Source organism: Pongo abelii, chromosome 17, assembly GCF_028885655.2.
Source record: "Pongo abelii isolate AG06213 chromosome 17, NHGRI_mPonAbe1-v2.0_pri, whole genome shotgun sequence".
Taxonomy (NCBI): Eukaryota; Metazoa; Chordata; class Mammalia; order Primates; family Hominidae; genus Pongo; species Pongo abelii.
The window spans coordinates 54,260,164-54,332,252 of record NC_072002.2 but is presented as its reverse complement, the minus strand read 5'-3'; the positions used below and the strand labels follow the sequence as shown (position 1 = coordinate 54,332,252).

Below are 72,089 nucleotides of genomic sequence, written 5' to 3'. Positions count from 1 at the left end.
AATACCATACTGTCTTGATTTGATGCTGCGGCTTTACATAAAGTCTGGGAAGCAAGCAATGTAAATTCTCCTACTTTTTTGTTTTTCAAGATTGCTTTGGAAATTCTAGGTTTCTTGCATTTCCATGTCAATTTTAGAATAACTTGCCAACTTCTAAGAGCTATTTAATTGGAATTGTGATTAAGATTGTGATAACTCCATTTAAATTTGGACAGAATTGACATTTGAGAAATATTGAGTCTTCTAATCCTTGAACACAGTGTATCTCTCCATTTATTCAGGCCTTCTTTAATTTATTTTAGCAATATACTATGTTTATCAGTATAGAGGCCTTGTATATCTTTTGTTAAATTTAAACATGTTTGATGTATTTTGACGTTCTTATAAATCAGATCATTTTGCAAGTTTATTTTTTATGTTTTTGTTGCCAAGATAAATATCTTCATCTTTATTTTTGCATATTAAGCTTATATCCTGTAACCATGGTACATTTATAGGTTAGTTGTAATGATTCTTTTGTACATTTCTTTGAATTGCCTATATCAATAACCATGTCATTAATAAAGAGTTTTAATTCTTCCTTTCAAAACTTTGTGTCTTTTTTATATTTTTCTTGTAATGCAATGCTTAATACTTTCAGTGCAATAAAGACTAGAGATGGTAAGAACCCTCTCCTCATCCTTGCCTTATTCCACATCTTAGGAGAAAAGCATTTACTATTCCACCATTAGTATGATATTGCTATAGATTTTTCTTAGATAATTTTCATCAGGTAGAGGAAGTTACATTTCACTCCTAGTTCACTTAGAGTTTTTATCATGACATGGTGTTAGATTTTATCAAATTTTGATAATTAAATGCAATCTTTAAATTGATTTACATATGCAAAGTTTGTTTCATCTTGAATCGACTTTCATCATTTTTTGAGAAATATTTCTGTTTATCAAAGTTGTTGGTTTTCTTAGTGGAAAGTTGTTCTTGATGATTCCTTATTATCCTTTGTGACCTGTGGTTTACATACATACGCTCTTGTTCTCATTACTGATACTGGCAATTTGTGTTCTTTCTCTTTTTTAATTTCATTATTGAATTTAATTAATATTTTTAAACAATCAACTACTGCTTTATTAAGTGTCCATATATTTGGGGCTTTTTTATTTCATGGACTTATATATTTATTATTTTCTTCCATTTGCTCAATTAAGGATTGCTTAGCTCTTTGTTTTCTAGCTTCTTTAAGTTGAAACCTTAGGGTATTGAATGTAGACATGTTTTTTTTGCTAATATAAACATTTAAAGCTAAGCCCTAGATAACCTGCAACCCACACATGTTGCTATTTTGTGTTTTTTTTATAATTCAGTTGGAAATATTGTCACCACTTTCTCTTTTTTTTATTTTTATTTATTTATGTATTTATTTATTTTTTGAGACAGAGTCTTGCTCTGCCCCCCAGGCTGGAGTGCAGTGGCTCAATCTCAGCTCACTGCAAGCTCTGCTGCCTGGGTTCATGCCTTTCTCCTGCCTCAGCCTCCCAAGTAGCTGGGACTACAGGCACCCGCCACCACGCCCGGCTAATTTTTTGTATTTTTAGTAGAGACGGGGTGTCACCGTGTTAGCCAGGATGGTCTCGATCTCCTGACCTCGTGATCCACCTGCCTCAGCCTCCCAAAGTGCAGGGATTACAGGCGTGAGCCATCGTGCCCAGTTCTTTTTTTTAAACTCATGGGTTATTTAGTGGTTTATTTTTAATTTTTTAATACATACTATTTTTGTAGATATAGTAAACAATTACTTTTTAATTTAACTTCATTCAGGTCAGAAAATATATCCTGTAGGAAATATATATATTAAATTTAGTGAAATCTTTGGGGTTTTTTTGTCTAGCATATGGCCTTTGTTGGGGTATATATCATCTGCCCTAAAATTAATCATTACATATTATGTCAGGAGTTTGGTAGTATTGTTCAGGTCATCTAGTTGTTTACTGATTTTTTGGTTTTGTTGTTTCATCAGTTCCTAAGAGAGAGTTGCTACAAAATTGATTATTTCTCTCCAGAATTCCATCCATTTTTGCTTCATGAATTTTGAAGCTCTATTATTAGGTTCATGTGTGTTTATGATTATAATTTCTTTTCTATGAATTGACACTTTTATTATTACAGTTGAATATAAATTGAAAACTATCTTTTGGGTGGTATTCAAACCTCAATTCCATGCTTTTATGTTTAACAAGAAGAGACATGGAGTCAGATTAACATATGTGTGGTTCAGAGGTAAGATCGAGATTCAGGAATGGTTCATTTATAGAACTTAGATCTCTCCCGTTCTGGCTATCTCCTTTCTCATATTCCCTACTTTCTCTTTCCAGTGGCTGTAGTTGCCACAAACTTTATCTTCTGGTTCTTCAGGCCAGTAAAATTGTGAGTGTGCTATCAGACTTTTAGCTTTCCTACACAGTGCAGACTGGGGCAGTCCCCAGGATAGAATTCTGGAAAAAGGAGACCCTCACCCAGTGTACTTTCAAGTGTATTTTTTTTCAGTCTTGACTTCCTTCTAGCATCTGCTTGTTTTTCATCTCCATCTAGTGTCTTCAAATAAGTATTTCTTTACCTCCAGAATTTATAACTATCACCTGTGGAAAGGCTGTTCTGTTAGGTGCTTATTTATGTATTCCTGAAAATGAAACCCTTAGTTTGGTTTTAAAATAATAATTCATTTTCAGAAATTATTTCCCCACCTTCCCCCCACAGCCTTCTTCTCTCCCCATCCTTCTCTTCCTTCTTCCATTTTTAGAATTTTAACTCCTTTTCCAAAGACTGAGATTTTATACCTTTCTGCCTTGTGCTTTGTACTCACAGATTTTAAGAAATGTAGTTCCTGGCTGGGTGCACTTTGAGAGGCCGAGATGGGTGGATCACCTGAGGTCAGGAGTTCAAGACCAGCCTGGCCAACATAATGAAAGCCCGTCTCTACTAAAAATACGAAAAATTAGCCGGGCATGGTGGCAGATGCCTGTAATCCCAGCTACTCAGGAGGCTGAGGCAGGAAAATCACTTGAACCTGGGAGGTGGAGGTTGCAGTGAGCTGAGATTGTGCCACTGCACTCCAGCCTGGGCAACAAGAGCAAAACTCCATCTCAAAACAACAACAACAAAAAGAAAAGAAAGAAATGTAGTTTCCACTCTTTTTCCTATTAAAGATAGTTGTCAAGCTTGCAGTTCTTATTAAAAGAGCTAGGGGGAAAGAGGATCACCATGATAATCTAGAGTTCCTTAGTTCATGAAGGAAGTAATTCATACTCATAGAAGAAAATAACACAAGGGACAATATTTAAATAGGTAAAATTAGAGTTCTGGGTAATAAGTTTATGTTTAAATTAAGACAAGAGGAAGACCTGTAGGAAGCCAACTCAGATGTCAGGAAGTGAATCAAGTTCACTGTGTTTCAATACAAGGCAGCAACTCCATTGGAAATCTTTGAGGTATGTAGAAAATAGGGGCAGGAGCCAATGTGGCAAAAACTACAGAAGCCAAAAATAACCCAGTGTTCCAGATCAAAGCAGATTCCAGGTTTTAGGAAGCAGGACTAATCCAGTTCACACATTATTTGTTATCATGTTTTCTAACATCCCCTCTGAAAACTTCAGGTCTGTTACACGGCAGGAAAGCCTGAGCCTGCTGTAATGTACATCACAAACTACACACTTGCAGGGACAGGGAGTCAAAGACTTGCATGGAAAAAGCAGAATTCTTCTGCTTAAAACTACTGTATAGAACTACCATATAAACCAACTTTTTAATTTCACGAAATATCGCCGTACTTCATATATTCATTGAAGGAGTAAATGAAAAATTGAAAGATCAAGCCAAGGCTAACCATAAACCATAAATGGAACAGGGCAAGTTTATTTTTCTGTTTGATGAGCCAATGAACTATTATAACTTATCTTAATATTCCACATCCAAATTCAGTACCCTTAGAATGGCAGACACTTGAATATCTCTACTAAATCATATTTTCAGAAGAATGGAAACTTGGATTTCATAGTCACTTCCACAGAAATCATTCTTGATGTCATTAGACATCTCTTTGGAAGCCAGAAAACTTAAATGGCAGAAAAGTCATTAAACAACAATAAAATAACCAAAGTCTATGTTGTTAAAATATTTTTTCAAGAAATATATTTACTGTAATTTATATTTAGATGAAGTTTACAGCAGAGATGGCAAGAATTTCAGGCAATTTGTAAGACGTGTCAGGCATTTTAGCCAATGAGATAATAAAATGCAATAGCACCTGTCTTTTTCCTTATGTTTCTTGATAACCATATAAAAATAAAAATTTAAACCCAAGATTTCCCATATTTAAAAAAAAGAAAAGTGATTCTTGCATCGTGATGGAAAAAGTCCAAAAGATTTCCAAAGAGAACATTTAAGCAGATAGGATTCAACTCTCTAAGGAAACAGTTAACAACTAGGTAGAATAATTGTCATTTCACCTATATATTTTTATTCTAAAATTATAACTTATGAAAATGCATGTGATATTGAACATGGATACCTACCTATCTTTGAGTTTATCTCCATAACTGATTGTCTATAATGTCTTCTAAGATTCAGTTACTTTTCATAAAATAAGAAAAAAACATTGTCTACGTATTGTTAAAAAACACAATATGTGTGAAAATTTATGTGAGATATGTATGAGAATTTTAAAGTAATTTATAAGTCTTTGTTATTATAATTAATTATAAAAACTATATCATAAGACCTAAGGGAACATTAATAAATATTTTCAGAATTTTAATAATTTTTTAAAAATCATTAGAATGATTAGAGTACTGAACATTCCAAAAATAAATAAAGAAAATAAGAAATAACCAGAGTATACTAACAAATTTATCTAAACTAGTGTTCTTCCATTCATATAATTACCAAGCTGTTGATCAGGTGACTGTCTCAGCCTTAGAAAATCTTGGTTTAAGAAAGATTTGTCGCAATTTCTCAAAATATTTTATGCATAAGATTTTAGAAATATTGACATATATAATTTTTTAATTTAAAAGTAGCTAATAATTATTTATAGCAGCATTGATTATATAATGGGGAAAATATTAGAATATGAAATACAGTAAGAGGTCACAGCATATGTACCAGAAGTATATATGCAAAGAATCAAATATGAGCCAGGAAATGAGTAAATTATTGACAATCCATTCCTATAAATGTGCTGCATCCACATCCTTACTGCCAGTTTACCCTTATAACTTCATGACCTGCAAGGCTTTTGGAGGTACAGGGGTTCTACATCTGGCATAAACATCCTATGATCCAATTTCTTGGTTCCACTTACAGAAATTCTGTTTTCATAGATCTGATTAGAGGGACAGAACCCCTTGATCTGAACAGTTTGGGAGGTGATTTTGATATGCAGTTATGTTTGAGAACTAGTAAAATAGTGTATTTCTTTATTTTGTATGTTCAGAGAAGTAAAATGAGTTGTCAATGGTTAAAATATAAATATAAACTAACCTAGGACTCAAACTGTCGTTTGTTTGCTGTCCAAGAAATTCTAGCAAATTATAAACTTGTTACTGATCCTCTGTTACTAGATAAAAAACATATGGATAGTCAAATTTTATCAGGTCTGATTTAAGGGTATCTAAAAAGGTCTTCAATCTTACCATCAATGATAGGCACTTTTTAAAATATATTTTCACCCAGAAACCTCTATAATATGAAGGTTTTGTGACAGAAAGAATTCACTATTCCAAATTAAAATAAATGGGCAGTGTGTGGGACACGTATTCCTAAATAAGTATTTGTTATACAGTAGCAGCTTAGTTATCAGCAGTGATGTGCTGGCAAATGTTTAACCTCTGGTTTGTCTCCTCCTACCCCAAAAACCCTCAATTGTGTGTGTGTATGTGTGTGTGTATGCATGTGTATATACACATACACTTACATATTTGTGTTGTAAGTTTTAAAGTTAAAAATATAATTTTAAAATAATAACAAAACACACAATGCACATTGAAAATTTCATATAGCTAATTGATATGTTTTGTTGATTTTTGCTGATCTCTTATAGCCAAGGCTAATCTATGATTGTAATTGACTACTGAGTATAGCTTGAGCATAAATGTTAGGTTGCTATACTTGTGTGTGTTTACAAGTAACAAGAGACTGAAGCAATGAAGGCATGCCCATACTTTATTCACTTAAAAGTGACATTATTTGCTGAATTGGATAATACTTTTCAAATACTAGAAAAATATTTGCTCAGTTTTTGTGGTACTCACACTATAACAGCCACAGAGGTAAACATTTTTATTTAATCTGCATTAATAACACATTGTCTATCAGTTTCTTAAGTCAAGACAATCAACAAAACAATAAATCAAGACTTTATTTGTAGTGTTTTCTAGTTTCCATGGATTTCAAGAGACTACATCAAACAACTGAATATGGGGTTGGGAATAGATGTGCAGTAGCCATCATGATGCCGTATTTCCACGCTGCAGACAGAATAAACAAAAGTATCCTCAAAAGCAAAGATAATAGTCAATATAGTAAAATATACAGGAGGACATGTGTTATCCATTTTTTTTGGTTTTTAATATAATGCATTTAATAAGTACATGGAAATTTATTTTTTAAAATAGCCTTGTTTAATAACTGGCTTTCAAAATTCCTGACAACTTTAAAAATGGTGCTCTTAAGCCAGTACACCCAGCACATCACTGGTTCAGTTAATAGTTTGCCTGAAAAGATAAAGAGGAGAACACTAATATGAAAGGTGAATGCATTAGGGGAGGAAAACTTCAATTAAAAGTTGCATACTTTAAGATAGTGAAGTAGAAGTAAATTTTTTTCAAGAAAATTTCTCTTTTAGTCCTTTTCATATTTGGTGTTAAACTGAGATTATCACCTAATTTTAGAAAATCATATTTTCTTTCTGGAAGAGTAATTTCACAGGAATTCATGGAGTCAGAAAAAAATGATTTGTAAGGAAGTCAGAGATAAACCTGACACAAATAATGCCTGGGAACAATGATAGGCTTGACAAATTGGGCTCCATCACCACAGCCCCTGAATTATTCTGTTGTTGAGATCATTTTCTGGCTTGAAAGTAGTATATTTTTTGAAGTTTAATTACAGATGAACTTTACCAATGCTCACCACACCCATGCTTTTTCTTCTGGGTAAAATTTGGACAAAAGTGAGCATAGCTTATGAGATAGCTTTTACTATGAATGTTATAAAATTTCAAAATATTTTCTGTGAGTTTATAGCCTGTAAATAGAACATTAAAAAGAAGTAAATATAAAGGAAAGATATATCTTTCTAAGGTTTCCAGTCAATACCTTGTCTATGTCAGAAAATTATTTTAACCAATAATATTCATTGAGCAACTATATACATGGTTCAAGAAAATTCTCAGTGAATTTTAAATTTTAAGTTGATTAACTTCTAAATATTTAATCAAGTTTAAAGGATAAGTTCCTCAAACATAGATGAACTTTGCATATAATAGCTGTGAAAAACTTAATGACACTTTCTGTTTTTGTTTTTGTTTTCTGCATGAGCCATGGTTATCAAAACATTAAACCCTTCTTAAATTCAAAGTTTCATAAAAAACAACATAGGAAGTTTTCTTCAGAGATGGCTTGAAGGTGCTGGAAAATGAACTTCAGAAAACTTTTAATCAGCTCTTATTCTGGGACTAGTCCTTTGACTTTAATTGAGTCACTTCAGTTCTTTTTGAGTTCAGTTTCCTCACCTATAAGATAAAAACTGAGTCCTGGGAGTGTTTCAAGGGTCAAAGGAAACCACCTGTGACAATTCTGGAAAAAATATGACATCGGATAACAGCTCTTGTCATTTCCATGGCATTGCAATATTTAGTAATATTTTCATGTTATGAGCTGGACTGTTGAAATGCTCTAATTATAGAACTATAATAAAAAGTATTTATGTATTTATTCAGTAATATAATTTATAGGGAGAGGGGGCAGAGAAATTCTAGGCAGAAAAGGGCGGGTCTCTGATGAAACCCAACCCTCAAGCTGAAAAGCGTGAAACCACAGCCCAAAGTAAGAACTTATATGCCTGTTTTCCTGCTCAAATGTTGCTTTTTTCTGAACTACCCATGACCCCGCCCCATCCCATCCTGTGCCTATGAAAACTCCAGACTCAGCCAGTAGACGGAACGACTATATCTTAACGCTGGAGAGAAGTGACTTGACTTCAGAGGGACATCTTGATGGCATATCTTTGGAGAGGAATCTTCTGGATATGGCCAGAATTCAGGGGAAGATTATCTACCCATCCCATCCCCTTTTCAGCTCCCTTTCCCACTGAGAGCCACATTTGTCAGCAATAAAATCCCCTGCATTTACAATCCTTCAATTTGTTTGTGCGACCTCATTTTTCCTGGGTGCTGGACAAGAGCTTGGGAGCCACAGGTGTGGATACAAAAAGCTGTCACACTCACCCTTCGCTCTTGCTGGCAAAAAGCAGCCACCTCACGTGAAAAGGCAGAGGGCCAACTGAGCTGCTAACAGTTAAGCCCTCTGCAAATGGTAGAGCTAAAAGAGCACTGTGACATTCCCTCTGGGGCTTCAGAGGTCACAGGCACCCCCACCTAGACAACGCCACGGGGCTCGCAAATTCACTTCTGCCGGCGCCCAAAAGTGCTTCCAACAGTCCCTGCACCCGCTCACCGGCATTCTCCCTCCCGCGAGGGGTGGAACACAGCGGGTCTGAATGATTGGAGTTGGGTCCTGCAGGCATACTGAAACGACCAGCCAGTTCCAATGCTCATGCACTCCAGTTCCCACCTTATTCGCTTGTGCTCTCCCTCCCACAAGGAGTTGAGAGTAGCCTGCTGAGTAAACAAGGTAGCCCTGTTGCGAGTCCCAAGGAGGGGTTAGGGACATATCCTGCTTCATAATTCACACCTGTGAAGCCCTGGCTACCCCAGCAACTAGAACACTGAAGTAACTTCCATCTTCCAGTGTTCCTCTTGACCATACCTGCCTGCTTCCACAACCCAAAACAAAGAGAAAATGGGAATTTTTATCTATTAGTATTCTATGCATATGTGAAATGTATATGTTATATAAACAAATAAATATATGTAAAATACGTATAAGTATGTTTTCTATGTCAGCCGTAATTATTAGGAGTTTGAGCTGCATGTTGTCAGAAATTCCAATAGTTTTTAGTAGATATTCCTGAGAGATGACAGTAAAGAAGAGGACATCAAATTTCCTGCACGGAAAAGCTAATCATCCACTTAGTGAAATCAACTTATTCACAAGAAACTACTAGAAGTATTTCAGGACAAAAAATTATCATACCTTAAATTAAATGATAGAAATTGTATGATATGAATTATATGGCTTGAAATATAGGAGTGCTATGAACCTTTACAAACAGAGAAAAAGCGTATGTGTGAGTGACTAAATACGTATATAGATGGAGGAAGTGCATTTCCATATTTATTAAGTATTTTAATTGTGTATAATACCGGTAACAACTTAGTGGGGGGAATTTAAATGTATGTCCTTCACTCTGAAATTTTAGCAGTGGATTGGAGAAAAATAAATAAAGCAGAATACAGACAGAAATTGATTAAGCAGAGATAGAAACTTGATACACTTAGTTTTTATACAGTGAGGCAGTGCTCACTGTGTATCTTATGAAGAGAGGTCATCTTTGGCTGAAACTGACTGAGAAGTCCTAGCAGAAAAGTAAGGATTCATTTGAAGTTTGTGGCTGATAAATGTTTCTCTGCTGAATAGGAAAACAATTCTAGGAAGGAAGAACAAGGGAGTTGGAAAACTGGAAACTGAAATAAGAGTAGGCTGTCTAAATAGGAGTCATGATTAACTGAAATGGTAGATCGATTGTAGATTTAAGAATTAATACTAAGTGAACAGCAGAGGGATAATGGATTTTGGAGTTAGGCTAAGGAGTTGGCACTGAATTCTCATGGGCAATGGGGGACCAAGGGAAATAGTAATTTCTCACAGAGAGATTCAGAGTTAACAATGGTATAGAGTCAATGTTTCTTTCTGAATGTCCAAGCATGCCAGTGATTCCTCTAAACTAACTTAGATATCCCATGCATTGGGTAGTTCTCTTCAACTATTCTTCTCCAGTAGTACCTGGCTGGCTAAAACCTTTACTATGATACCATCATATAATACTTGCCCAGTCTGAGAACTAAAGTGATGCCAGTGAGGCATTCACCTCAAGAGCAAAACTTAACGGACAGGAAAAAACTCAGTAAACAGTATGAATATTTTAATGCAATATTTCTAAAAATAAAAAGACAAAATTCCAAATGAGCAAATTACCAAAAAAATTATATACAGTATCCGTATTCACCGTGTGCATGTCCTGTCTCATTTGATCCTAACAATCACCAGGTAAAGACCACAAGACAATCACTGTTCCTCTCATTTAATTACCAAGGACAATGAAACTCAGAGAAGTTCACTCACTTGCTTGAAGTGGGGAACCAGAACGCAAACCTAGATATTCCTATTCAAAAGTAGTATATTTTCTGCTTCAGGAGACTAGCAGGTCCTTTTATGGATGTTCTCTGAATAGATTCAGGGAAGAGGCAATTCGGAAAGCTCAGAACATTCATAGTTCTCACTGATTTAAATCTAGGAGGTTTACTGTGTAGGATGCTGATTCTGTGATATATTTTTCTCTCTGAGTATTTCTGTTAAGATTTCAGTGGAATAAAGGAAAAAAAATTTGAGAAGAGATAAATAGGATCATCCTGAAAGAAAAAAATATATAGAAATTTTTATTTGAAAAGAGACTGAGAATAGACTGAAGAGTCTAGGTAGAAGAGAGTAAATTGCATGCTAATCGCATGCAAATAATGCATGGACCTACTGTTTCATATACCTGCATATGACCCTCAGGGATAAAAACCAGCTGAATCCACTGCATCTCAGCATAGTCCCTGAATTGAATTTACTAGTAAAACCAACTCAGATGAATTTTTATTTATTATTTAGCCAATGAGAATGTTTCTAAGGTCACTAATTAGCAGTTTTAATCTCTTTAAACCCCTATCTTATTTGGATTCTTGGCTCTGATCTACATCTTGTGTTCCCATCTGCATTTACTTTGATTTGCCACTTGGACATTCATACTGACCCCATCTGCACAATGGTGTCTGCCAGCCCAGAAGCTGGTCAGTTGCATTAGGGGTCTGGATGCTGGGCCGGGAGATGGCAATGAGGACAGTAGGCAGCAGTGACAGTTATCAGAGGCCAAGACGCAGAGCCAAAGCAGATATTCAGTTGATTGGGCCTAGGAGTTGGGACTAAAGCGCAAGGTGCACGGCAGGTGGACTGATGAGATTGCAGAGCAGCAGCAGTTTGGAGTTGGCAAGGTTTTGCTCACAGTTTGAGTGCAGCAGCCTTATTAGCAGGGTTGAAGCAGTGGTTTCATCTACTGAAGTTTCCTGACAAAAACATTGTCCCACTTTCAAAACTCAAATAAAATCTCAACAGGAAAGAAAACCTCCTGCGTGTGGAAAGGTATTGCTCTTTGACCAAGCACTTTGCTTCTGGTGGGAGAGAGAAGGGAAGAGAGGGTATCTACCTGCCCACCAGGTTAGCAATAAACCTCTGTTTATCTCAGTTACCCAACCCATAAAATGGAAATAGTAACTGCCTTATCTATAGCACAGATACATTACGAAAATTATGTGAAATAATGTGTATAACAGAGCTTTAAAAAGAACAAAGCCTCATATTTTAGAAGTTGTCTTTTATTAAAAATTAGCATTGGTTTTGAATATACTAATATGTATCCTTTTGATTTCTTCTGAGAAGGAATTTAGAATCATCTGAGCTATTGTTAATCTTGCATTATTTCTTTTTTGTCCCCAAATTCCAGCAAAGGTGAACTTTGTATATTACCTAATCATAATCTTTTGGATATTTTCCTATTTCCATGCTGAAACTCATACTATTTTTTTTTCTACCTGGAAAATGTTTGCTTTCTATTTGTCTAAGTCACAACTTTATCATTTCTTCAAATCCCACCTTAAATATCATTCTCCCCATGAAAAGTTTCTGTCTCCTTCTTATTACTTTAAACTTCTAGTATAATCTTTTGAGTTTTATTATGCTACAATTTGCCTTATCCTTACAACAAAGTCATTTGTGTCCTTGAATTATTCCTTCTCACAGATTTTAATCTTCTCTTGAGCAAGAAGACGTATAAGGCCTAGAGAAGGGCCCCACCCATATAATTCTTCAACAGATATTTGTCAATAAGAACCAGACTCACTCTGGAATCTTCCTCTACAAAATTCCTTTGGGTAAAGTATATTTGAACAAAGTGGAATGTCTTCACTGTTCTGAAACGGGAGGACTGAAATACAGCAGGAACTTCATTTTTTGCTTTTTTTTTTTGTAAGTAAAGATGCATATATTAGAGGAGTATTTCTTAAACAGCAATCTTAATAAATCTTTCTCCCACCATTGGAAACCTGGCAGAAAGTGTCTGGCAGAAGGCTTCCTATGTAACCTTAGGACCCATAGTGAAGCAAGCAGCCTATAAGATACAAAACAAATTTGTCTGACTCACCTGGAAGAGAAATTATTCAAATCTTAATACACAAATCACAGTAATACGTGTAATATTCCCTAGCATATTTCTGTACCCAACAGGTGTTCAGTATATGCTAAACTAAAGACAAAATAAGCAAGAGTAGCAAACATGTTTTGCAGACACCAGAGTGCTAAATAGAGCAACCAGGATGATTATTGATGAAAAACCACCTCAAATGGTCATTCCTCCCTGAATCAGATGCAGGACACAACCTCTGTGCACTCAGGGAGTTTGTGAGATGAGTACATATGCGCAGAAGGTCATCATGCCTCTCATTGACAAGTTGGCCAAATCAAAGTGGATCATGTCAGCCTGGTTTGGTTTGCCCAAGGGGAAAGCATGCTGTCAGAATCCTTTACCATCTCAAGTCCAGTGAGAAGTTAGGAGAATGCAGTTGCAACATTAATTCCGTTTTTCTTAGGTCAGTGGTTTGATGTGACTTGTCTTCAGACCTTGGGCAAAATGATCAATGCATATTTCAGACTGAAAGACCACGAGCTAGCTAACTCATCTGTTACAATGTATTCTTAATGAGACACTAGGAAACCTGGTTTCTGATGTTGTGTAGCGCTTTCAATGCATGAGCCCAAACGTCTTATGCAATCTTTAAGACTAGGATGACCATTTACCCTTCATTGCCTGTCATAGTTCCTGCGAATACCTGTTGTATCTACCTAATTACTAGTAGTATCATTTTTCATTTCCAAGAGTACATATGTTTGGACAATAAATTATATGGTCATTCTACTTATCAATAGAGGATGAGGCAGATGACCTTTAAGATATTTTTCTGTTTTGTATTTCTGGAATTTTAACTAATTGAAAAACACATATAAAATGGAATCTAGTTAAATATATACATATGTGTGTATATATATATAAAATTGTATAATTATATATAACATATATATAATTTGAGTGTCATATTGTACCTAGGTTTTTATGTTCTATACACAATAAATTCACATTACCAAAAATACCTTTGCAGAGTTAGACTCAAGCCATAGAGCTTATTGATATCCTCAATCCTCTACCAGGGCTCTTTGATAGAGAGATGAGAATAGACAGAGTAACTTCACAGACTGATGTAAAACCTTTTCTTATTTATTTTTATTTTTATCTGTTCTCATCTTCGCTAGTCTATAAAGGAAGGGAGCGCTTTACCTTCTGAAAGTCTTGTCTTTGGGAGTTTACTGGGCTTCAGTCTTCTTGATGGAATGTTTCTCCACACACAAAAATATAAAATTTATAACAGCAAGAAATGTAAATTTAGTTTGTGGGTAAGAGTGAGAACATTAAAATAAGAAGGGCTGCCATGGATAGAGGCAGGTTGACAAATGCTTCTGAATGAAGGAGAGATAAATGTGAAAACATGAGAAAAATGAGGAAGTGCGTTCAGACTTGCTAGGTCATATCCTTGGCTGTGAATATTTGTCAGATGTTGTGACAGCTGTGCCTCATAGTATGACTTATGGAAATAGGCTATTGTATTTGTTTAAAGAGGAATTCACATGCTTAGTCAATATCCTGGAGCCAGAAATATCAAGGAACATTTAAGACAAAATGAGAAAAATCTCAGGAAATGATAAGGCCAAGTTTTGAGTACAAAGTTTCCCCCAAAACACACATAAACTTTGGACATGCATATGAATGGGTGAAGGGTGACAGTTTTAAGTAAGTTGAGAAGAAAAGTAATAGCAAAAACAATGATGTATGATGTCTTTAAAACTGCTTTGACTTTAGCCTGTTTCTTTGTCTCTTAGATTGCTCTGTTTAATGATGTTAAATAATCTCAAGTACACTTTGAAGCTGGGTAACCCACAAAGCTCTTCAGAGTAGCTTTGAAGTTAGATTCTGTAAAGCCTCAAATGAAGTATAATTTAGGAATCCTGGATGTGGTATACATCTTCAGTCACTGATTTGAAAGTAGGCAGACGGAGACTGCATCTGAAAAGCATATAGTCCCAGTGCTTTTATGTCCCTTTATGGGAAGTTGAAAAGTTTGCCTGCTGAGATAATCCTATCTGATATGCCAAATCAATATTTTTTTTTTACATTTTCTTTACTATTGAAATTTTAGCTATTATTAATATATTGAATATTTTTGTTAATATTATTTCAAATGTTTGAGAGTTATTAATGTAAATTACATCATGCCTTCATTTTGGCCAGAATGAAACAAAACTTGGAAGTAGAAAAATAAATGAAGAAGTGATAAACAAAACGGTGAGGGTTTAAATCAATGTGACTATCTCTTCAAGATTTCAAGTTCCTAAAAGAAGGAATTAGGTAATGTGTATTTATCATTGTTTTGTGCCCAGCAAAGCACCGTATAAACTTTAAATCTTCCTATAGGCTTTCCAATTGAGAAGACACAGGAAGTCATAGAAGCCATTCATCTTATGGAGGAAACTCCTGCTGGCAAAACACTTTTCTGGATACTATTTGAGAGAATCCAAAGAAGTGAAAAAGAGTTCCCAGTCTTTTGTAACTCTGACTGAATGCACTAAGATATAGCGCTAGGCCTAAAAACAACGTGGCACTCCCACTAAAAATAAATATATATGAAGAAACACATATAATCATTAAATATATGAAGAGATGCTCAAAGTCTTTAGTGGTATTGAATTAAGTGAATAAAACCCAAAGTAAGTTTATATTTAATGCAATGTGATTGGCAAAAATTAACGAGTCTATAATACCAAATGTTGAAATACAAATAGGCTCTTTTAAACTCTGGTGTTGAGTGTAAACTGGTACAACAACTTTGGAAAGCAGTTTGATATGATCATGTAAGAGTGAATATTCATATAACCTATTATCACAATAATTTGACTCTTTGGTAAATACCTAGAAGAAAATCCTTACACATGTTCACCAAAGGTATACAACAAAATTTATAGCAACACCATTTGTAATAGCAACAATCTACGGAAGATTAAAACAACAAAAAAATTCATCAAAATGAGAATAGTCATATAGTGTGTGGTATATTCACAATAGAATAGTATACATGTGTGAAAATAAACTCAAGTCAAATGCTACAATTTAATGAACTTACTTAAGAATATTCAGTAAAAAAGTAATTTATTGGAACTAGAAGTTAAAACAACAGCTAATACTAACTTAATATAACTGAGGAATGTTTAGCTTTAGCTGTTTGTGTGTGTGTGTGATATATATAAACACACATATATATTTATATATGTTTACTAATTTATATTACAAATACGTTTCACATATGCATAGTATACAAATAGGTATAAATTCCCAGTTCCTAGTTTCTTTGGGTTGTGGAAGCAGGCAGGTGTGGTCAAGAGGAACACTGGAAGATAGAAGTTACTCTCAATGTTGTAGTTGCTGGGTTGGCTAAGGCTTCACAGGTATTCATTATATTATTCAATAAATACATAGTTATTTTTGTAAATTAGTGCTGTAATCAGAGTATTTCAACACTTCAGTTTCTTACACAGAAATATTGCTGAAAATAACAATGTCATGGAAATGGAAAAAGCTGTTACACCATGTCCTATATTTTTCTTAGAATTTTCACATATGTTCTTTCCTTTGAGCTTTAAAACACTCCCACGACCCAGTGTTTATCTGATAAGGAAACTGAGACTCAAAAGGACCGAAGTGATTCGAGCAAAGTCAAGGGTCTAGTCCCAGAATAAGAGCTGATTAAAAGTTTTCTGAACTTAAGTTGTCTATTTTCCAACATTTTAAGCCACATACTTTGAAAATGTCCTCTGATATATTTTTTACAAAATTTTGAAATGAGAGGGATTTAATATTTTAATAGTAAGATGATGCTAAGTTAATGGAAATCTCTCTCCTCCCTGTATACTATCTTGGCAACTAAGAGCATAGTAAAAGGCTATATTAGAATAAGATATAACATGTCTTTTCAGGCCTATACAAATGAGATTTCAGCTCTCTGAACATTGGCTAGTCATGCTATAAAGAGGCCAAAATGGGGAAGGAAATTCTTTTTAAAATATTTATTCATTCTTTGACTTATCAAGAAATAGAGAAGAATTGTCCTTCACCTTCGCAAAAGAGTTTGTGCCTTTATTTGATCTAATATGAAAGAGAAGTAGAAAGGTTTTCCTGATCCCAATAGAAAATGAAATGTTTCTATATTCCCCAGTGGTGTCACTGAAGAAGTCAATACTGAAATAAGCATAGCATAGACTTTTATTAATTATTTCAGTCTTTGTGAAGTAGACATCCTTCTCCCCCTATTCTTTACAGATGTCTAGATAAAGGTGATGTCATCATCTCAAAGAAGATCAGAAACACTGGGACAAAACTTCTGATGTCTTTCAATATTGTAAATGAGTAGAGAAACTCAAGCCTCATACTTAGAGACTCATCTTTTTCTGAATAGCCTATCTTGGAATTATTTCTCTCCATGGACTCCATTGATTAATTTAGCAAACATTAAATACTTTGCAAAGAGCACCTCAATAAATATACACATGGCTAGATGCTAAATGTGGCTGTAGACGTTTAGAGGCAAGTAGGCCTCAATAAAAGCTGGAGTGGCCAGGGAACATTTTCAGAGAAGGAGAAACAATCCAGGAGACAGAATATCACACTGAGTCAACAGGATCTTTGTAGATTTGGGTAGCATGAGAGACATTTTAATCAAAGGAAGACACACCATTCTTATAAATATTCCCTGGACAAAGGGTTATCACTCAGGCCCTGAATCCTGTGAATGCACATCAGCCACAAGAGAACCATAAGATAAATGGTTTGCTTCCCTAAACGTGGCAACAATCTATTAGGGGACAGGCCTATGAGCTTAAGGGCAGAGCCTCCCTGCATTAAAAATTAGTTTGAGTAGGATTCTATGTAATTGGCTGATGCGAAGTTTGATAATAGAAACTTTCTTCCTATTATAACTCTCCTATGACCTGCCCTGATATCTCGTATTTCATGGAAATAATATCATCTTTGTGTATCTTATAGAAGCTTCAACCTCCAGGAGGCATTGTTTATGTGCACATGCCCCTAGGATAAAGGACATCCAACACCTTCAGAAGAAAGTGGTATTAAGACACGCTCAAAGAAAGGATTGTGTGGTTGGAATAAAACCAGCAAGTAAAATTATCATTTAGTGGGGTATTGCAGCCTCAGAACATTGGGACAGGGCTTGTTAAAAGAAAGTTGGAAAGCCATCACAGTTGACCATTTTTTCCATTTTTATTCTCCCCAAAATCTCACTGAAACATGGCTTGAAAGGAGTGAATTTCGATATAGTTCAGCAGTTCAATCTCTCCCCACCAGGGTGAGCCAGGCCATTTCCCTATTTTGGTGCTTAACCTAATTTGGAATCCTCTTTTGCAAAATGCTTTTACCACCTGCCTGAGGTGAAAGGAACAAAGCTCATGCCAACTGACAGGAATGTTTTCTGCAAGGCTGAGTTAACAGGGCAACCTCACATTATCTTTTGCTGAATAAGGAGATTTTTTTCCAAAGGTGAAGGCTGAGAACGTTCTCTTTTTTTTATTCTTTTAAATGAAACTCAGGTTAAGTGGAGAGCAGCCAAAACAGTGGATTTAACACACTGAGGGTGACAGTGGTTTTCTCATGTCCTGAGGAATGAAGGGGCTCATGGGGAAGGAAAATGTGCTTCTCTGTAGACCACTGCTAGAAAAGCAACATAAATCCCACAGTGGAATATTCTCTATGGAGCACCCTTGTCTTAAGTAAGAATTTTCATTTGATGGCCGTCATGTTATTATTTCCCATTATTCATTAAGAAACAAGCCCTCAAAACTTGCCTGGCTCATTACAACAATCTTTAAACTCCCATCCCTAAAACACAACCTTCACTCTATCACCAAGGCCACTTTCTCCCAATATCCGCTATACCATGACTTTCTGGGGCCCAGAGACTTTTAGGGCCTTCCCAGCACCGTTAGAATGGTGCTTGAATTTAATTTGACATTGAAAGATTTACATGCAGGTCCCGGCTCACTTTTATAAATCAAAACCCCCCTGTTCTATTTTAAAATGCTCTTCTATGGCCAGATCTCTGTGGCCAATCGATTCTATGGACAGCTGCTTCTTACCCAGTTTTACTGATTTATTTTGTAGTTCTCTCAACTAGATACAACATATGCTCTTTCATAAAATCCTATCTACCCTTTATGTCTTCTTTCTCCTCCTTAAAATCTTTCTGATAACTTCGGTGCATACTGCATTGCCTCTCTCCACATCTTTCTCAGTATTTATGGCTAAAGAAGCCCCACATTGTCCACTGTGCCATAATACAGCTTGACATGTTGTGTGCATCAACTGTGTTCATCTCATTCATTTAATCAGCTAGAGTAAAAAAAATTATTATTTTTGCAAGTTCAGTGCTGGATCTTAGGCTGGTTTCTCTCTTCCCACCAAAAACCAGCACAAAGATCATGTTCATGACAGCACTTTAAAATAATTTTGCATTAATTTAAACCATCAAAGTAATAGTAAAATGAGAGCCATCCCCATTAAATGCACTACAAATTTTGAATTGACTGCAAGAAAAAACACTTAGGGTACAGTTCTTTTTTTAAAAAACTGATGTTATCTGCTTCAGGACAAGTCACAAAGGATGCTGTAGTAGGTTTAACAGTATTGTCCAAAATTTTATGTCTACAAGAAACCTCAGAATGTGACCTTATTTGGAAACTGGGTCTTTGCAGTTGTAACTAGTTAAGTTAGGATGAGTTCAAACTGGATTAGATTTGGCCCTAAATCCAATGGCTGATGACCTTAAACAAAGAGGACACACTGAAAGACATGCAGGGAAGAACCATGTGACAATGGAGTCAGAGCTTGGAGAGCTATGGCTACAAGCCAAGGAAGCCAAGAATTGCCAGGAGCCATCAGAAACTAGAAAGAAGTGAGGGAGGATGACGCCTCTTAGAGCTTTCAAAAGGAACATGGCCCTACTGAAATCTTGATTTTAGACTTCTAGCCTCTAGAACTGTGAGAGAATAAATTTCTGTACAGTTTGTAATTATTTGTTACAGCAGCCCAAGGAAATGAATACAGATGTTGAGTGACGCATTTAGTGTTCTGAATGTAAGTGAGGCGTTTCACTCAAAATAGAAAGTTTGATACTAGCTGAAAAACAGTTCTGACCAGGGAAAATCTTTTTCTACAGATGGCCTTAAAAATAGAATAGCTTCTTTTTTTTTTTTTTCCACGATGGTTTTGGTGTGATCCTCCTTGAAAGGAGGTGAATGAACCAAGTGACCTTTCAAGATCTTCCTCAATCCTTTGATACTGGGATTTTATGAACTCTGCTCACTTGATAATCTAGGCCAGCTTTACTTATGCGTGTATACTTCCAGGACAGTTTTCTATCTCAAAACTTCTACTGCAGGCAAGTAAATTCCCTCATGGCCCCTACCTCTCTCTTTCTATACATGCACACTAAGGTGCAGCCATATCTGTGTTTATACTGATATATTTGTTTTTACTCATCTCCTTAGAAAGATACCCCTACAGTATGTCTTATAGGCTGCTTTCATTCCCTATTTTTGGTAGCCTTGTTTGATATGGTCTTATTTTTATTTTTAACCAATGGGATTTAAAGTGTTTTATTAAACTAGTTAGTGACATTTCTATAAACTTCTGGATTAATCATAATTGTATAAGTTGCAATAATAAATAATCCATAACTGCAGAGGCTTTAAACAAAACAATTTCCCCCTTACCTACCCAAGTTGTACATCTTGGATCAGTGAGAGGCTTTGTCCTATACCCTACTCATTAGAGAAGGCACACTGATTGAGTTCTGGCAACTGGGATAGCTTAGAATCAGGAAGGGAACGTGGGAATGGGGCACTGGTCTATAAAGCCTTCTACTTCCACATGACAAATATTATTTACTATCACATTTCACTGGCCAGAGCAATAATGTATCCCTGCCTAACTTCTAAAGAGCAGAGAAGTGCAATCGTACCGTGTCTTTAGAAGGAAGAGTATGAATATTTGTTATTAGTATAAATAATGACCAGCATTCCAGGCTACAAATCAGAGTATTTGTTACTTTACTTCATACACACTTTAATGGGTTCTCAATGACTGAGTCCTCCTAGTCTTAAAGGAATTTATATTCTAGATGAGAAAATAATTCTCCTTGGGGGAGAAACCACAGATATGGAGTCCACCCTCTAAACATAGAATTTGAGTCAACCCTCTAAAGCAAAAGCAGTAATCTAAAGTCTTGGCCAGGCACAGTGGCTCACGCCTGTAATCCCAGCACTTTGGGAGGCCAAGGCGGGCGGATCACCAGAGGTAAGGAGTTCGAGACCAGCCTGACCAACATGGCGAAAGCCCGTCTCTAATAAAAAATACAAAAATTAGCCATACATGGTGTTGTGCATCTGTAATCCCAGCTACTCAGGAGGTTAAGGCAGGAGAATCATTTGAACTTGGGAGGCAGGGGTTGCAGTGAGCCAAGATCGTGCCACTGCACTTCAGCCTGGGCAACAGAGTGAGACTCTGTCTCAAAACAAAACAAAACAAAAGCAAAAAAAAAAAAAAAGCTTCAAAGCCAGAGGACATTTTTTTTTAAGTTTTTTTTTTTTTTTAAGCATAAACTAGACCAAAAGAAATCTCTCCTGAACTACTGCAAATCCATAGATCAATTTCTCGAGTGTTGGTTATTCTCCGTTGGCCCTCCCACACACTGCACACTTCTCTATACTTGTCTGTCCTGCCCTGTGTTCCTACAGCAAGCCTTTTCTTCCATATTTCCAGTTGCCAGTGGGCTCTACTGGGACTGTTGCCTCTCTGAAATCCTTTGGCCCTGAGGATAGTAGAGGCTTCTCACTGTTGCTAGTATCTGAATGCCTCACTCTTTTTTCCCCCTAAACCTATCCACACCTCTATAAAAATGTCTTCATTAGTTTCATCTGAACCTGGGGTGAATTCTGTTTTCTTCTGAGAATCTGACTGATAACACCCTACTTAATCCCAAGAATTGATGAAATGGTATGTTTTCCATAGGTGAAATGTAGGAGAAACAATAGATTCCTGTTGCATTTATCTATCATGACTCATGTAAACCTTTGCCTGAGGCGAGTCTGCAGGTCGATCACATTTGTATCATCTATTATTATGATGTTCTCCTTATTTCAATTTAATGAAAAGGCCTGTCTTTCACCCTTTAACATAGCACACAAACTCATGATTTAAAATAATAGTAAAATATCAAAAGCTCATACTTTCCTCAACACAATCCTGAAGTTTCTCCTGAGAGGAATAAAAGCTGTTTTTCTGGTGATAAAAACCCACCAAAAAGTTTATAAAGAAAACAAACTCCCCTCGGGCAGTAATCAGTGGTCAGACAGTATCTGACAAGCACAGCAGAATTTTAGCTATTGCTCTAGGGCTGTTCTTAGTTCTGGTCAATTCCTTTGCTAACTGGGATATGAAAGGAACCCAAGTGAAAATAGTCCAGAGGGGGGAAGAATAAGAAAGATAATGTAAAACAAACTCATTATATCTGGAATATTAAGATTTTTTTCTTAGAAGATTTTCTCCTTTTTGCCCTAGAGCACTTGAAATTTCTGAAGATCCATTTTATGTAAAGTCAAAATAATATTTTACATAACACTTATTTTAAGTTTAAAGGCTTGCTACAATGAAACTGGTACTATAGTGGACTTAAAGCAGCAAAATAAACTGAAGAGGCCTCATAAAAATATATAGGCAGTAGTCAACTGATGCAAGGAAATAAGCTTCATGGCATGAGACCTCAGATTTGCGTTAACACCTACATTTCCCCTGCCTCATTCTGGAGTTTTCATGCAGTAGTAGTGTTTCCTCCTAGACATTTTTTTTTTTTTTCTCAACAAGGAATAGCAGTCCTATTTCCTGACTAATTAGAATGGTTTATAATTAGGTTTTGGCCTGTAGGAAGGGATTAATCACTGTAAGAGGTGTGGGAAATTCAGCAGCTTCTGTTAGCAAGGGTATTCATGCCAACTTTGTATTTATTTATTTCCTTCTATTTTGAGTTTCATTTAATGGGAAGTTTTATTTTCTACAGATTTAATTTTGATGTCAGGGTTAAAGTTTCAAACTCACTCTCCTTTGTTCGCACAAATTTTAAAGTAAATGTTCAAATTCACTTTCTTCCATACACTAACCTCCAGGTTTGAAGTACTCATGGCATGCCTCAAGATTAAGAATCTGCCGATTTTCATATCTTCTTCAAAGACATGTAATTTAGTTACATCTGGTATTTCCCACCACCACCAATCAGTTTTACAAATGCACTGGGCTCCAGATACTCAGCTAGATGCTGTGTGACCTGAAAATACAAGGACAAAGTCTTTATAGGAGTTTAGAGGATAGCTGAAAACTATACCTTGTCAATAACAATACCAGCTAAAAATGGACATCAGGGTCATTGTGCCAGGAATGCAGGATTAGATGTCATATGAGCTCTCTATATAGTAAAAAATATATTTTTAGAAACGATTGTTCCAATTATGTCCCTGCCACCAATGAAAGCTATGATTTGGGGAAGCCTTTTTCCTGGTTAATATAATAAGTAACATTATCTCTGTGGTTTCCTCCTGGTTTAAAAACTTGTATTATTATTTTATACAGATTTTTTTTATACCAGATATCTTGGGTATGGGGAAGGCTCTGTAATTTTTACTTCGTAACATGACCACACTCTTAATAAAGATGTTGAAGTAGGTGAGAATGACTTTTAGTATAAAAAACCCACTCTAAATAGAGTCGCTACTCCTCTCCCACATTATAGAGTTGATAAAGTACCTGAAAATACTCTTTTTGTATAAGAACATTTTCTCATTTTGTATTTGGAAGATATGCAATTAAAAGTTCTATTAAATAAGTCATACATTATTGAAGTTGTGTGGGGTAGAAGTAAAAGTTGTAGTGTCTCAGTTTTTCATATTCCAATTCCTCTGGAATCAGTTTCTTCACTCAGGATGAGATAGGGCACACGCTGTCCTACCCACCTCACATTCTTAGCATGTAGCGGTATAGATCATTCTCATGACTCAGACTTTCATTCTGCTGCTGTGACTAGACTTAAGAGTCAGAATCAAAGTGAGATGGAGATATGAAATGGAAATAACGGGATGGATGGTCAGATTTCAAAACAATGAACCCAGATATTCTTCCCATTTTATCCCTCAAATTGATTGGTGGTCTTGTCTCCCTCCTACTGTGCCAGTTCAAATCTCAACATACCTTATTCATCCTTAAAAGTCCAGTATAAATTTTTCCTTCTCAAAGCCATTTGTGGAGGACCAAGTTCACAGGGACCTAATACTCTGGGCTCCTAAAGCAGGCATTGTCTCTTCCTGGTGTAAAGTGGCTAGAGCATATGCTCTTCAGCCAGATCTCTTGCCCTTACACCCTAGAAAGCCTATTCACTACTTATGTGACCTAGGACATTTTTCAGTAACTGCTTGTTTCTCAGATTCTCCATCTGTAAAATGAGGATCATAATATAGGACTTACCAAAGAGTTGTGGTAAGAATCTCCCATAAAGCAGAACTTGGCACAGAGTAAATATTAAACATCCAATGATGTTAGCTAACCTTATTTTATACCTCATAATATTCCAAGGTGTATGTCCTTTTACATAACTTGGCTATAAACCCCTTGAAATCAGTTTAAATATTCATACTTCTGGGTCTCGCTCCCAGTGCCCCAGCAGAGTATAGTGAATAGATCAGACACTAAGTCAGCGTTAGTCAGCTGATACTTAGCAGCGGTTTCTGATTTCTTTAAGACAGGGAATAAATTACAGGTGATTACATAGTGGAATAGGTTTTGGAAATGTAGCTCAGGGACAGGCTAACTGCCAGATATGCAGACTACATTAGGCCAGAAATGAGTACACCTACATCTGAGTCTCTCCCTTGAAAGTTATATTCTGTGCATTTGTGACAACTGTCTTCCCCAGCTCATTCTAGTTGTGCCCCATTTGGGAGAGAAGACAAAAATAACTCAAATTTAACTCTTGTCACAAATGTATATGTTAAAACAAGTACCTCTTGGTTTCTACATATTCTCTTCCTAATAAATATACCAGCATAAGCATAATCTCTTTTACTCACATTTTTGCCAGTGAACCCACAGAAACACTACAATATGTCAGCATTTCTTATGCTCTTACAACATTTGTTTTTTTCTGAGAACAGAAAACATGAGAGCAACTTTTTTGAAAGTCCACAGTCCAAATGAAAGTCCATGAAGTTCCTCTGATGGCCCCAAAATTTAGAAGTGGCTTCTGTTAAAGTGGCCAGAGAGGCCCAATGATGGTCAAAAGCTGAAAAGCACAGATAAGAGGAATGAAGCAATAGAAATGAGGATAACATAAACTTCACTATACAAGATAGTAAGAATAAAATGCTCTATTTTGTAGAAAAGGACTCCTTCTAGACACACACAGATACAGATATAAGCACACACCTTCGAAAATGACTAAAGTATAGAGAGAGTTGTTTCCAACAATAATAATTACAACTACTTTATAAGTTCTAATTAGGTATGAGATACTTACATGATTAATCTGCAATTCTTAAAGCAATCTTCTAGGAAGCTGCTGTTATCTTATCATAGAAAGTTGACAATAAAGCTCAAAGAGCCTGCTCAGGCCATGATTCTGGCACATGGCTGAGCTTGGTGCAGCTTAGGCAGCTCCTGTTCCATGCAGCACATAGATCTGCATCCCACTTGGCACCTTCACACTGAATCATCCTTTTACTTCCATTGTATGTGATTTACAGATCCACTCACATGATAGTTTAAAAAATAAATGGCTAAATTTAGTCAATGTTTTGATTATTCTAACTAAAACCTATTCAAATGCCCCAGGGACCATCAAACTATCCTAGACTACCTCACCAAAGCTCTATACTATATATATGCACACACACACACACACACACATATATATTTACATCCATATCTGTATCTCTATATCTATCTATATCATCTGTATTAGTCGATTTTCACACTGTTGATAAAGACATACCCGAGACTGGGAAGAAAAAAAAAAGGTTTCATTGGACTTACAGTTCCACATGGCTGTGGAGGCCTCAGAATCATGGAAGGAGGCAAAAGGCACTTCTTACATGGTGGCAGCAAGAGAAAAATTAGAAGGATGCAAAAGCAGAAATCCCTGATAAAACCATCAGATCTCATGAGACTTATTTACTACCACGAGAACAGTGTGGGGGAAACCGCCCCCATGTCTCAAATTATCTCCCACCAGGTCCCTCCCACAACACATGGGAATTATGGGAGTACAAGTCAAGATGAGATTTGGGTGGGGACACAGAGCCAAACCATATCATTCCACCCCTGGCTCCTCCAAATCTCATGTCCTCACATTTCAAAACAATTCACGCCTTCCCAATAGTTCCCCAAAGTCTTATCTCATTTTGGCATTAACCCAGAAGTCCACATTCTAAAGTCTCATCTGAGACAAGGCAAGCCCTTTCTGCCTATGAGCCCGAAAAATCAAAAGCAAGCTAGTTACTTCCTAGATACAACAGGGGTACAGTTATTGGATAAATACAGCCATTTAGAAGGGGAGAAATTGGCCAAAACAAAGGGGCTACAGGGCCCACACAAGTCCAAAATCCAGCAGAGCAGTCAAATTTTAAAGCTCCAAAATGTTCTCTTTTGACTTTAGGTCTCACATCCAGGTCACGCTGATGCAAGAGGTGGATTCCCATGGTCTTGTGCAGCTCCACCCCCGAGGCTTTGCAGGGTATAGCCGCGCTGCTGGCTGTTTTCACGGGCTGGCATTGAGTGTCTGCGTCTTTTCCAGGTGCACAATGCAAGCTGTCAGTGGATCCACCATTCTGGAGTCTGGAGGACAGTGGCCCTCTTCTCACAGCTCCACTAGACAGTGCCCCAGTGTGGACTCTGTGTGGGGGGCTCTGACCCCACATTTCCCTTCTGCACTGCCCTAGCAGAGGTTCTCCAAGAGGGTGTTGCCCCTGAAGCAAACTTTTGCCTGGGTATCCAGGCATTTCCATACATCTTCTGAAATCGGGCGGAGGTTCCCAAACCTCAATTCTTGACTTCTGTGCACTCACAGGTTCAACAACATAGAGAAGCTGCCAAGGCTTGGGGCTTCTACCCTCTGAAGCAACAGTCCGAGCTGTATTTTGGCCTCTTTTAGTCATGGCTGGAATGGCTGGGATGCAGGGCACCAAGTCCCTAGACTTCACACAGCACGGGGACCCTGGGTCAGCCGGCATAACCATTTTTTCTTAGGCCTCCAGGCCTGTGATGCGAGAGGCTGCCATGAAGACCTCTGACATGCCCTGGAGACATTTTCCCCATTGTCTTGGAAACGAACGTTTGGCTCTTTGTTACTTATGCAAATTTCTACAGCAGGCTTGAATTTCTCTCAGAAAATAGATTTTTATTTTCTATAACATTGTCAGGCTTCAAATTTTTCAAACTTTTATGCTCTGCTTCCTTTATAAAACTGAATGCCTTTAATAACACCCAAGTCACTTCTTGAATGCTTTGCTGTTTAGAAATTTCTTCCTCCAGATACCCTAAATCCTCTTTCTCAAGTTCAAAGTTCCACAAATCTCTAGGTGGGGGAAAAATGCAGTCAGTCTCTTTGCCAAAACATAACAAGAATCACCTTTGCTTCAGTTCCCAACAAATTCCTCATCTCTATCTGAGACCACCTCAGCCCGGACCTTATTGTCTGTATTGCTATGAGCATTTTGGCCAAAGCCATTCGACAAGTCTCTAGGAGGTTCCAAACTTTCCCAAATTTTCCCATCTTCTACTGAGCCCTCCAAACTGTTCCAACCTCTGCCTGTTACCCAGTTCCAAAGTCGCTTCCACATTTTGGGTATCTTTTCAGCAATGCTCCTCTCTACTACTAACAATTTACTCTATTAGTCTGTTTTCATGCTGCTGATAAAGACATTCCCAAGACTGGGAGGAAAAAGAGGTTTAATTGGGTTTACAGTTCCACATGGCTGGGGAGGCCTCAGAATCACAACAGGAGGTAAAAGGCACTTCTTACATGGTGGCGACAAGAGAAAAATAAGAAAGATGCAAAAGTGGAAATCCCTGATAAAACCATCAGATCTCATGAGACTTATTCACTACCATGAGAAGTGTATGGGGGAACCACCCCCATGATTCAAATTATCTCCCACCAGTTCCCTCCCACAACACGTGGGAGTTATGGGAGTACAATTCAAGATGAGATTTGGGTGGGGACACAGAGCCAAACCATATCATCATCTATATCTACTTAACTCTCTGAGGTTGTTTATTCCTTGCCTTTACTATTATAATCTGTCTCCACCAAAACTATAAACTATTTGCATCCATCTTTCACATGGTATTTGACAACAACTAACAGATGAGGTAACTATCTATCTATCTATCGATAGATATTTAATCTTTTTTCCAAAACCTAACGTGTATTAAATAGTAACACTATAAACACACACATACATATATACATATATACACGTATGTGTGTGTGTGTGTATATATATAGAGAGAGAGGGAGAGAGAGAGAGTTGAAATAATGACAGTATCCCCCTCTATATTTTAGGGATGCTTACTTTTCCATGAGCAATCTTGAAGTGTTTGTATAGTACTGTTAAACATAATATTCAGAAGAAGATAAAGTCAGAACCGTCATACAAATGTAAAGTCTAAACACATTAAACTTTATGGCTCTTATATGAGGGAACAAGGAGATGTTATCACCAATTCAGGAAAAGTAGTTATATATACATACATACATACACACAAACACACACACATACATATAAAGGAAAAGAATTACAAATGAGTACAAAACTGTTTTTTTTTTTAATATAGAAGCAGAGAAAATCAATGGACACTCTTTGAAAAAGATAGAGTTTGCCTATCTATGTGTTCCTTACAATTAATAAATAGGTGTGAAATGCAGGCATACCTCATTTTATTGTGCTTTACTTTATTGCACTTCACAGATATTGTGTTCTTTACAAATTGAAGGTTTTTGGCACCCCTGCATCCAACAAGTCTACCAGGATAATTTTTCCAACACCATGTGCTTACTGCCTACTTTGTGTCTCTGTGTCAGCACTTTTTAACAATAAATTAATTTAAATTAAGCTATATACATTATTGTTTTAGACATAATGCACACTTAATAGACTACAGTATAGTGTAAATATAATGTTTATAGGCACTGGGAAACAAAAAAATTATGTGACTCACTTTTTTGCATATTGATTTTATTGCAATGGTCTAGAAACAAACCCACAATGTCTTCAAGGAATGCATATAATTGAATATAATGAATAGCATTCGAATCAGACAGTTCATAAGGTTGTTCTATAGACAATGCATAGTTTTCCATTGAAGTGCTTTTTTTTCCACAGTCTGTTCTCTTTTGATCAAAAATAATCTCAAATATTTCTCTTAATCACAACATAAGTCTGATCTCATTAGTCTTAGCCCTATCATTAACATAGAAACAGCAACAGTGTTAATTTACTACATAGGTCTTTTCCTGTTTACTTTGCTGAAAATTTTCATTAGGAATCAGATTGGATTTTTCATAGCCTCTTTACAATAGGAAGCCAAGCTAAGAAACTCTCTACCAGATTTCACCTATAATACCTATAAATTGAGTGAATTCCTTTCTTTTTAAGGTCTCTGAAATATTCTGAGGTTCTTGGACCTGTCTGAAAATGATTTCTCTTACCCACTATTAAGGCTGAGAATCCTAAAAGCCGGTTATAAGGCCAGTTTTACCAAGAGTGCTTCCTAAGCATTGATTCCATAAAGTCAAAAGTGGTTACTCAACAGTGGCTGGTAATACGTGATTAAATAATCATCATTCTCAAACATGACACTCCAGATAAACTTGGCTATCAGCCAATGTTTTCAATTGTGTCTTGGAAAAAGATGGCAAATTCTTAATGAATCTAGGCAAATAACTAAACTGCCATGAAAACAAGAATGCTCAATCATAGAGTTTGAAGTCTATAAGAATCAGGCATGGAAACAAAGAATAAGATGCCATTGTTGCCTAATATTATAAGGCAAAGCAACACCAGAACTCTGATAAATAGAAACATATTTGGGAGAACTCAGGCATTGACCCATCTCCAGAAACAGTCTATGGAGCATAGAATTTTTCTTATTTAAATAACGGTATATCCCTGGAAATTTAATGTAGGGAAACAGCATCTCTTCAGATTTGAAAAACTCTTTCTATAAAATTCATCAATATTAACTTGTCAAATAAACTTACTTATTTCTGGTCCCTGTTTTTTACAAGGTAGCACATATCTTTGTGATTTTTAAAGGAGACTTTTGAAAAAAAATCTCAAAGATACCTTAGGTGCAAAAAATATCATATGAGTTTATCTTAATTTTATTTTATTTTACATTCAAAATTCATTTCTAGGAAGAAGGAAAAGAAGCAGTTGTCAGGAGATTTGACCTCTCAAGATAGAAATAATACTGGTCTACCTATTTAAAAGTGACAATAAAATATTTAAAAATAAACATAGAAAGTAACATGATTATAAAGAACCTTGGTTCTTTCGTAAGTGAAGAGTTTTTGTTTTCTTAAATAATCAAGGACATAATAAAATAAGCATACAGCCCAGAAAATTATCTTGCTAAAACACAAAATCTGTGCAGATTACACAGAATTACATATCATGGCTTAAGGCAATAAACAAAGAAAAAAAAGCAAGCCCATTAAAACTGAACAGACTTTGTTAAGATTTTAACATATTTCATAGTTTTTTCACTAAACATTTGCACACACTCTATGCATATCTCGTTTTACTGTGTTTTACTTTATTATGCTTCACAGATAATAGTTTTTTCCAAAATTGAAGGTTGTGGCAACCCCGTGTCAAGCAAGTCTACTGGCACCATTTTTCCAATAGCATGGGCTCACTTTGTGTCTCTGCGTCACATTGTAATTCTTGCAGTATTTCAAACATTTTCGTTATAATTATATCTGTTATGGTGATCTGTAATCAGTGATCTCTGATGTTACTATTTTAATTGTTCGGGGACATCATGAACCATACCTATGTAAGACAGCTAACTTAATCGACTCGACAAATGCTGTGTGTGCTCTGACTACTTCACCGAACTATTGTTTCCTTGCCTCTCTTCCTCTCTTCAGAACTCCCTATTTTCTGAGACACAACAGAATTGAAATTAGAGCAATTAATAACCCTACAATTGCCTCTAGGTGTTCAAGTGAAAAAGTCATGCATGTTTCATTTTAAATCAAAAGCTACACCTTGGGAGGCCAAGGTGAGAAGATTGCTTGAGGCCAGGCATTCAAGTCCAGCCTGGTTAATAGGGGAACGCCCTCATTTTTACACAACTAAAAAAAAAAAAAAAAAAAAATCAGCTGGGCATAGTTGGGCCCACCTGTATTCCCAGCTTCTTACAAGGCTGAGATGAGTGTATAGCTTGAGCACAAGAGTTCAAGGCTACAGTGAGCAATGGTTGCACCACTGCACTCCAGACTGGGTAACAGAGTGAGATTTTTGTCTCCAAAAAATTAAATATAAATAAATAAAAAGCTAGAAATGGTTAAACTTAATGAGGAAGGTCTCCTGAAAGCTGAGATAGGCCAGAAGTTCAGATTCTTGCACCAAACAGCCAAGCTGCGAATGCAAAGGACAAGTTCTTGCAGGAAATTGAAAGTGCTACTCCAGTGAACATGCAAATGATTTGAAGGCAAAACAGTCTCATTGCTGATGTGGAGAAAGTTTTAGTGGTCTGGATAGAAGATCAAACTTGCCACAACAGCTGGTCTAATTAAGCCAAAGTCTAATTCAGAGCAAGACAGGTCCTAACTCTATTCAGTTCTATGAAAACTGAGAGAGAAGAGGAAATTGCAGAAAAAAAAAGCATTTGAACCTAACAGAGATTGATTCATGAGGTTTAAAGAAAGAAGCCATCTCTATAGCATAGAAGTGCAAAGTGAACCAGCAGGTGCTGATTATAGAAGCTGCAGCAAATTATCTAGAAGATCTAGCTAAGAAAATTGAAGAAGGTGGCCACACTAAACAATAATTTTCAATGTTAACAAAACAGCCTTCTGTTGGAAGAAAATGCCATCTAGGACTCTCATAGCTTGGGTGGAGAAGGCAATGCCTGGTTTCAAAACATCAAAGACAGGCTGACTCTCTTGTTAGTAACTAATGCAGCTAATGACTTTAAGTTGAAGCCAAAGTTCATTTTTTCATTCCCCAAGTCCTAGGGCCCTTAAGAATGAAGCTTAATGTATTCTGCTTGTTTTCTACAAATGGAATAACAAAGCCTGGATAACAGCACACCTGTTTAAATAATGGTTTACTAGATATTTTAAGCCCACTGTTTATATCTACTGCTCAGAAAAAGAAAAGATTATTTTCAAAATATTGCTGCTCGTTGATTATGTACCTAGACACCTAAGAGCTCTGATGGAGATGTACAAGGAGATTAATGCTGTTTTCACACCTGCTAACACAACACCCATTCTGCCCACCATGGATCAAGAAGTCATTTCAACTTTCAAGTCTTATTATTTAAGAAATACATTTCATAATGCGATAGGTGCCATGGCTAGTTATTCCTCTGATGGATCTGGGCAAAGTAAATTGAACACCTTCTGGAAAGGATTCACAATTCCAGATGCCATTAACAACATTCATAAATCACGGGACGAGGTGAAAATATCAACATTAACAAGGGTTTGGAAGAAGCTGATTCCAGCCCTCATAGGTGACTTTGAGGAGTTCAAGATGTAAAAGGGGGAAATAACTGCTGATGTGATGGAAGTAGAAAACTAGAATTAGAAGGGATGCCTAAAGATGTGACTGAATTGCTGTAATCTCATGATAAAACTTGAACACATGAAGAGTTGCTTCTTATGGATGAGTAAAGAAAGTGGTTTCTTGAGATGGAATCTACTTCTGTGAAGATGGCTACGAACATTATTGAAAAGACAACAAAGGATTTAGAATATTACTTAAACAGAGTGGATAAAGCAGTTGGCAAAGTTTGAGAGGGATGACTTCAATTTCGAAAGAAGTGGGTAAAGTGCTATAAACAGCCTCACATGCGACAGAGAAATCTTTTGTGAGAGGAAGAATCAATTGACGTGGAAAACTTCATTGTTATCTTATTTAGAGAAATTGCCACAGCCACCTTAACCTTCAGCAACTACCACCCCTGATTAGTCAGCAGCCACCAACATCAAATCAAGACACTCCAGTAGCAAAATGATTATGACTCACTGAAGGCTCAGATGATTGGTAGCAATTTTTAGCGATGAAGTATTTTAATTAAGGTATGTACATTGTTTTTTAGGCCTAATGCTATTGCACACTTAATGGACTATAGTGTAAACATAAATTTTGTATGCACTAGGAAGCCAAAAAATAATTGCGTGACTTGCTTGATTGCAAAATTCACTTTATGGCAGTGGTTTTGGAACTGAACCTGCAATATCTCTGAGGTATGCTTGTAATTGAAAGCAAATACAATTTTCTTTCCATGGCCTTTCTACAGCTTTTTATATCTATTCAGGTTTTTCCTTCACTATCCTCTTTCGTTTTCTAAAACAACCAGTCACTTTAGACTGAAATTATTATCTTTCCCCTTACTGAACAGAAGCAGATTACATCACTTCACCTACCAGGTGATAGTTCGCAGCCACTGTTTTTCCTAGTGCATGTTCATTCACTTAAGTAACTGTAACTTTTTACTAAAGTAACTTCTATTTCACAGAGAAAAATAGGAAGTGGATAATAAATGCATGCATGTATTATATTTAACACTGATAGCTGTTTTCATTAAACCAAAAATATTAAGCTGGTCTCATTTGCCAAAGACTTATCTATGTTCTGTTCCTTTGATTTCTTAAAGTATTTTTAAGCTGGCTTATATAAAGATACCATTTTTTATAATACATTTAAAGTACTAAAGTTCAATTTTCTGGAAATTTTAGGAATATTCTATTGATATGTGTTTATCTGCCAACTAGAAAGAGTTCCTTTAGGAGGCTTTTTAGGCTAATCTATCAGTATCATCTGGAGATTGGAAAACACTACACATTCATACAGTCTGTGGTAAAGGTGGTAAAGCCTTCTCTGAGTGATAGACCAGGATATACATACAGTTAAAAATAGAGAGCTTCAGCTGTGCATGGTGGCTCATGCCTGTAATCCCAGCACTTTGGGAGGCCGAGGCGGGTGGATCATGAGGTCAAGAAATCGAGACCATCCTGGCCAACATGATGAAACCCCCTCTCTACTAAAAATACAAAAATTAGCTGGGCGTGGTGGTACATGCCTGTAGTCCCAGCTACTCGGGAGGCTGAAGCAGGAGAATTGCTTGAACCCAGGAGACGGAGGTTGCTGTGAGCCAAGATGGAACCACTGCACTCCAGCCCGGGGTCAGAGCAAGCCTCCATCTCAAAAAAAATAATAATAATAAAAATAAAAATAGACAGCTTCACTTCTAAAGTTGAGCCAAGGATTCCGAGCAAATAAACAACCACAGAACTTTACTGGCCTATCAAAAACCTGATCTCCTTCTCACTGGAAAAATTCTTCGTTGTCTAGAGCTAAAAATAGGTAATTGAAAAAGACTAACAAACTAGATTCTCTATCATCTGTTATTTAACAGAGGGTAAAAATTACCAAGTGGTCAGATCATGAAATACAACTCTTAATCAATAAAATTAATAAACCAGAGTATCTGTTGTCTCTTATGCACAGGGAATAGATCTCTGTAAACAATTAATCCTCATACAGATATTATCAAATAATCAGTCAATAAAACCAAATATCCCAACATCACTGCTAGCAATCGGGAATAATTTATTGGCTGAAAATAAACCAAAACCAAAGACAAAACACAAAATTAGTAGAAAGTAAAATTAAAATTGAATAAACAGAGAGTCATTAAAGCTCTTTCGCCTCTTTGAAGTCACCTCTGGGAGCAAAGAAAGGATGTACTTTTTCCCAAGATGCTCACCTCTGGTGAGGAAGGTTACCTGGCCCTGGTAGGAGAATCCACTAGGCATATTGGTGGAAGATCTCCAAAACTGTTAAAAGATAAATTTCAAAAAGATGAGATCATGACTCTCTTATAGATGGAAAAATGAACATGTGTTAAATATTTGATGTTTCTCGTATGACAGAGTCAGGCAGATGCTATAACTTGTTCAAAGAAAAAGTCGAAGAAAGCATAGATTTATACTAAATTACACATGGATGCAAAACTGGTTTTTTTTTGTGTAGGAAAGAAGTCAATGAAAACTCTGTTGGAAAAGATAGTTTGCCAATTTATCAGTTACCTACAATTTACAAGAGGTACAAAATAGCCCAAAGATAATTAGCAGGGCTACAACTAGAGAGTTTTTCAATGTGTGCTATGAGCACTAAAGCACAGCTCATATGTATCATTGTATAAAACTCACTTAGCTACTCAGTGTGGTATAAGACTGTCACTGTTAACCCCATTTTATAGATAACAAAGTAAATAAGGTAAGAGCTCAGGGTAACAATTTACATTCAGGTGTTCAACCACGATGATTGATGCTTTTTGTCCATCTTTACCAGGCATAAACCTGTACTATACCCTGTGGAGGATATAAAATAAGTAAAACTCTGGACTGATGAACTTTGCAAGTTTAAATAATGCAAATCATATGAACTTGCAAGAGAAAATATGTGAATCTAGTGACAATATTTAAGAGCTCAAAGAGAGGTGTGATCACTTAAAATCCAAATGCACCTTTTATCTAAGCATGAGAGTTCAGGATAAAAAGTCTTCAATTTATTTAATAAATTTACTTTCATAGCAGAAATAAAAACCAACACAATTTTTTCATATGCATACCATCTTACTCTGCTATCAACATTAGCTTGATTTTTGTTTTTGGCCCAGGCATTTATCCAGTCAAAGAAAAGGACATTTGACTGCAACTAGCCAGAAATGTGGGGGCAGTCATGGCTGCGTATTCAGTTATTTCAGAAGACAGCAGTAGCCTCCTGTGTCAGACTGAAACACCTTCAGCTGAACATCTTCAGTTTGACCTTAAGTCAACTCCTCCTATATCAGGTCATGCAGTAATAGGGGCTGTTTGACTAAGAGGTCATTGAAACTGGCATCAACCAGGAAACAATCCTTGAAGAAGAACAAACAGTAATCTGGAGAAAGACTTTGAAATGGAGATTGTGCTAGATGTTAAGGTAAACTTGAATTGTCAATGAGCTGGCCTCTCAGTGGCTGTCTTTCTCTAAAAACAAAACCTGCATTTCTGTGTTCTCTAAACAAGACTGTTTTCTGTGCTTCTTATAGATTTTTGTATTCAGATATTCTGGGGTTATCATTACAAAAAATGGAAACAAGGAAGTAAACTGAGACCAAATTGCAAATTACATTTTTAAAAGGCTTACAGTAAAAGAATGCAATAAATGGAAACTGTGATGAAAGTGAGCAGGTAGACCAGCAAAAATGAAGGCAAACATATCCAAGACCATCTGAGCCCTCCAACAGTGAGAATGGTACTTACTTTCCCTCTTCACGTTACTCATTTCCAATTCCTCTTCTTCCATCTTCCGTGGGCTTTCTCTTTATAGTTTCAATATGGCTGTCAATAGCTCCCAGGGATAGGTGCTTTCTTGTATCTAGTTCAGGAAACGTTGTGAAGTTTACTCTGTATGGAGCAGTTTGATCATGAGCATCCTCTGCATCACTTATTGTGACCATTGTGTTGGGAGATGTTGATACATTAATCCAGTAACAACCAACTCTGGAGTTGGTAGTTAAGTAAAAGTGCCATCTAAACTTAGAGCACAATGATAAGATAAAGATGACTTTCCATAACAAATATGGGGTCCTGTTTTCTTGGTGGAGAAACACTGGATTCTGGACCGATAAGAGCCCCATCCACCATCTTCTAAATTGATTTTGGAGAGCCATGCTGAGTGCAATCCTCACTTTCTTGGCATGAGGAGCCAGGAGCACCATTTCTGCTGCGACTGCACATGAGCCTATGTGAAATCAGTCAGTGCTTCTTTCTCTTTATCTGTCAAATGAAGGTAATGTTTACCTCATATGGTGAGAAAATACATAATCTGAAAACTTTTTTAAATAAAATTTCTATTTCCACACAAGTGACTTTTTCGGGTTAAGATGTGGTTGCTTTCTTTCTTCAGCTCTCTTCTCTCAGTTCAAGTAAGGAGACAATGACTTGTATCAGTGTTACCACATTTAGCAAAGAAAAACTAAGATATTTTACCTGTCAACTCTATGTTGCCTCTTAATATATGTCAGAGAAGATCTGAGTGGGCTTGAAATGGCCCTGCCACCTGAGATAGAGCATCTCTGGCCTCACAGGCTCTTCTGTCAATGAAATCCTGATGGTACTCTTGGAAGTGTCTCAGACATTCAGCAAAACTAAATATTCAGGCTTTGATCATGGTGATCACTTATTGAAATTACATTCTTACAATTTGGTAGGCACTTTTTGTCTACAAAACACTTAGTGATTACTTAAAATATGGAATTAGACACATTTATAGGTTACCACTATGCATACTCTCTTTTGGTTTGCCTGTGCATTCTTATCTCTGAGTGTCCCGATAATACTTAATGTGTCACCAGATGAGTTTGATTGCTGACACAAAGCCTCAGAACTGACTACTGGCTTACCCTGCAGTTGTGCAGTGATGGCACATTAGGGGAAGAAGAGTGATTCTGTCCTTTTCAAAGCTACTTCCTTCACTGTGGGGGGAGAAATGAGCTGTAGTGCATCAGTTGGAAACTATGCTGATTATGGCTTATTTACAAGCAATGGACCTCCTAAAGCCAATATGGGTGACTCACACTATTAGGAAGAGAACATTGTGTAATGTACTGAAGATGCATCATGGAAAACATTAGAAACATCTATGCAAAGATAAGCTCTGATAGGTCAGAAAAGGAGTTGCCAAAGCCAGCAATGAAGAGAGCCAAAAATAGGTTGAGAGAATCCTCTAACCTTTCAGCTTTCTGATGCTTACACCTGCCCTGCCAGTAAGCCCTGGTTCTGAGAGGATGACTCAGCCCTAAAAAAATCTTAGGGAGTGCCAGTGTCACATATTTTACCTTCTCAGAACCAGAGGACAGCAAAATTAAAAAAAAAAAAAAAATAGATCAGCTTCAATTAAAGACTTTTGGACACCAGTTTCTGTATAAAGGATACATTTTTCTATCATTCAAACCCCAGATTATATAAATTGCTGAATCAGCTCTAATAATTCTTCCAATATAGGTTCCAATGTAAGCCAATTGCAGGTAGAAAAGCAACTATGGATATTAATTTTTGTTAGGATGTAATTTACACACAGTTAATGTCAGATTTCAAGCATAATGTTAACAAATACGTGTAAGGGCATATCACATTTTTTGAACCCCAGAATCCTTCTAAGTCAACCTTCTCACCCTAGAAACAGCCACTGACCTGATTTCTATCACCTAGATTAGTTTTCTTATTCTACACTCTCGCTCAAATGGAATTGTACAATATTGACTCTTTTGTGTCCAGTTTCTCAACATAACATCTTTGTGTGCCTGTTGTTGAATATATCAGTAGTCTTTCCTTTTTTGCTATTGAGTAGTATGCCATTATATCAATATACCAGGAATTTTTCATCCATTTTCTATTGACAGACATTCGTTTTCTATTTTTGTTTTTTCTTAATGAAACTGCTATGAACACTGTTATACAAAGATCATTATAACCTTATGTTTTAATTTCTATTAAATGACTATCTAAATAAAATTACTGGGAAATAAATTATAGATATTAATTTAATTGACGAATCTCATGTATCCTAGAAAACAGTCTATGAGAAAGTATATCTGAGTTTTCTGAGTTTGGGACACTCAATATCTCATTTTATTTTAATGTCTGCACTGACATTAACATGGTTTCTTCTGGCATATATTAAATATATGCATTTAATTATTGACATATAGTCCAATAATATTAACCAACTGAAACTGAGTACCTCTGAGATATTTAAATAGTCTAATAATTGAAAAACTTTGATAGATAGTTAATTAGATTCTGTAAATTGGTAGCGTGGTATAAAAGGTGCTCACATATTCTTTGAGATTAAACTTAATGTCAAAATCCATGTAGCTCAGGATTCTGACACAGTCACCAAGGAACGGTTTGAGCTCACTAATTTACTAATGTTCTATAAAAATTCTACCCCTCCCTATTAATAATATATTAGGTATCTTATGAATTAAATACAAATACCTCCAGCTAGATTCCATGGCCTGCCCAGCTGTCTTTCTATTGCTCACTCTGAACGTCTTCAGCATGTATTTTGTGCTGTGAACTTGGCTGTCCCTTCATTGAGATTTCCTGCTACTCAAGGCATTTCTACATCCTCAATTTTACCCATTTTCTTTCCCACCTTGGTATATCCTTTCATCCATCTTTTTACCCAATTATCAATCAAAACTGCTCTGGTTCCATCTTTTGGTGAGGCTGATGTTAGCTGTGTGAATAAGCTTTTCAAAATTACAGTAGCTCTGAAAAAATTATCTCATGGGAATTGGCAATCATTTAGAACTTTTTCACATTTAAAATTTTTGTTTAATTTTGCTTCGTGTTATTTTATCTTATTTTATTTTTAGTTTAGCCTCACCGTTCTATTGTAAGTCTGTGAGCATGTATTAATTACACAAGTAATGATAGTGCTAAGTGCATTGTATTATCAAACCTCTGTGGCTGATTGATGGATTCTTATACATGAATGTCCTCTACTACTCATTAAAGTGGTAGGTGTAGTAGTCTCTAGGTAAAGTAATGGTTGCCTCCAATTAAGTAATTTCATATTTTAAAAGTACTTTCATGCACATCATTTTATAATGAAGTAGAAAAATAAAATTTCCTTTCTGTTCTACTTATATATTTTCCATTTTTAATCTGACCTGTTAGCTTTTGCCTTCATGTACACAATTTTAGTGTATCTTAAACAAATTATCCTTTAGTAGGTGTGTCCCACAGTCAGACTCCAATTTTGGGTCTCAGTTTTTGACTTGTCATCAGTGTCACTGCTTGGGGACTTAGATTCTTTACCTATAGGTTAAAATGTTTCCACTTGTTAATTTCTAAAATTATTTCAAATTCTATAGTTTTCTTTTACAAATATATGGATAATATGTTAAATGATTTTAGAAAATGTGATAATCAGTATAAAATTGAATATAGGATTTTCTTGTTTATAATAAACATATTATAAAAGATGGTATTTCTTTAGATTATAAAAGACAAATTTGAACTTTACTTTGCTTTAATGACATATATTGAACAGCATTTAAAAGAAAGTCTAGGTGTTTATTTTTTATTTTAAATTGCTTTAGTTTCCTGTAAGACAAATAGTTCTTTAGACATGGGCTTTGTGACAAATAGCATAGTGTTAAAATGAGGGCTCGTCAGCAAAGCTATGCTTGGGAAGGCCCCATGAAAAGGTAAACCCCGGTTTGTCTTGACATATTTTTCATGAGATATGGTGGTCAGAAAGATATGGACAATCTAATCCTTTATCAAGGAGCTAATTTGTATATATTAACATATTTATTTGTTCAAATTTTCTATGGAATCATATGCAAATACAGTTGTGGTGAAAAGAGTTTCAGACATCAATTCATATAATTTGCTTTGAGGATTATATGTGCATTCACCCAGACATCTACCTGGCATTTGGAGGATGTGAAAATTATAAGCAATAAATAAGTAAATATGTTTTCCCTTGTCTTTCGCATTGCCTGTGCCAAAAAACAGTCAAATGAATTGTTCAGCATAATCAATATAATAGAAAAGAACACTTCCCCACAGATTGTTTGATGAAACACAAACAAATAATTAACAAAATTTCCACTTTTTTGCTGGCAGTGGTGCCATCTCCCTTACCTAATCAGAAGTTATTGCTCCCCTCTATTATCAGTGGCAAATCTCATGACTGGGAGCCACACTCTTTTTTCACATTGTGTCGATGGGTCATTCAGGAGGAAAATAAAGGTGAGAACCTATGACCTGCTTAGAATGGCTCTCACTTGGTTGCATGCAGAAATTACAAAGAGCTGAGTCAGGAGACCAAAAAAGAGAGAGAGAGAGAGAGAGAGAGAGAATAGTCCAACCAAAGACAAAACCCTGGGTTTTGTAAAGCTTGGCCTGATATGAACCCTCACCAAAATGAGAGAGAGACAGAGAGACATAGAGACACTAAAAGAAAAAAAAAAATAAATCCAACAAGAAATTATGAGTCTCATTAAAATGAATTGAGGTTGATTTACTACAGTTGTAATCAAAGGTTGCATGACCTTATAAGCTTTGCTACTCCATTTATAATAAATCTAGGCAGTTAAAAATAGATGAGCTTTAGGACAGATAATAAATGGAACACTTTGAAAAAGTACATGATTATAATAAAAGGTCTGCCCTACCATCATTGGACAACCCTGCTTAATAATTAGGCCTGTGGGCTTATTGGTTCAGCAGGTGCTTTGGCCATGTTAAGGAGTAGAATTGTCTACATTTTCATTTTTTTAATGCTGGCTCTAAATGCTGGGGATGCAGAGAGGCCCAACTTAGCAGCCTTTGGCTCCTGGCCACTGTCACTATTATAATTGTAACTGAGTCCATCTACCAGTATGAAGCAACACATCTAGATTTAGATCATAAATATAAATGTCATCCATCATTACGAATAGGGAAATTATCAGGTCATCTAAAGCTATGCATTTTAAGAAATTATATCAATATTTATATGTGAGAGGAAAAGAAACAGTTTCTCTAAGTTCTTGCTTGGGAAACAGAGACAATACATGGTCTAGTTGCCTCCTTCTCTTTAAACAAAGTTTGGCAGGAGAGAAAGGAGAGACCTCGTATGCATTAGAGAGGAGTGAAGTTAGTTTGTACCAATTAAAGAAAAATGTAATTTTATTATAGATTATTCTATATAGTCAATAAACATGTGGTACCTCTTTTCATATGTCTATTTTATTTCCCTGCCCCATCAATGTAAAGAATGGCATATAACTTGTTTCGGAAGTTGAATATGAGAGAAGTGATTATGCCACTTTGAGAAAAATGTTTAAAGAGCTCCATGTTCTTCTACCATCTTCTGTTTCTCTTCACCAGAAGGCCAGCCATGTTGCAGCTACGGGCTGCTCCTTTAACCTGGATTCTATAATCAAGATTTATCTGAGCTAGGTATGTAGCATGAAAAAGAAATAAATCTTTGTTGTACAAGAACTCGGAGTTGGGGTTTTTGTTGTGTGTCAATATGTAGTTTATCCTGAGAAAGGGTGCACTCTGCCTGTTTATTGCGTATTCAAGGGCAGATTAAGAGGTTGATAGAAAATTTGCATGGAAAGGAAATTAAGGGTATTTAGTAGCTCCAAAAGTAGGCCTGGCTAGTTTGAGGTAGAAGATAAAAGTAATACCAGTAAAAAGAAACAAATTTTTGACTTTTCAGGTGAAGGCTAAGATAGAGGAGGTCAGAGGATGAGGAATCCCAAATTCAGAGAAAAGAATACAGAAGACATTGACTAGAAAATAATAGGAGGCCAGCACAAGTTGCTGACCAAGAACTAAGGAGGACCTGAGGACCTGAACCAATGATAAAGTTCCCATGGTGAATAATGAATGACACATTTCTGAGGCAGTGATGCCAGATACTGAATGTGAAATTATTTTTTACTCAAAGATATAATTATACCCACTACCCACAAAAGCTCTGTAAATATCTATCTCACATGTCAGACTTCGTATTGATCCTTGGGATAAATTAGGATGAAACTATGACAGCCATGAAGCAGTGGTAGACATAATGCAGAGAGCAAAATAAAAGGGAAGGCAGAAGAAATCTGCAGTAAGAGCTGACAAGAGAATAATAACCCAACCACATGTAGTTGCAGAAACTTGGCAGAGTATGGGATTTGAGTTATAACTGTTTTTTTGAGTGTTAGAGTGCTTTTGCCTATGAGAACATCAGTGTTACACAAGAAACAGTTACGTACGGAGGGTGGAGGCTGCTAAAATCATGTCCTGAAGGCTGACCCAGTTCAGTGTGTTGAGGATTAGAGTCTTTCTGCTGACATCAACAAGTATGATCTGAGCATTTATAAGGAAATTCTCTTATATGGGGCAAAATGGAACCATGGTGCTTGGGGTAAAGTTTATCAGCATCACCATATCATCAATGTCATCACACTAAAGTTTGTATTTACCGTACAATATTATAATTAATTTGCATAAATTTTCTTATTGGATTGTTATATGGACTCCTTGAGATGGGATAAACAGATAGTAGACTATTTTTAAAATGAAAGAAAAAAATTATCAAGCTGATAAGTGGCTGAAGAAATATTTAGTACATATTAGAGCTGGGAATTTGGCTGAGGCTTTTTGATTTAGTAATACTTCTTTTTCTGTCAGTGATTTTCTAAGAGGATAAACAAGAAATCAGAACAACCTCGGGCCCTAATCCATATCTACCTGGTTGCAGGGATGTTAAGAAGGAAAGAAATCCCATGTTCCCTAACTCAAAGGAGATAAGAGTGTCTGCCATGGGGAACAACTGTTGCTGAGCAGGTGTGTTTTATTCCTTGGAGTAGAAAACAAGATCAAAATTCCTCAAACATATGAAAACAACATAAGCAAAATCTTCTCACATTAAAAATTATGGAAATTTATTCATATTTATTTTAAATAGTCATTACTAACATTTAAGGACTTAAACATGTATACACACACACACACGCATGTATTAGTCAAGGTTCTCCACAGAAACATAATATATCTACACATATATATGTAGATATATTTACTAAGAGATTCATTATAAACTATTTTCTCACAGAATTATGGAGGCTGAGAAGTCCCACAATCTGCTGTTTGCTAGCTAGAGACCCAGGAAAGCTGGTGGTATTTCAAAGGCCTACAAGCCAGAGAATCAAGGGTGTAGATTCCAGTCTAGGTCTGAAAGCCTAAGAACCAGGAGTTCCAAGGGCAGGAGAAGATCCAAGTTCAGCTCAAGTAGATAGGCAGAGTTTAGTCAACCTTTCCCCAACTTTTTGTACTATTTCTGTCCTCAGTAGATTGGATGGTGCCCATCAACATTGAGGTGGGCCATTTGCTTTACTCAGTCCACAGATTCAAATACTAATCTCTCCCAGAAATATCCTCTCAGCAACATCCAGAAATAACATTTAACTTACAGCTATCTAGAGGCAGCCCCTGGCCCAGTTAAGTTGACATGTAAAATTTGTCAGAACAAATCTACCCTTTGTCAACTTGATACTCATAAACATCTCCTTAAACCATATTTAATCTCCAAAAAAACATAGCAACAAGGTCATAATTCGCCTAACATGATACAGCTATTCTGCACACCACCTAAAATGCACTGTCTGTGAGTGATGTTTACTCTTCTCTTTGATATCTTATAACTTAAATACTTACATGGTTTGGATTTGTGTCCCCGCCCAAATCTCATGTCAAATTGTAATCCCCAGAGCCTGGTGGGAGGTGACTGGACTGTGGGAACGGATATCTCCCTTGTCGTTCTCATGATAGTGAATGAGTTCTCACGAGATCTGGTTGTTTAAAAGTGTGTAGCATCTCCCTTTTCACTCTCTTCCTCCTTCTCCAGCCTTGTAAGATGTACCTCCTTCCTCTTGGCCTTCCAGAATGATTGTACATTTCCTGTGGCACCCACAGCCATGCTTCCTGTACAGCCTGTGAAACTGTGAGGCAATTAAACTTCTTTTCTTTATAAATTGCCCAGTCTGAGGTAGTTTTTCACAGCAACGCAATAACGGACTAATACAAATACTACAATGTAAAATTAATAATAATTAAATACTATAAAATTAAGTCAATACACATTACGTTATATGATAAGGAAATAAAAGAGGAAAGAAAAAGATATGTATACACACACAAACATATTCATAACAAATTAAGGAGAAAATACTCAAGACAATTACAGTACTTGCTTTTGTAACTACTCATTTGGTCATAGTTGGTATTTATAATTACCTTCTTCTCCTACCCTCTCTAGTTACTTTTGGTTTCAGAAATCACCTCAATTGGTTGTAGGTCTTTATCTGGCAAAGTGATCCAAATCTTAATTCCTGAAAGGTCTGGGCCATAAGTAGTCCTGCCTGGATTGCATTATTGTAGTTTTCCATTGACCTTAATCACAGGGTACAGAAATACTTAGAGACACCCTAAAGGATCTCCTTTATTCCAAACATACTCTTTTTTTACCTTCTATTGTACAATAGTGGTTTGATATTCTCTTGGTAGTCAGAATCAATCACCCCAGCCAACACAGTAACTCCCTTCTTTGCCTGTTGATCCAGATGCATGAGAAGTCTAAAGTCACCCTACTTACATTGAACTTCCAGTTCAATGGACTAAATTCCGTTTCTCTTGGTAGAAACCTTTTATCTCTGGAACTAAGATTTTTATATCAGCAGAGCATAAAGTCATAAGAACATAAAACAATTACAGAAAGCATTAGTTTTCAATGGACAGCTCAAGGTACATGGTAACTTGGTGGTTCATGGTGAAATATTCAGTATCTACTAAAATTCTACAGCAGTCTAAGAACTATTTCTCAAAAGAAGAGCAGTTGTCTTTGAAAGGTGGTACGGCTTTGCTCTAAAACTGTAAGAGCAATTTACCTATAGGAATTGCTTTGACAACAGCATCCTCATCTGTCACTGACACTATAAGTACCATTGGATCTGCTGAATCATATGGCCTATGTGGCAGAGCAACTGAACATGCTGCAGAGCCTTCACCCATTTTGAGCCCCACTCAAAACTAGCTGCTTTTCAGACCATTTAGTAAATGCTAAATGAAACAACAAATTGGTTTCTAATTTTAATGTTGATTTTAATTGGCACACAACAATTTTTATATTTGGGGGTACAATGTAATGTTTTAATACACATATGCATTATGTAATGATCCAGTACAGGTATTTAGCATATTTATCACCTCATTAATTCCTCATTTCTTTGTGGTAGGAACATCTAAAATTCTTTCTTCTAACTATTTTGATATATAAAATACAACACAACATCATTAACCACAGTCATTCTACTGTACAATAGAATACCAGAGCTTATTCTTATCTGACTTTGTACCTGTTGAACATTCTCTCTTCATCGCTTCTGCTCTTCTCTCTCTAGCCTCCGGTAACCACTATTCTCCTTTTTATTTCTATGAAATCAACTTTTTAAGATTCAAAATATGAGTGAGACCATGTGTTGTCTTTCTCTGCCTGGCTTACTTTACATAACATAATGCCCTCCGGGTTCATCCATGTTGCCACAAATTACAGCATTCTATTTTTTATAGCTAACTAATATTCTATTGCATATATGCACAATATTTTCTTTATCCATCATCCATTGATGAACACTTAAGTTGATTCCATATCTTGGTTATTGTGAATAGTGCTGCAATAAAATGAGATTGTAGATATCTCTTCAACACACCGATTTAATTTCCTTTGGAGATATACCCAAGCAGTAGAATTGTTGTACCATATGGTAGCTCTATTTTTAATTTTTTGAAAAATCTCCATTCTGTTTTCCATAATGGCTATACTAATTTACATTCCCTCCAACTGTGTATTAGAGTTACTCTTCCTCTACAGCCGCAGCAGCATTTGATAATAGCTATTCTAATCAGGGTGAGGTGTTATCTCACTGTATTTTTTATTTGCATTTCCCTGATGATTAGTGATGTTGAACATTTTCTCATGTACTTATTGACCATCTGAATGTATTTTTTTTTTTTTGAGGAATGTCTAGTCAAGTCTTTTGCCCATTTTTTAACTGGAATATTAGGGTTGTTTTTTTTTTTGCTATTGGGTTTTGCTATTGCTATTCTTTATATATTATGGATATTAATCCCTTGTCAGATGCATAGTTTACAAACATTTTGTCCCATTCTGTAAGTTGTCTTTTCACTCTGTTTATTGTTGTGCAGAAGTTTCTTAGTTTGATGTGATCCCATTTGTCTATTTTTGCCTTTATTGTCTGTGTTTTGAGTTTTTATTCAGAAAACCTTGCTCAGATCATTGTCATAAAACATTCATCTTGCTTGCTTCTAGTATTTTAAAGATTCAGATCTTACATTTAAGTTTTTAATCCTTTTGATTTAATTTTTTATATGGTGAGAGATATGGGTCTAGTATTTCTTTTCTGCACGTGTATCTAATTTACCCAGAACTATTTATTGAAGAGGCTGTTCTTTTCCCAATAAGTGTTCTTGGCACCTTTGTTAAAAATCAGTTGCCTGTAAGTGTGCAGACTTATTTCTGTATTCTCTATTCTGTCCCATTGGTCTATGTGTCTATTTTTATATCTATACCTTGCTGTTTTGGTTACCTATAGCTTTGTAGTATATTTTGCCATCAAGTAGTGTGATGCCTTCAGCGTTCTTCTTTTTGCTCAAGATTGCTTTGGCTATTCAGAGTCCTTTGTGATTCCACACACAGTGTAGGAATTTTTTTTTTTTCTATTTCTGTGAACAATGCTATTGGTATTTTGATAGAGATTACATTGAGTCTCTAGATCACTTTGGGTAGTATGGAAATTTTAACAATATTAATTCTTCCAATGCATAACCATGAGATATCTCCTCACTTAACTGTGTCCTCTTCAATTTTTTAAAAATCAGTGTTTTATAGTTTTGTGTTTTTTATTTGTTTGTTTGTGTGTTTGTTTTGAGACGGAGTCTCACTCTGTTGCTGTGTCACCCAGGCTGGAGTGCAGTGGTGCGATCTCAGCTCACTGCAACATCTGCCTCCTGGGTTCAAGCAATTCTCCTGCCTCAGCCTCTCTAATAGCTGGGACTACAGGCATGTGCCACCACGCCCAGCTAACTTTTGTATTTTTAGTAGAGATGGGGTTTCACCATGTTGGCCAGGCTGGTCCTGAATCCCTGACCTCAGGTGATCTGCCCACCTCAGCTTCCCAAAGTGCTGGGATTAGAGGCATGAGCCACCATGCCAAGCCCTATAGTTTTCATTGTAGAGATCTTTTACCACCTTAAATTTATTTCTAGCAACCTTTTTTGTAGCTATTGTAAATGGGATTGCTTTCTTGATTTCTTTTTCAGAGTTTGCTATTGGTATATAATGGTACTAGTTTTTGTATGCTTATTTTGAATCCTGCAACTTTACTAAATTTTTTAGTTCTAACTTTTTTTGGTGGAATCTTTAGGGTATTATATATATAAAATTATTTTGCCTACAAACAGGAATAACTTGATTTTATCCTTTCCAATTTGGATGCCCTCTATTTCATTCTCTTCCCTAATTGCTCTGGTTAGGACTTTTGGTACTATGTTGAATAAAAGTAGTAAAGTGAGCATGCTCATCTTATTCCAGATTAAACACATTTTTATATGATATCGGCTATTTGGATTTCTCTTTAGAGAAATATCTATATGAATTATTTTTCCTATTAGGTGTCTTTTTTCTTATTGATTAGCAGTAGTCTACACATTATAGATTATAAGCCTTTGTTAGCCTTTTCAGAGTCTGCTGTGTTTCTTACTACTGTTATTTCTTTTGCTGAAGAAAACATTCTAGATTTTTGAATAGTCAAATTTATCAAATATTCATATTTCTGGGGCTGCTTCTAAACTACTTTGTTTTATCGGTTTCTTTGTTTATTATTTTCCAATTCACAGTGGCTTATTAGTAAATATATATATATATATATAAAATCTCCATATTTGATAGTGAATGTTCTTTCATTTTGTCCTTTTTGTTAAAAGTGACTTGGTTATACTTGGCTCTTTGCTTTTCCATAGAAATTTTATAATCAACTTATCAGTCACAAAAAAATGAAATGTAGAATGGGATAACATTGAAGTTCTGACATTTTGCATTGGCTCTTACAGTTCATGCCTATGATAAATCTCTTATTTATTTGGTGTTATTTTTAATACTGTTAATAAAGTTATATAATTTCCCCTACAGAAAAATTTCTATAGAGGAATTGCACATTTTTGGGTAGGTTTATTCATATATACCTAGCATTATTAATAATATTGTGAATGGCGTATTTTATATTTTAATTTTCTATTATTATAATATGAAAGTAGTTGATGTTTATATGCCAGTATTTTGTTCAGCAATCTGACTCAATTTGTTTATGATTCTAAAATATTTTTTGAATACTTTTTCAGGTGTTCTATATTCAAATTCATAATCGTACTATTTGAGACTTATCAAACATGTTCCCAATAGTTATAGCTTTATTTTATGAGTCACTTTATTACACTGCCTGAGAACTCAAGTACAATTTTAAGAGCTGTAGTAATAGTAGATATCTTTGTATCACTTGTAATGTCAAAGGGAAAAACATTCAAGTTTCATCATTAAGTGTGTGATTTGTTTTAGATGATATGATTATCTATATCTACAAAAAAATTTAATTTTACAAATTTGATTTTTAATTATGAGTAGTTGTAGAATGTTTTCCAAAAATATTTTCTTGTTTGATTGCAGTATAGAATACTACTTCTTTAATTTCTTAATGTGGTGAATTACATTGAATCATTTGGTTTTTGGTGTAAATCAATCTTGCATCCTTGTAATCAATCCAAAATTATCATAATAAATTATCATTTTTATATATTGCCGAATTTCTGTTCAGCATAATTTTGTTGATCATTTTTTTTCTCTATTCTGGAATTATATTTGTCTACTCCTATTTCCACACTGTTCTAGTCATATTTTGGTATAAAAGTTTTGCTAGCTACAACAGATAATTTGGTGGACTCTCTTCTAATTCTGGAAGAATAATTGAAAAATTGATGTATTTCTACTATGAGTTTGTAAATCTATTTAAAAATCCATCTTGGCCTAGTTATTTTTGTAGGAATATTTGTATTATAGATTCAATTTATTTCTTTGATTATATGCCTATCAAAGTCTTGTTTTAGATGATATGATTATCTATAGCTACAAAAAAATTTACTTTTACAAATCTGATTTTTAATTATGAGTAGTTGTAGAATGTTTTCCAAAAATATTTTCTTGTTCGATTGCAGTATAGAAAACTACTTCTTTAATTTCTTAGCTTGCTTTGATAAGTTATATTTTTCCAGCTATCTATCTATTTCATCTATTTTCATATAAATAGGAATATAATTATTTAATGTATTCCCTTATTAATGTCTGGAAAATCTATTGTGATGTCCTTTTACATTCCCATCATGCTTATCTGTGCCACAAATCTCTCCTTTCCCTTTTTGTTTTGTCCTGCAATAATCCTGGTTGAAATGTATCAACTGTATCAGATTTAAAAAACAATTACTTCTAGCATTATTAAGTGCATGTATTGTATGTATGTTTATTATATAAAATATTTTTTTTAATTTTGAAATTGACTCCCATTATTTTTTATTCATCTCTTTCACATAATCTCTGGGCTTATTTTTGGTACTGTTTTTCAAGATTCTTAGAACTTATAAAGCTCATTAATTTTTAGCTTTTCTTTTTCTCAAATATACATACATATATATCCTTCTCAGACAGACAGATAAATAGAGATATATATTCTTTTCAAGGCTATAAAAATGTCCACCTGAGTGCTACATTGGCTGTGACTCACAATTTTTTCTATTTCTATTATCATTTGGCTTAAAGAGTTTTCTAACTTTTATTTTCATTTCTCTAACTCAGGACTTGCTGAGAAATATTTCTTAACTTCCAAATATATGTGAATATCTGACATCTATCTATCGATCTCTCTATTATCTATCTAGCTATCATCATCTATCTTATTTACATAGTAGTCAAGAAGTGTATTCTATATGATATAAATCCCTTGAAATTTGTTTAAGGCATGTTTTACAACAAAATTTCCTATCAATTTTTGTAAATGAAGTCTGCTCTGCATCAGCTAGGGTCATTCCATATATGTCCATTGAATGATTCTATTTCCTTATCAAATTTTGACTTGCTATATCAATTGCTAGGATATATATTTCACAATGATTGTAAAGTTTCTATTTTGTTCAATGGATACTTTTTTTCTATATATTAGAGGTTATATTTTAATAGCATACATATTAAAATTTATATTTTCTTGATAATTTGAAACTTCTATCATTATAAAATACTTATCTCTATTACCAGTGTGTTTATCTCTATAAAATCTATTTTGTGTGACACGTAGTATTTAAAACGTAACCTTTTTTATTTTATGCTGTATATATAGCTCTTGTAAATAGCATTTTTTTCTTATTCTGATCTGAACATGATTGTGATTACCTTTTGCCTGAATAATTGAGTTTTTATATTTAATGCAATGTAGGTTTACATCTATTATCTTGTTTTGTAATCTTTATGTATTTCACCTGTATTTATGCACTCCTTTTTTTTATAGCTAAGTCTGAAAAAAATAACATATATATTAACTAGCAAAAGGATAAAATTAATTAAAGTTTTTAATTTTCTTCCTGGATTACTGTTAACCCTCTATAACTACATGAGATCTATGTCTCTTTATTGTGTGGCACTATAATTCTATTTTAAAACTAAACTATGCTTTATTACTATTGTTTTATGTAGCCAGTATCTATTTAAATTGTCCACCTGTGTATTACTTTCAATACTTTTTGCATCACAGATAAAATATCAGAGAAATTTTATTGACATTCATATTCTCTCTCTGTAATTCATACTTTAATAGTCCTTAAAGAAGGATTTCTATGGATTAATTCTCTAAGCTTTTGTTTTAAAATGCCATGATGTTTGCTTCACTTTTTCCAGATTTACAGATATTTTCATATGTAGAGAATAAATGCACAATTGATTCTCTTTGGTTCTTTGAGATATCCTTCCACTTTTTTCTCCACATTCATTGTTGCATTTTTGAAGACAGTTGTTCCTCTACCTGTCATTCTTTAAAGGAAACCTGTGTTTCATTTGCTGACGGACTTTGGTTTTGCTCTGGTTTTCATTTTCAAAAAATTTTTTCTCCACATTCATTGTTGCATTTTTCAAGACAGTTGCTCATCTACCTGTCACTCTTTAAAGGAAATCCGTGTTTCATTTGCTGATGGACTTTGGTTTTGCTCTGATTTTCATTTTCAAAAAATTATCTGTGATGTCTTAGTATGAATTTCTATATAATTATCTTGCTTTGGGCTGAATCTGTAGAATGGTTTATTATTAAGTCTGAAGAATTCACAGTCATGATCTTTATGCATGTTACCTCTATCAAGTTCTTTCTCCACTATTTTACTTGGATTCGTTCTACTCTCTAAAGCTATATTCTCTCTCTTATATGTTATGTTTGGTTTTTCCATGTGCTTATTATGAATAATATCTTCTTAGCTATCTTCTATAGGTATTTTAACTCTAACTTCAGCTATGTCAATTTTACTGTTAAACATTTCACCGAGGTTTTAATTTGCTTTATTGTATTTTATATATACATTGTTCTATTTTGCTCTCTTCAAATCTGTATTCAGATGCTTTCATTTGTTCTGCAGGTATCATCAGCTGTTTATTTCTTCAAACATAGTACGTGTGGTCATTTTGTAATTCATTTCAGACATTTTCAGTATTTAAAGTATGAGTTGGTCCTTTTCTGTTATTTGTATTTTTCACTCCTTGTTCAGGTTGCTCTTCTTTTTGGGGTGATATTTATTTTTAACTAAATGCTGGACACCCTTTTCAAAGAGTTTTGGTGTCATTCACAATGTTGGTTTTCAGTCTGTTTTGTTATTTTTCAATGGTTTATTTGAAATAAATTAATTACCAGTAAGGATACTCCTATGCACGTTCTCTTCTTTTAAAATTTAGTCGATACATTTCAGCCAATAAGAAAAAATAATTTATACAAAAGGAAATATTGTATTTTATAGTATGATTTCTCTAATTTCCTTTTATTATGTTTCCTTAAGCTTAGTAAAAATGGTTATGATAAAAACTACACTGAACAATGTCACTATTTACTTAAAAGGAATTTATCTAAAGCTATCTTAAGTATGGGCAAAAGCATATCAACAGTATTTTGTATTTCACCTATATTTTTGACAAAAATTAAAACAAATATCTAATATTGATGAAAAAACATAATATGAAACATGTAGTTTAATTGAGATTTAGAAAGCATTCTTAATGATATACAGAGGTACTCATGATATAAAATTTAGTATAATAATGAAGCATATAAAATTATTTAAATAGTATCATCTAAGTAATGCATAACAATACATAGAAGTTGTCTTTGAGTAACAGAGAAAAAAGAGAGAATGTTGTTTTCTCTTTAAATCGGGAAATTTTCAAAATTTCTATTAAACTGTATATTACTTAAGAACAAAAAGGAATACCTGGTAAACAAAATAAAACCAAACGAAAGTAAGTGTATGCTTACTTACAATGGTTTTACACAGCAAGGGCAGCATTTTCTTTTTTAGTTTTGTGTCTAATAATTCTAATCTGAAGATTATTGCTTTAGGGGAATGGCAATAATACAAAAAAGAAAGAAAAGCAGCAATAACAGAAACAAGTCAAAAAAATACAGTTATGAAGTTCTATCTTCTCTTTGTCATTGATCAACCTTCTGTCATTTGCCTTTAGCCACAGCTTATTCTCCCCCCTCAGTCTTCTTTCTAAACTTAGTTTCAAATACTCCTTCTATCCTGCCCATCTTGGGAGCCGAGCACACTGTGCTGCAGCCTCCCCACCATGACCTTCGCATGTGTAGGCAACCTGTTGTTATTAATCTTGGTTGAGTGTCCTTCCTTGTTATTAATCTTGGTTGAGTGTCCTTCCTCTCACCATCTTCACAAATACTTTTAGGAATCAGAGCCTAGAGAAAGTTACCTGGGCCACAAAGCTGGCTCTTATCAAGTGTCATTTAATTTCTTTATTCTAATTGCTGGCAGAGATCTTGTTAGAAAGTCACTTTTTTAGTTTACCATCCTTTACCTATTTATAGAATACCTGTCCATGGGTTCTCAATAATCTTTACTCGAAGCTTATTAAGTTTGGTGGCTCCCTAAAATAAAGTTCTAACTGAACCCCGACTTCCTTTTTTTTCCTATTATTGAATCCATGGTGGCATTCTGTATAACCAAACACCGCATCATGTTCTCACTCATAGGTGGGAATTGAACAATGAGTACACTTGGACACAGGGTGGGGAACATCACACACTGGGGCCTGTCGTGGGGTAGGGGGGAGGGGGGAGAAATAGCATTAGGAGAAATACCTGATGTAAACGACGAGTTAATGGGTGCAGCATACCAACATGGCACATGTTCACATATGTAACAAACCTGCAACGTTGTACACATGTACCTTAGAACTTAAAGTATAATAATAATAATAATAATAATAATATTTTTATTATTTCTACACAGACAACAGTTTTTCCTCATTGGTGCACATTAGACACAGAATAGAACAATTCTGGTTGCTTTTGCCATTTACTGTTCATTAAAGTAGCCAATAAGGCAAGACAGAATGAGCCCTTGTTCATTATCAGGATGCAGAAACAAAGCTGTCATTCTGAAAGGGCCAGGACTGTGTATGTGTCCAAGATGGACAGAACATATCCCTATCTTTTTTTGTGGTTATCTGAGATCCCAATGTTATCATCGTTTTTTCACTTTCATAAATGAAGATGGCTTTCTAAAACTTACCCTCTTCCTTTTACTTCCTATAGTTTTTCAGGATTAAATATAAATTCATGGGCTTTTGTGTAGGTCAGTCTAATTTAGAAATTATTTCTTTACATCCTCAACACCCCAGAAATAGGAATATTTTCATCCTTCAAGGGTGTTTTAAATACAACTATTTACCTGTTTATATGTGCAGCCAGCCAGGATTATGTGCAAATATTGCCATTCACATGGTCTTTGCTCATTAATTTAATTGGCCTATAGTTATCTAGTCTCCCACAGGGAAACAAAATAGCGTGAAACCCTTCACTATTTGTATTTTAAGAGGAGGGAAAAATGCTTTATTTGGAATATTGCAACTTTTATTTGATGAAAGTTACTATTAACATATTTTCATAATCTTCTCAGCCTAGCAACAGCAGGAGTAAAAGGTGTGAGGGCCATGTAATATTCATGAAATTAAGACGACTTGAGATGAAAGGGAGTTCCATTAGAGAGACCAAGTGTGACAATATGACACATATTTGCATATTTTACACTTTAAATCTTTTCAGCACATCCAAGTTGATATATGGATGTAAACATGCATTGCCAGTTTTTAGCATATTATAAGCCCTCAAGTCTTTGCATGCATTTTAATATGTTTCATTATTGCTGTAGATTTTAATTTCCAAACTGCACGGCTTTGATGGAAGAAAGCTGGAAGTCAAGGCATCTGGCCTCTGCCCCAGGCAAGCACAGTCTTTTTCTTGAATATTTTGGGCAGAAAACCAGTCTATTTATTTGTGGGGCAGTGGGGGGAAAATTAAAATTAAAAAAAAAAGTGCTGCCCAGAAGCGCGTTTTGTTTGGTACACATACTAATTAAGTGTTAACTTAACCATCCTGGCAGGAAGCTAAAGCATTCAACTGTAGGTGTGCCAAAGAAGGCAAATTGTGTGGAGCTTTTATAATCCCTTTTTCCCTCCTTTAAGCCAGTCTCAGCTCCTATACTTTGAATGTAGAGATTATTGAAAACAGGTTTAAAAAAATAGAGTTTCAAACTGTGTTTGTTCTTTAAAACAACAGAAAAGATTTTCAGCTGCCCATTTTGTTTTCTAGAACAGAGTCTCTTGTTGGTAGAGGAAAGATCTTCCCATAGGTTAACAAGGACACATTTGGCCCAAAGAACATGGCATCCAGATAAATTTCTCAGAGGTGTTTTGGCTTTTATATTTTACAAGGCTATATATTTAAATGGCTAAAGCATTTAGCATAATCTAAAGTGCAATCTTAGCTTGCAACGATCTTAAAAGAAAAGTTAATATAAGTTAAAATAACAAAAACAAAACATATTAAATTTGGCTTTTAGTCCATTATCTTAACCTTTAAGGAAAATAGATGACCTTTAAAGATAGTTTCTAATGATCGTATTAAAATTTATTTTTATTGTTATAGAAGCATGATGCTTCATCTATTAGCTTCTCCCAAGAGTTCAACAGCATTTTATTTTAATTTCCAGTTATATGTTAAACCATTAAATTCAGGAAATATTCCAGTTACCCATCTTCCCATAAATGATAGAAAATATGGAGCAGTCATCTACTATTCAGGAACATATTTGGATAACTCACATATACAAAAATGCTGCAAGAAACATAATAATAATGGAAAAGAAATCAAAAGCGGTATTGCTACTCTAAAAGAGTTTGTAAATAAATGAGGGACAGATAATGCTTAGATTTTTAATACACATTTACCATCCTAAGAACATATTCATTGGTTTGCAAATGAAACAAACAAAAAACAGAGGACTATTTTTTTTCCGGGTCATTATTTCTTTTCTAAAACTTTATATATAATTACAAAATAACTAAAATAATAATTCCATGAACTACCTTGGCCTAATTTACAGTAGTTCAGCCAGAAGCGGTTGAAGCTCTCATTGCATTTTCAAGCTAATGTACAATCATATATTGCTGCAGCAAATAGCCGGTTTACCAAAAAATATCCCTGGTACTCAGGACACTGGAGGGTAGATATGGTCGCTTCCATCATTCTCTCCTTAGTGAATAACATGTTGTTGCCTTATGGAGCATAGGTCTGACAATACTGTCTTAGACAATGGAGGTTTCTAGTTGCTGTTTGGTTTCTCTTAGTTGTGCCATTTTTCAGCTCCCCAAAGTTGAGCTTTTTTATGGGTAGAACCATAGGTCCATGGCCCTACCTTTTGAGTCAACTTTGATAGAGATGGGAGGAAGTTTATAAATTAGGAATTATGAGGTTAGCAATCCCTACTTAACATATCATGTCCTTTGTTATTGTACTGCCAAATATTCAGAATGTCTAATGACATAGAGTGTGGTTTAAATGCTGTGAGGGCGTTCTACTGAACTATATTATAGCCCTCCATCAAGTCATATTTAATCTTTACACTTTTCTCTTCTATTGTATCTTGTTTAGTAAAAAACTAAGCTCCATCTTATCCTGTGGCCCTAGAGTTCAATCAACCTGGGTGGCATACTATTTCCCTATCTAGACCCTGCTAGATTAATTTCCAAAGTGCTGAAGTCGTCTTCTCTAGCTTTTGCCATTGGCTGGGAATCTGCTGTGAATGAATTGCTCTTCCACAACAAGATGGCATTGTGCCTCAATACAATAAATATTGGTTTCAAGGGTTCTGCTCTGTACAACCATTGGGCTTTCTATCCTGATATGCACTGACCTGTGCCCAAGCTAGGTACATCTTTCGGAACTTTTGACTTGGAAAAAATCATCTTTGTTAGAGCCAGTATCTTCTGTCAACTCCATTTCCCTCACGTGTTCAGGTCCTAGCCTTCTCTTTCTCACCAGCAAACCTCCAGTTTTACAATGCCTTGTCCCAGAGCATAGTTGCATTAATTCATCTGTATGCTGCCCCATATGTGGCTCTACTTTGAAGTCTAAACAGAGTCTGCATGTGAGAATGCCATTATCAATGCTGTTGTTCGCTGTGCAAATCACAGTTGTCATAAATGAAAACGTAACATTTGTTGATTTATCATTTTTGAATATTTGATCAAATGAGTCAACTCACTAATTTACAAAATATCAAGTTCTTCTAAATGTTTCGTGGTTTTTCAAGTGAATTAAATAAACAGTGTTATGAGGGGTGAAATCCTCCCCACCTTTTATGTTCCACAGTTCTTTTGTGGTGTAACATCTTGCATGTATGATTATTTATTTCTACTTTGACTCTTACATGACATTTAATCAAAAACCACAATCAGAAAACTAATTTAACAAGGATACATAACTCATGCTGAACCTTTCTACCTTAGAACAAAAACTGTGAACACAAAGTAATAAAATAAGCACAATATGTCATGAAAATAATAGAAACTTTCATTGAATGTTTACTAGGAGGCAAGCACTTTACCTAAATGACATTATTTCTTTCTCATGACAGCCTCATGAGGTAAGTTATTTTATCCCCATTTTCAGAGAAGAAAACTGAGGTTTAACTAGGTTAAATACCTTTATTAGTATTATACAGCTGGGGCATAGAAGCACATTGCTTTAGACTTAGCCATCAGACTAAAGAGCCTGCCAGGTTATGTTTTCTGGCATCCTACCTGCTGATCACAGTTTTAAAAAGCCATCTGAGTCTCTTGCTGCTGTAGTTTCTCAATAAGGGAAAGAGTAATATTTTAGCTTCTTTCACACAAACCTTTCTCTGACAGGTTCCAGATACTGGGTCAAATATTTTATGTATCCTATGTTTATTACCACTTCAAATATAAATTTCTTCCCTGTCTTCAAGGCCTTCTACTTTCTTATAACTCTGACTCCCCACATGTAGGTAAGTGTCGCCGTTTCCTAGTGTATCCACCATCTACCTACTGCTACTATCAAGCAGATAGCCTCCATTATTATACTGATAACTCTTTTTCCTCATATCATTTCCCAGAATGAAATGCTCTCTGTGGATCTCTCAAATCCCAGTCAATCGCAATTCTTTCCTGCTGTTTTATAGATCAGAGTTACCCTTCTCTTACAAAACTTTATTTTTGTTTTGCCCAGTTTCACATTTATTCACTTAACTGTTAGTTACCAATTTACTTAATATTGAGTACTGATCTATGCTCAGATAACACAATAAAGAATGTCAAACTGAGCCCTGCCCCTATCGAAGTATAAAGAATAGAAAGAATAACCAATTATCATAAACTGGTGATTTTTTTTATGTATTTAAACAAAATACAGTAGAAATACAAAGGAATTGATGCAAAACTTTCCAAAGACGGGGATAACAGATGAAACATAGTGAAGGCAGGGGATGTTGGGGAGGTAAGGGAGAAGCAGAAAGGAAGTCAGTGGCTCAAGTTGCACATTTTTTTAGAGAGTGGCTGTAGAAAAATGCTGGTATTCAAGCCAGGGGTAGAGCAGCAAGTGACTTAAAATCATGATGAAGAGCTCAGGCTCTTATCTTAAGAGTAAGAATGAACCATTGAATTATTTTAAACAAGATGGTTTAAATAGGCATAAGGAAAAGAGGTATAAAAGTGTGGATGTATGTATGAAGTTAAAGATATTGTTATTCTTGGTATTTAGAAAGATTACTCTGGCTTATTGTGGAGAATGGATTAGCAAAGGGTATGGGTGGAAATCAGGGAACCAGTTAGGAAACTGTTCCTGTAGTCCAGGTAAGAGTGGATAGTGGCTCAATAGGATGATGGCAATAGGGACCAGAGATAAATGGACATATTCTAAAGATACTTGGGTGTAGAAGTTATATGACCTGGCAGTTGATCAGACATGGGAGGTCAGAAAAAGGCAGTTCTCTGACTGCGGGACCTAGGAGAATGGATGTAGGAGGGGAATACAAGTAAGGGAATAATAAATACAAACAGTGCTTAAATATCTACAATTTTATATTACTCCTTATCATCAAGTGCACAATTAAACCCTATCTCATAAGTCCAGGAACTGCCTAATTTTATTTCTTCTGCATTCTTTTAACAGCTAAGCATTGAGCTAAAAACTCAATGGATTCACACATGTTTTTCAATAGTTTGAATGATTAGTGTTGAGAGGTAGGACATTTGGGTTTGACTCAGAGATATCACTATGGAGTGTATTTTTCCCAATTACAAAATAACAATTGAATATAACGTGTATAGATAGCTTTACCTTCATGCACCTGGTCTCAAGATAAAATTTCTAAAATCTGCTTTACAGAAAATATGCCATCACAAAGTGAAGGTGGATGGGGAAAAATCAGTTGTCAGAAGCTGGGAGATGAGGGTATATTCAAAATATTCCTGTGAAATTGGGGGAGATAGAAAAAAATAACAAAGCTGGCCAAGCTTCTTTTTGTAGAAATTCAGTCAGGCATCACAGTTCTTTTCCCCTGGGTTTGTGCTTTTCCTTTCTTCATGACTATCTATCACTGCTTGTAAAACTCCTCCACTAAAAGATCTTAAAGTTCACAGTAAAGCAATGCAATTATTCTGAGTCATTCCTTCTTACCTTTTAACCTAATCTTCAGAGGTGCCGGGACTGAAGAAGTACGGCTCCTGCCCAAAATGAGCCTAATCTTGTCTCTGAAAATAGCACTTCCTTGCCAAGAAGAACTTTCTCCTTTTGAATTGCTGCAATGATGAGAAAAAGAAGCCAGGATTCATTAATGGCCCTGGGCATGGTGGGTGCTAAGTCAGAGCGCCCTTCCTCTCTACAGAGAATAGCACTGTCTACTTACTGAAGGCTTTTCTTTTTCTTTTTTTTTTTTTTCTTTTTATCCTTACAATGACTGTTGGCAGAAAGCTTTGAAACAGCTCATTACTGACTTCTAATTCAATAAGCTAAAAGGGTGAGGTGCAGGGCAACGCAGATTCAGATTTAACTATAATTTTTTGGAATGCCTACTATGTGGCAGGCTCTGCATTAGGCATTGCCATGACAACACCAACATTGGGAGACATGAACCTCGTTTAGTAAATAAAAGAGGACAGCTCAGATACTGTCAGAAAGTCATCAGAGATAAAAAATAAAAATCTGAATTCAGATCTTCAGATTCCAAATTCCGTGATCTCTTCACCTCTCACATCTGAGTTTGCCAGATTCTATTTGGCTCTTAATAAATGAGCTTACCCCCTACATTTCAACGAAGCCATTAGAAAGAAATGACATTTTTCCCTCTATTTTTCAATTTCCACTCAGCCCCATGCATTCATCTAGTCACTGCTCAGGTGAAAATGGAAGGTATTTTGGTCCTCTTTCTATTATTTTAGCCTCATTGGTCCCCTTGGGCTGTGCATCCATTGTCTTTTGCCTTCTTAGCTAAAATCACTCTCTGTGCCATCTGTCTAGCCTGCAACCCCTAATTCTCTGCAAGACCTACTGTCTTAGTTTATTTGTATGGCTATAACAAAATACTATCCATAGGTGGCTATTATTTCTCATAGTTCTGGAGCTTGGGAGGTCCAAAATCAAGGCATCAGCAACGTTGGTGTCTGGTATAGGCTCATTTTCTAGTTCACAGTTGGTGACTTCTCACTGTGTCCTCACATGGTGGAAGAAGCAAGACAGTTCTCTTGAACCTCTTTTATAAGGGCATTAATCCCATTCATGAGAACTCAACCCTCATGATCTTATTACCTCTCAAAGGTTACCACCTCTTAATAGGATCACATTGGTCAATAGGTTTCACCATATGCCATATTTTGAAGGAACATCACCTTCAGACCATAATAGTCCTCTGCTGTCCTCCCAAAATGTAGTCATTCTCATAAGCAAAATGCACTCATTCTCTCCTGATAGCCCCAAAGTTTTAACTCATTTCAGCATCAACTTTAAAGTTTAAGTCCAGAGTCCTCTCTAAGTATAATCAAAATCAGATACAGATGATATTTAAAGAATTAATTTATATGAAGGCAAATTACTCTCCAACTGTGAGCCAGTAAAATTAAACATGTTATGAGCTTCAAAAGTACAAGGATGGGACAGGCATAGAATATACATTCCCATTCCAAAAGGGAGCAAGAGGAAACATAAAAAGAGTAAAGGTCTAGAGTAAGTTCAAAACCTTATGGCTTGAGAATAATCCTCGACTTGAGGCTCTGCCCCCCAAGCCCACTGAGGCAGAAGCCATGCCTCTTCTGCAGCTTTTCTAGATAGGGGATGGCCACCCTAGACTCCAAATGACCCTGGCCCTACAGTTTTGGTAGACTTAGCCCACACCACATTAGTTGTAGTCGGGTGCTTGCAGTTTGCACAGGCTGAAATTGCAAGCTGGTGGTGGCTGTAGGAATCTAAGATTGGAAAGTAAGAGGAAAAGGCCCCACCACCATGGCTCCATTAGGTATTGCTCTAGTGGGGGCTTCCTCCATTGGGCATGCCTTTGTAACAATTCTCTTTCTGGGTCTCATACACAGGATCTGGATGGCTCCATCCTTCCAATTCTATCTTGGTGGAGACAGCCATGCCCCAAAGACTTGTGCATACTTCAAGCCAGCAGAAATGGCACCACATGGATGCTGCCATGGTTTCTTACCTGTGTCCTGTAGAAGGGTCACCATCACAACTTATACTTTGCCTGGGCCTGCTGGAGTAAAACCTAGGGCAGCTAAGGAGCATTGCACTGGAATGCAGGGAACAGAGCCTTGAGGTGTCACTGGGTGAAGAGCACTGATGTCATGCAGGTGCCTGCATTTAAAATTGTTTTGCCCCAAGGCCTTTTCAGTCTGGGCCTGTGATGGGAAGAGCATCACTGATGACCTCAGAAATGCCTTCTAGGTTATTCTTCTGTTGGTCTTGATGAATAACATGTGGCTAATCTCTATGAATTTCCTTATTCAATTGTCTCTTGGCCACACCCTTGGTGCCCTCTCCCAAACATGCATTCTCACTTTTTACAATAGGAACAGTCTGAGATATTTCTACATCTTTAAGGTCTACTTCCCTTCTGATAAAAAAAAAAAAATCCATTTTAAAATTGTTTCCAGCTTCTTGCATCTTACTACAAACATTCAAAAGAAGGCATGCTGCACCTTCACCACTTTGCTTAGAAATGTCTTCAGACAAATATCTATTTTATTGCTCATAATTTCTATCTTCCACAGAATATTAGGACATAAACAGAATTCAGCCAAGTTACTTGCCGCTTTATAACATTGATCAGCTTTCCTCTGCTTTTCATTAACATGTTTCTCATTTCATCTGAGACCTCATTAGAATGACTTTCACTATCCATATTGCTGCACACATTGTTTATGACCAATAAATATTGTCTAAGAAAATACAGGCATTCTCTACAGTTCTTTCCATCTTCTGAGCCCTCACATATTCATCCTTTATGGTCAATTCATGAAAATGTAGAATTTTTCTAGCAACTCTTCCAATATCTATTACTCAGTTCCAAAACCACTTCTACATTTTAGATATTTGTATAGCAGCACTCCAATCTTTGATATCATTTTTTTCTTAACCTGTTTGAGCTGCCATAACAAAATATAATAAACTGGGGAGCCTATAAGCAACAGAAATGTATTTGTCACAGGTCTCATAGCCAGGAAGTCCAAGATCAAGGTGCTGGCAGATTTGGGGTCTTTTAAGGGCCAACTTTTTGATTTGTAGGGTGGTATCTTCTTACTGTGTCCTCACATGATAGAAAGACCAAGGCAACTCTCTGGGTCCTCTTTTATAAGGCATTGTTCCCATTCATGTGGGCTTTGCATGATGATCTAGTCACCTACCAACGGCCTCACCTTTTAATATTATCTCATTGGTAATTAAGTTTCAACATATAACTTTTAGGAGGAGACAAACGTTCGAACCTTAGCACCTACCAGTTAGCATTAAAACTTGCTCGAATCTAGAGCTTCTCACTTTACTCCGTAACTCTTCATAGGCAAAAACCTATCATCTCACTAGATTAGGATATTTAAATAAATTATTATAAGTCAGTCAAGTGTTTGGCACATAGTAAATGCACAGTAAAGTTGACCTGTTCCTCTCAACCAATGTTGAAACCCATTGCATCTCAGTCCTTATCTACACTGGATCTGTTTTCATGGTTTGGCATTGTAAAGCCTACTTTTATATTACTTTCTTCTCTTGATTCTCATGCTACCACACTGGGTTGTTTTTGTCTTTCTCTAGCAGCTTCTTTTTAGATTCCATTTATTAAATGTTAGTTATCTTTGGTGTGCTGACTTGTACCCTCTTCTTGACTCCCTCTATGCTCTCTTCCTTGTTCCTCTCATCTATTCCTATGAGTAACAATTTGACAATAACTCCAATTTTATATTCTTTAATCCAGAATATGCATGTCAAAATTAATACCCTGAATATCTATTTGGATAATTCAGAACCACTTAAAACTCAGCACTCCCTTTTAGAAAATTAATCAGCATGAAAGTAGAATAATTCACTATTTCAGAAGATAGTGACTTTTGCTATATACTAGATTACTGTCAGTAAGAAAGGGGACAAATAGGTAGATTCTTAATATGGAAATGGCAGGTAGAAATGTCATGATTTGATGGCTGATTGTTTGTGGAAATGAAGAAAAGCATGTAAAAGCAGTAAAGTAGTTATCTTGGCTTAAAATTTGAAGAAGGAGAAAAAGTAAACATGAGAATAGATTAAGCTAGAGAGGTAGTCAGATTGTGAGAAGCCTGCACTTGGGCTTTTGCCTAGCCACAACGAGGAGCTGTTGGAGAGTTTTAGACAAGAGAAAAATATAATCGGATATGTCTTACAGGGAGCTTACTCTGACTGCTTTGTGGGACTTACCATGCAGCTGAGTAAGCAAGAGATGCATATGAAAAAATAACTAGAATCACTAATGATTAAGTTGTGCCAACATGATTAATGCAAGTAATAAATGTGGCTGAAGATAAGAGGAGGAACATTCTTTGAGACTGCTAAGGAAGGACTCACAGAAAAACTAAACATTGAAAATTTAAGTTAAGATATGGATAATGCATTAGCTCTAAGCAGAAAAAAAAAGTAGAATGTTCTAGGCAGACAGAATTGATATGGATATGTGTTACATACAGAAGTTAAAATCCACCAGGATTTTTTTTTTTTTTTTAGGGAAAAGTGAACTGCTCAACCTGCCTGGTACAGGGGATTCACATGGAGGAGCAGCTTGAGAAAAGGAAGAGACAAAAGCACTTGTTAGTGGCACTGAACTCAAAAATGCACACATCCTTTCCTAGGCAATTGGAAGCCATTTCAGGGTCCTGGAAACTTAGATAAACAATCTGTGCTTTAGGATAGTAAGCATGTTGGAAGGAAAGCCTGTAGCTTAGACTAGAGGGATTCAACACAGAAAAATAAGTATTGAGAGGCTTTATGAAGTCTGAGGTCATGAGGCAGTAAGCTAAGATAGCTTCAAAGGAAGTGGAATGAAACTGTTAGATATGATAATATCAAGAAAGAAGAAATACCAGGATTTTCAGAATACAAAACAATTAAATATATTGCTCTAGTTATCTAATATCCCTCCAAGGTGTAAGCAGGAAATACATTTGGTGCTAGTAAAATATAGCTCAGTGTCTCTTTTTATGGGGAGGGCTTACATACTGCAATGGGAAACAAGGTTGTTCTTATTTGCAATTTTTCTTCTAAGCTTACACCACAGCTTTTATCTTAGTCCTGTAATGCACGGCAATTTAGGAGTAATTGTTTGAAGATGACTACAAAGTCAGCAATGAATCCATAATTCCTGTCTAATATCTATTGAGAGGCTTCTAGTATAGGAAATGCTACCAGAGAGTACAATGAACAAGGGAGGAACATTGCTATTTTGATGACAGGCATGTAAAAGCTAGGTAAAAGAAGTTGTGGAAACTGTGGAAACAAAATCTTCAAGTATGGTATATAAGTAGGATTTAATATCTTCCACTAAGCAAGCCAAATTAATCTCAGGACACCAGAATACTTGACTGGGTAAATGAACTGGGACAATCCTGAACTGCTTGCCAGCTGATGCTAACTGGGATTGGGAGTAGTTCAAAACAAATAGAAGAGGGTGTTGAATCACAGAATGAGGAATAAAAAAACTCAGATCTCAGATATTTCTCATTGAAGAAAGAATCCAAAAAATAGCACAGGCACAGGAACCAACCAAAAGAAGAGTAATAACAACTAGGGCAAATCCAGAAGAAGTTTGGGTACCTGAACTCACAGTTTAGGGCATTAGCCCAATAATTGCAAAGATAAAGAAGAATGGGCTATTTCTTAGGCTTTCTTTTACAAATGTTCCAAATTCTTTATACATGTGTGTTATTAATGGTGATAATCATGGGTACTGTAGGTTTGAATATAGCATTATTCACAAAAGTCTAGTAAGACTCAACTGATAGTCAAAGTTTTAGAAAATTGTAAGCTGTCCAGGGAATGTACTACTTTCCTCTGCACTATGTGCCTTTCAATGTGACAGTACAGCAAAAGAGTGATACAGGACTCCAGGTTAGTAAAATATTTTCTTGCTCCTTTATCAGAATTTAAACCCTTGCAACAATACAACTACCACAGGTGTGGACAGAACCATTGGAAACACCATCAGTAAAGAGTTATCCCTTTAAAGAAAACAATGCTATCTTTCTGGAACCTGCTTAAAATGAAAACAGTCCTAAAAGAGCAACAGTGGGAATTCCTAAACACTTTGGGAAGTGAAATAGCCTTTTCTTGCACTTCAAAGAATTCCTAAGGAAGCATAGGAACCCCAAGGTTTCAGCGAAATAGTTAAATTAGGGAAAATAGTATAGAAAGAGGAAATGATAGGACGCTGGTAATAAACTCCCCACTATTACCCAGAACTAGTTTCAATGGTCTTCCTCTTGAAAATGTTTGATGAAGAAGGCCCATGTATGTTCATTTTCTAAGCCTTCAGAGGGGAGTCTGAAAGTTAAATTAGAGTCAGGGAAGTACTTGCATAGTTTTTCTTAAGGTTGTTAGTGTTTGATTCAGTGACACGTGGGGACACTCACTTTCCACACCACCCATAAAAGCTTTGTTTACAATTAGACGCTTTGACCCTTAGAGAAAGACAGTTATTCTCCCCTTGTGAAAAGAGAGGAACCAGATACCTATTTATAAAAGAACATTTCCTTAATACTCTAACATGAACCTGGAAAGTGACTTTCCCAAGAATATGACTCTTCTCCAAAAATAGAAGTAATTTATAGCTCTACACATCATCCCCCAACTTGCAACCATCACTTCTCTCAAGGTGCCAAAACAGTTTGGCCATCACATCTGTCTAAGGGACAAAAACAGTTTTTGGTGGTGCCCTCTCTCTACACAGTTGTTAAGTAAACTCCAGATCAAATCAATTCTTCAGGTGCAAAGCCGACTGTGCTGAAAGGAATTCAAGGATACAAAAGACAGGAAGTCTTGAAGCCCCCCTAAAATCATGAAAACCAACATCAGTGTAGTATAGTGTGATGGTGAGGGAAAAGAATAGGAAATGAGACAGGAGGTTGAGAGGCCAACTTGGAATGCTTGCTCTTCCACGGATTACTCAAATGAATCTGGGCAGATTATTCAAAATGTATCTGTGCATATGGGGAGTTTGTAAAATGGGAGTATGGAAGGATTGTTACTGGATAATCTCTTCTAGCTCTAACAGTTTATGATCTTACTGTGTCTTTTTCAGGCTTTTTGAGATAATCTCATTGCTGTTTAGTCCTACAGGAGGTTTGGGAAATTAATCAGTATCCTCTTCATTCTGAAAGCATTTGAGCGAAGTTCAAAGAAAGGAAGTGGGCAGTTCCAATCAGCTTGTATACACCTATAACAGAGCTAACTACATGCTTATAGTCACAAGTATTAAGTCTAGCTACAGGTATGCATAGATGCGTATACAAAATAAAATATTGCATTAGGGATTTGAGATGAATGATATTCATTTTCATTTGGGCTGGTAAAACTTTTTCTCTGTTCATTAATGTTATATTTCATTTCTTCTTTTTCTTTTCTTTCTTAATATTTATTCATCCTAGTTCTTAGAACGTAGTACATATATTTTCGTATATTATTTCATTTAATCTTCATAAGGACCTCATAAGGGAAAACATGTAAGATATTTTTTTCTATATTTAACAAAAAAAAAAAAAATAGAAATCCAGTTAGGATATGTGATTTAGCTATTCTCATGCAACTAACAGGAGAAAGAACTGGAATTTGGACCTAGCCTCTTCCGATTTACTATTCCTTGTTTACTGATTGATCATACTGCAAAAACTAAAACAGAAAATTTAAACAATTATATATTTAAAGTACATCTCTTTTATTTCCATAAACTTACAAAATCACTTTGATATTATGGAGGAAAAAAAATTCTTTCTTCTCATTCAAGTTTAAAATAAAGAAGCCTTCATATGGCAAGAAAAGCCAGGACACTGATTTGACATGTAGATACATTAAATATTTTGTTAGTTAGAGTCCAATGAAGTGGTTGATTCTGGAGACAACAAATGTATCATGAGGATCTATAGAACTCTGCTTTATGGAGCATTCTGGGCTTATCTCTAGAGCTTGTATCATGGCACTAGACATCTTTATTCTAAAAAGGAAAATGTACTTCATCTTTATATTTTAAACAATTTTTCGTCTCTTTCTTTAAAAGTCTTCTTCTCTAACACATATGTATTTGTTAGGGTTCTCCAGAGAAACAGTATCAATGGGAGATAGATAGACAAATAGATAGAAATATATTATCAGTAATTGGCCCATACGATTATGGAGTCTGACAAGTCCCAACATCTGTAGGGTGAGACAGCAAATTGGAGACCCAGGAGAGCTCATGGTGTAGTTTCAGTCTGAGTCTGAAGCCCTGAGAACAAAGGAAAGCAGCTAGTGTGAAGACCAACAGGCCCAAGACCAAGGAAAACCAATGTTTCTGTTTGTATCTGAGGACACACAAAAAAAGCCAATGTCTCAGGTCAAGGGAGCCAGACAGGAAGAATTTTCTCATACTTAGGGGTATAGAACATTTTTTCCGTTTGAGTCTTCAATGGATTAGATGAAGCTTATTGCCATTAAGGAGGAAAACCTGCTTTACTCAGTCTATTGATTTAAATATCAATCTTATCCAAAAGCGTCTTCACAGAAACATCCAGAATAATGTTGGATCAAATACTTGGGCACCCCCTGAAGCTGATGCATAAAATTAACCATCACAATACATTTATGAAGGTATCAGGAGGAAAATCGGTGGATGTTGAACTCATTCTACTTAATCAATGGAGAACACCCTGGAAATTCCAGAGAAAAAGGGTAAGCCTTCACACAGCTATATATCTATGTTTCTTCTCATAGTCTCTATTATAAGCTGAAATTTTTAGAAGTTCACTTGTTCGTTAGAACAGAAAGAAAAAAACATGGTAACAGTGACTTAAAATAACTTTTGCCTACAGTAGCTTCAAAGGATCTTTTTCAAAAGCATATTTTAAAAGTCCTGGGAAAAAATGTTAGTCTTTCTAGTTCTTATACACAAAAAAAGTAAAAACTTGGAGGGGTAGCTTTACAGAATATTTTTCTACTCTTATTAAAGTAGAAGAGTTTATAATGGGACTCTTAGGCTGGACTCAAAGGGTCTGTGAATTCCCTAAAATATATAATCAGGAATTCTTATATGAGGGGATTTTTTTAGGAGATAGTTTATTACTTGCGTTAGATTTTCTAGTTTTTGGCCCCCTTAAAAACAATATTTAAAATCTGACATCCAATGATGAGGAATAGAGATTAAGAAATCTGAGCAGGGTATAACAACATCATAGGATAACTCACATATGGAACAAAGTGAAGAGATTTTCTAAAACAGGCTTGACTTTTGAGGTGATCTGAATGCCTGCTTATACCTGCTAGCAGGGTTTAAGAGGCAAAATAAAATGGAGCCTCTAGCTATTTGTGGCCTTGGGAGAGAATACATACTCTAATTCTTGAAACTGCTTCTTGCCTATGCTACTCTTTTTTTTTTTTTTTTTTTTTTTTTTGAGAGGGGTCTTGCTCTGTCACCCAGGCTGGAGTGCAGTGGCAAGATCTCAGCTCACTGCAACCTCTGCCCCCAGGTCCAAGCAATTCTGCTGCCTCAGCCTCCTTCGTAGCTGAGTATTGAGCGTGTTCTTGGGAGAACTGGTTGTTGTAAAGTGTGGCACTGCCCCATCCCAACTCTCTCTCTTTTGCTCCTGCTCCATGTGAGATGCCTGCTCCCCATTTGCCTTCTGCCATGATTGTAAGCTTTTTGAGGCCTCCCCATATGCAAAAGCCTATGCTATGCTTTCTGTACAGCCTGCAGAACTGCAGAACCATAAGCCAATTAAGCCTCTTTTTTTAAATAAATTACCCAGCCTCATGTATTTCTTTATAGCAATGCATGAATGGCCTAGTACATATGCCTTGCCAAAACAATCACTTAAATCAAAGAAAGAAAATATGGCATTATAGAAACGTAGATTCTGACCCAAAGAGAAGCAAAGGGAGTTTTCTGGATGACAATAAAGAAAAATCCCAAAAGACAGCCGGGCAGCAGTTCTAGAGTTCACTCAACCCAGATTAAAACAAGCTAGAAGACACCTGGAAATACTGCTTCAAGATGACACAGAGAAAATACTTAAAGTATTTTAATGCATTGAAATAAATTTCAACAAAAAAGCATAAAATAAATTAGTAAGAACTAATAGAAAACTAACAAACAGAAAAGAAACTTGATAATTACTAACCAATGAAAACAACAAAAAGTTTTTAATGTGTGTAGATGTAACCTAAATTGTGATATAACCATTTTTGAACAATGGGGAGATACAAAGAGTGTATACATTTAAGGATGTGGTAGGCTAAGAAAGACTGCTAAATTCTCCTCTTTCTGAAGAATTATAAAGTAAGGATTTCAGTATACCATTTAGAGATGTATAGAAAAGTAGCAAATGAATCCGTTAAAAGATCCAAAGGAAGTTTTCTCTGGGTAACAAGAAAGGTAGGGATAGAGGTGAGGTCAGGAAACTGATTTTTACAATGAATTTGATTCAACTGTTCATGTTTATCATAATTAAAAAACAAAAAATAGAAGCATGCATAGCTTTAATAAAATAAAAACTAAAAAAGTACAGTGCCTATACATTGTAATTTCTCAATATTATTTCTATTGGTAGGAATAATTAAAGAACTGTAAAGATTTGTTCTCTTAAGCACCTTAAACTTTCTTTTTTTCAGTAGTATTTACATTATCCATTTTCCCAGTAAACACTTTGGTTCTATGATAAAGAAGTATATTTCAACATAATATTGTCAGGGTTATCACAAAATCCCAGTCAGTCTGAGATTGAATTAATACGTTTCACAATACTTTACTTTTTGTATAGTTAAAAATGTTATTTTTTTGTACAGAGACATAGGAAATGTGTGTACGTAAATACTGAGAAAACACAAAGTGTAACCATAATGTGAGACTCATCTTTTAATAATCTAACCAGAGAATAGTTTTTAAGAATAACAATATTTTAGTGCATTAAATGTGAAATAGTATATTTATCTCATTTAATCCTGACCACATTCTATTTTAACTGCTACTATTTTAATTTTAGCATAGAAAATGTTAATATTATTAAGTAGCATTTATTGAATGTAAATATACAGGACTCTGTATTAACATTTCCTTTAAATTACCTTATTTAAACCATTTTACAAATGAGTAAACTTAGATTCAAGAAGGCTAACTAATTTGTCCATGTTCACAGCTAATATAGGATGTAACTAATTTAAAAAATATTTTTTGACCCTAAATCCTGTGTTCTTAATTTCTGTATATATTGCCTCTGCCATAATTAGTTATTCAATCTTACATTCTGGAGAACAAAATGAATGCTCAGTAGACTGTATTCTCCCAAACAAAAGTATGGCAATGGTTGCAAGAACATATACAGTGATCCCAGTAGGAGAGTTGGGAAACATAATTATAAGAAGTTTATCGAATTCCTTATCATTTGTAACTTCTCCAGCCTTCCCATCTTGGGTAGATCTTGCCTATTTTTTTATAATGATTGTTGTAAGGACTAGAGTGGAAAATAATTATTGAGGAGATGGAATCAAAGTACACAGACAATTTTGTTGCATCCAAAGGAATGTTGATCTAAGGAAAGTGATGAAATTAAGATATGATATATAACAGATAGATTGAAAGGACTGATAAATCCTAATTTATTATATCTGGTTCTGATTCTCCCTTAACTTCCAGATGCATTAGGATGGTCAGTAACCAAACACGGCTGACATCAAGTAACTACTCTGTGTGTTTGGTTGTGTAGTGCCTTTTCTAGAATAAAAGCTCTTTGATTGGAATTAAAATGTTTTAAAAAGATTTTTGCACACTGAAACCTTCTTACATTGAGACCTTCAACTAGCCATTTGTCACCTGTCCACATCCAAAAGTCTATTCTTACCTCAGGCCACCTTTCTCTCCATATATGGTGAATGGTCAGGTGCAACACACAAACCTCTGCCTATTGGAAGGAATTCCACTCACCACTGTCTGTTATGGCAACCACTGAGAAAGGATATATTGCTGCTGTGGTCCATTTTTTATTTGTATCCACCTACTGAGCCCATTAACCTATAAAACAAACTTTACCTTTTTTCTCCCCTGTGAATTGGTCATACCAAGTCAGGCGGTCCCATCACAGGTGTGGTCTGTGGAAGAG

At 35.6% G+C, this 72,089-nt stretch overlaps 1 long non-coding RNA gene across 1 annotated transcript; it reads right to left on the bottom strand.

Annotated features, from left to right (window-relative positions):
• Positions 1 to 31,096: 31,096 nt before the first annotated feature.
• Positions 31,097 to 60,105, bottom strand: LOC129051553 (uncharacterized). The gene is made up of 4 exons (XR_008515920.2): positions 59,911 to 60,105; positions 44,207 to 44,490; positions 36,251 to 36,766; positions 31,097 to 34,777 (listed from the first exon to the last, which is right to left on the bottom strand). It is a non-coding gene; the product is annotated as an uncharacterized LOC129051553 (long non-coding RNA).
• Between the last annotated feature and the right edge of the window lie 11,984 nt (positions 60,106 to 72,089).